General features: G+C 49.6%; 2 protein-coding genes across 6 annotated transcripts; both read left to right on the forward strand.

Moving 5' to 3' along the window:
- The first annotated feature begins 1066 nt into the window (after window positions 1–1066).
- npm1b (nucleophosmin 1b) lies at window positions 1067–27548 on the forward strand. Of its 5 annotated transcripts, XM_030368478.1 has the most exons (12): window positions 1067–1184; window positions 1587–1669; window positions 3494–3613; window positions 4257–4350; window positions 9274–9371; window positions 11259–11323; window positions 11407–11482; window positions 21234–21329; window positions 21751–21865; window positions 25832–25921; window positions 26052–26126; window positions 26848–27548. In XM_030368478.1, exons 1-11 carry the CDS (start codon window positions 1136–1138, stop codon window positions 26084–26086), a joined length of 921 nt encoding a protein of 306 aa, XP_030224338.1. In that variant the 5' UTR covers window positions 1067–1135; the 3' UTR covers window positions 26087–26126; window positions 26848–27548. The 5 variants fall into 5 exon arrangements, 4 of the variants coding, with proteins under 4 accessions (XP_030224338.1, XP_030224341.1, XP_030224339.1 ...); XR_003978316.1 differs by lacking the exon at window positions 26848–27548 and having other exon boundaries at window positions 11407–11481; window positions 21232–21329; XM_030368479.1 differs by lacking the exon at window positions 21751–21865 and having other exon boundaries at window positions 1068–1184.
- Window positions 27549–42576: 15028 nt separating this feature from the next.
- fgf24 (fibroblast growth factor 24) lies at window positions 42577–50810 on the forward strand. Its single transcript, XM_030369298.1, has 5 exons — window positions 42577–42766; window positions 42895–42931; window positions 46973–47150; window positions 48060–48166; window positions 49812–50810. The coding sequence occupies exons 1-5, from the start codon at window positions 42735–42737 to the stop codon at window positions 50088–50090; spliced, it is 633 nt and encodes a 210-aa protein (XP_030225158.1). The 5' UTR covers window positions 42577–42734; the 3' UTR covers window positions 50091–50810.
- The last annotated feature ends 21279 nt before the right edge of the window (window positions 50811–72089 follow it).

A 72089-nucleotide genomic window follows, 5' to 3' on the forward strand; every position in this document is an offset into this window, starting at 1 on the left:
ATCTCCTGAGCAGATGAACACAAACTACAATGGATCTATTTCATGCGTGAAACGTTGACATAATGGGCCGTTGGAGAAATGAAAATAAGCAACGCAAATAAAATGCTAAGGGTGATATCACACACGTCTTCTATTGCTCTGAAGACAGACGGATGTTAAAGGTGGACCAACAGGAAAATTACTGACAGGCACCGTCTCGAAATGCCGCCATCTTTGCCTTATTTGGATCCAGCTTTAAGCGTCTACAACCGAACAGTAAATCGTCCAAACGAAACTATAACTATCAGTGTGTTCGATCCGAAGTAATACACCCCCATACTCATTATCTAAGGATCGATATTAGGCTAATAGTTCTGCACTGTAGGCCTATTTGGGTCATCTTTAACAACAGAGGTAATTGCCAATCAGTGTGAGTGCGACGCGACTGCGCAACTCTCCCGCTTGACGTCACGTTTAACGTCGGCGGCAGCGTGTGAAACATTTTAAAATAGCTAGATTAATTGATTAGTTGATTGTAAGCTCGGCTACCTGGGAGGAAGTCGTTGGCTACTTTTCATAAACAAAAGGATTAAAATACAGGGTTAGGTTACATGACTTTGAAGGCAACCCTTTAAGATGCCTAATTCTGGGGGGATCCTTTTAATTCATCGAGAAAAATACGAAAAACGTGTCTGCTGAATAACTTCAATATATATATATATATATATATATATTTTTATTATTATATAATTGATTTGCTTAATTTAAAACGTAATTAAATCAGAGAACGTCCAAGCACTTGGGGTTTAAAAACCGACACAGCTGCAACATGTAAGTCATGTTCTGGGACGTGTAACTTGAACCTTTAAATTGTATTGCAGCGTTCCGGCTCAGAGTACCTTTATAACCAACACAGCGGTGCCCCCTAGCGGTCATCCAACAGAACTGCACCACGAATATTGTTTATATTTATAACCTGAACCACGGCGCCCCCAGCGGCCATCTGACTGAACCACACCAGTAATGTGGTTCATATTAGCCACTCCCACAGGCTTTCCTGAATCACGTCCCGTGACCTCCGTGCTCTCGTCTCATTGGTCGGCTTAGCTGTCCGTCCCCCGGGTTGACGGAACCGTAAAACCCCCACAATACAAAGATGGAGGACAACATGTCTCATCTGAGCCGACCGCAGATGTTCTTGTTCGGTGAGCGTTCACGTTATATCGTACCGGTGTGAATGAGGCAGCATGGCCCGTGATGTTAACATGTTATTCATTCAGGCTGATGATAACAGGTGATACTATAATACATTTATAAGAAGACAGCAGGCCGTGCGGGCCAAAGCCGTTCGCGCCACTTCAGCCCTTTTGTTGTGTTGCTCTTTGCGTTGTCCCGCCTCCTCTTTTGACATGTCCTGTCCTTACATGTCCTCTCTTAACATGTCCTCTATTTAAAATGTCCTGTATTAACATGTCCCGTCATATCATGTCCCTTCTTAACATGTCCCGTCCTAACATCTTATTCAAAAGTGCTGTACTCGCATGTCCTATCTTAACATGTCCTCCTCCGGGGGCTGTGGCGGACCATAACTGTGTGGTCGCCGGCAGGTTGCACCCTCCGGTCGGACAAGAAGGAGTTCCGCGTGGAGGCGGAGGACGAGGACACGGAGCACCAGCTGTCACTCAAAGCGGTGAGACGTCACTCAGGGATCATCCTCAGCTCTAGTCAGGGCTCTACGCTAACTTTTTTTTTCAGGAGCACTCGTGCCCCTAAGTTAAAAAATTTAGGAGCACAGGAAAAAAAATGGGGGCACAATAGGTTTTTGTTTAGAACATTTATTAGCGTGCAGAAATTGCACACACCAACAGAACCCACTTACTAAAGCAAAATTAAGACAAATAAATAGACAAGATTACATTCAGGCTACACAAAACAGCACCAATTTCGGCTTCCACCGTACCAGGGTTATTGGGCTGGGTGTGATTTATATAGAAATCGGGCAGCGAGAATGCCTAGTGGACTCGATGTGTTTCACCGCAGCATCGCGTTTCAGATTAGGGTTCCCCGTTATAAACAGAGAGGAGCCTGCCATTGCCGATGGGGCTTCCTTACAAAATGTACAGAACATTTTCATGTTCTTAGCATCATAAACTAGCCACCCGAAATCCTTCAACCAGTCGGGGGTTGAATTTGTAGACTTTATCGTCTACCATAACAGCATTAACTTTCTCCACGCAGTCTATTCATAATATTGTAATGACCACGGAAGAGGCAGTGAATGAAGTATTGATTAGACAGCGATTTAGATACCTAATAAACCGTTGGAACACACAAGACTGGTAACCATAGCAACGTAGGTAAACAAACCCTGCTAAACCCTCCCGTAGCGCTCCCCGCGCTACGGCTATCCGGAAGAGCACAGAGCTTTTGGCCGTGATATTGTATATACAATACAATAATATTATATTATATACTATTCTATATAGAGCTCGGGGAGTCGCAAACGGCAGCAATAACTTTCTCCTCCATGCTGCGGTTCACCCCGGACTGCACTGCAGGGAACGGTTGGCCGGTTGAAAACTGATTGGCTGTTACGTAACGCACGTCACTCAGTGGCCACTCATTGGCTGTCATCACGCAAATGTCGCGGCAAAGTTTAAATATTTCAATCCACCTGAAATCCACGTGAACGCGCTCGCCCGTGCCGGGCAAAAGTCTCGCGCTGCAAATGGAATCGCTGCTTTGTATGGAATCGTTTCGCCCCTTCGCGTTTGGTGTGAACGCACAGTATAGTGCGTTCGCACGCCGAAATATTCACTCGCAAATGCGAGTGAAATGGGCGCACTGTAGAGCCCTGGCTCTAGTCATATTTGAACGGACTGCCTGTTTAACACAAAAAATACCAGTACATGCTAGGGCTGATTATCACGATTATTTTGATAAATATTGATATCACAATTATTTACCACGATTATTCATTGAAAAAAAAATCTTTCGAATTTCTACCACCCCCTGTGGGAGCCACACACTGTGCTCAGCGGCAAATTGCCGCTGAGCACCCCCCCCCCTCTTTTCACGCTTTGCGCCGGACTCACGCAGTCGCAGACAGGGGTACAGGGAGCGCTTGGTTTGCTTTGCAGCGGAGGTAGAGCGTTTACTGCATGGGCGGGGCTCGTTTCTTTTTTCGTTTTCTTTTTTTGCGGGTGCATTATTTAAAATTTAAATTAAAAAATAAAAAAAATAAAAAAATATCGCTAAAATATTGCGGGAACACTACGTGTCATCGTGGGATGCCAATATCGTCATCGCGATAAAAATGTGATATATTGTGCAGCCCTAGTACATGCCAGTACAAAGTAAAGTATGTACTGGTATCAATGGAAAAATAGAAAACCAACATCCCACTGGGCACACCAGTACAGCGTTTGAAAGGGTTTCCATGGGGATGGTTTCATCTGGGATGGTTTCCATTCGGTTGGTTTCTGTGGTGACGGTCTCGGCGGTGACGTTGCAGGTGTGTCTGGGGGCGGAGGCTGACGACGTGCCCCACACAGTGGAGTTGGAGGGGCTGACCTTCGACGGCAAGAAGACCAAAGTCCCTCTGGTGGTCCTGAAGCCCTCTGTCCTGCCCTCGGTAAGACCCCCCCCCCCCCCCCCCCCCACTGCCCACACATAGGGCTGCTTGATTATGGAAAAAATCGTAATCACGATTACTTTGGTCAATATTGAAATCACGATTATTCAAACGATTATTTTGGAGTTTGAAAACATTATTGTTTCAGCATTTATCTCCAAAAAAACTCTTTGTAACTGAGAACTGTGAAATTGTTCAGTTAGAAAATGTAAATGTATCCATAAGACAGTACTTAACTGTGTAGCAACTGCATTAGCCGCTATCATTGCTGTAACACGGGAAATTGGTTAGCCTAGCGACTGTTGTACTTGCACTTGGTTCTATGAACATCCTTTCTGTACCGACAGCGATATATTGATGCACTTCTTATGACAAATGTACTTATTGTAAGTCGCTTCGGATAAAAGTGTCTGCTAAATGCCCTAGATGTAAATGTATCCAGCTGTTGCATACGTTTCTATAAGACATAATATAAATATCTATAAGACATAACATAAATAAATAAAACACACTTTACTACTAGTTAAGGAGCAGCATTGAGCTCTGCCCCTCCCCAGGTGAGTCATAAATAAGACAGTACTAAGCTCCGCCCCTCCCCAGGTGAGTCATAAATAACACGGTGCTAAGCTCCGTCCCTCCCCAGGTGAGCCTTGGTGGGTTCGAGGTCACGCCCCCAGTCGTGTTCCGGCTGCAGTCGGGCTCAGGCCCCGTCCACATCAGTGGACAGCACTTTGTGAGTAAGTACTCACTACCACTTAAGTACTACATCAGTACTAGCCTGGTTCTACCAGACTCTCGTACTTCACTTCATTTCATTTCATTTGTACAGAGAGTCTGGACCTAATCAATTGACAAACGTTAACTCACTTGAAGGCGGGTTTCTGTTGAAGTTTAAAATGATTGGATCTGCCCAGTGCCACTCTGGATCTGCCATAACCAATCGCTAACGCTTGGTTGTGACTTATGTCATGCGCCGGGAATCACGCGCAGGTTGTACACAAACCAAACACCTTGCGCGTCTGCACGAAAATGTCCGTCAACGACAGCTGCAGGTTTTGTTCGTCGAATTTAATTTATCAGGGAAAAATTGCACATTGTAAATCAACTACCGACCTACAACAACAACTCAAACTGGCGTATGACTTTATCGTCATTGTTCTCAGACACGCCCTCTGTTCGCTGATTGGTGGCCGCTGTGGCGGCACCAGAAAACCAAATTACATACAGCATGTCCAGACCTAGTACTGAAGGGAAATTCAAATTGAGCGGAAGTACTTAGGCGGGCGGAGCCAGGCTACATCAGTACTGCACACTGCCACTAAAATACTACTACGCTGCTCTTACTAAAGTATTACAACACTACCTCCAATAAAGTACTACAACAGTACCACACTGCAACCACCAAAGTACTACAGTACTACACTTTCAGTGTTTCCCACAGACCAAGGACCAATGTGTGGTGCGGGGTAGGAATGCGCGATATAAACGATATACGATATAAACGATAAAAAATGGTCTACGATAGAGATTTTAGTTATATTGCTCTATCGTGATAATGCATGTTTGACGCGATTTATCCATGACCCGCGAAATATAAAGAGCGGGTCATGGATTTTTTTTTGGCTCTAGGGGGCCCCTAGTAGTGGCCCGGGGCCCCAAGCAATTGTGGGACCCCAGGCAATTGCCTGGTATGCCTAATGGGATGCAGCGCCTCTGCATGGATAGAGCTACGAGCTGCAACCGTCTGCAACGCATCGTCCGCGACCCGCGAAATTTAAAAAGAGCCACGAGCTGCAACCAGCTGCATTGCATCATCCGCGACCCGCAAAATTTAAAGAGCCACGAACTGCAACCGGTTGCAACGCATCGTCCGCGACCCGCAAAATTTAAAGAGCCATGAGCTGCAACCGGCTTCAACGCATCATCGCCATCTAAGCAAATATGGCTGAAAGCGAAACGGAGGAGCTGGTGATTGCGCTCATTTCATGTTCATTTTAAAATTGTATGCGTTCACTTTGCACTTTTCATATCAAGCATCTGTGCACACACTTGGAAGATTTTTCTTTATTTAAAATAGCCATGCCTAATACTGGACGTATTTCCCTAATTCACAGTATCCGTTTCTTTATTAACAAGACACCACCAGTTTTAATTTAATTAAGAGAAGTATACGTCATTACACAGAAGATTTTTTTCTTTGTTAAAGTCTATGCAGCTACAACATTATGTTGTATGATTACAGTTTTGCACAATAAATGTTCTCAAAACGACATACTAAGTTTCTTTCTTTTGTTTTATACATTTAGCAGTTTGGCTTTCCTTAGAGTCTATGTAACCTGTTCTGAAATGGTTCTATTATGATTTATATATCGTGATATATCGTTATCGCAATAGGTTGCAATGTATATCGCAATATGGATTTTAGGCCATATCGCCCATCCCTAGTGCGGGGGTGGGTGGGGGGGGTTGGGGCGGGCGGCGCGGCACGGCGGCGCGGCATGGCGGCGCGGCACGGCGGCGTCAGCGCACAAGTTTAGTTTTTACCAGAACTTTTGATTCTGTGACATTCAAGGAATGAATTGCAACAGACAACTAAAGCTGGAGGTTTTTATTTCAAGTACAAATTATCTCAAGACATACCTGAACCAATCTTAAACTTTTTTAGGAAAAATAAAATAAATAGTAACAATATACTACTAGGTACAACAAGGCAACTAACTAAAATAATGAATGCAATGCACATATTGTCAGGGAGGGCAGCCGACTGAGGTCTAAGGACTTGGAAGGCTCCTAGGATGTCCAGCTCCTGGAACCTCCTTTCAGTTCTGTCTCCAGGCCAGTGATGTAGGGTTGGATGACCTACAATGAACAGATCAGCACATTTTCTCTACCAGGAACAGAAGGATCGAAATTACTTTCCCTACTCTTATTTTTTTAAAGTTAAAATCTACACTAATCTGTTTCCACCTCACCTGTTGTTTCAGCAACATTTTGTCTGCTGTCCTCCTGGCCTATATTAATCAGTATCTCTCCTGAACAGCCCGGCCCCTGAGAAGCACTGGGTTGTTCAGCACTGTTTGATGCCTAGGAACATTCAAAATAAATGTATTATATATTTAATAAACATTTACTAGCCACAGCCATTTGACTGTTCAACTTGATTTCAGACTAAGCTAACTACCTCCTCAAGCTGCTCCGCGTCGTCTGGACGAGGCCTTTTTTGGTGCAGAAAAAACTTTTCAATACTCATCTGGATTAAAGCAACAAACATTCAGAGTCAGAATAAAATAATATTAAGAATAGAATGTAATAAATGTTTTCTATTCTTTTTGATATGGGCACCGTATAGGCCTATCTAAACTATAACCGTCGCAGTGATGTTGCTAGGTACGCGTCCTGCGTCCCTGACGCATTAAAATCTGAAAGGACGCACTATACTCACTATCCATGCGTCCCGGGGACGCATCTCATTTTCCCCATGAGAAACGATACATTGTGAAAATTAAACAACTCGTTTAATCACAGTAACTGGCCAAAGAAACCTTCTTGTGAGCAGATCGGACAAGCGCTGTTTCAACCCTCTGCGCATCTACTCGGCGCAGACGTGATCCCCTGTAGAAAATATCGCGACATGCTAAATTAGCCGCTACCAAAACAACTAGCTCGTCACCGCTGATTTCATTTCAACAATTAAAAATACGAACTTCATAGTAAATAAACCCACGTTTCCACTGCTCGATGCTGTGCTCATTCGTGTCGAATGAGCAAATCAAACAGGATTTTTTTGCAATCCTTCTGATTGAATATATGTACATTTATGACAAAATCGTGAGGACTAGGCTTGTGACACACACACACACACGCACCACCACCACCACCACACACACACACACACACACACACACACACACACACACACACACACACACACACACACACACACACACACACACACACACACACACACACACACACACACACACACACACACACACAGAAATGTGGCGCTCTCGCGGTAATAGCTCATTGGCGCCACCTAGTGATCATTATGTGCAAATGCACAGCCTCTCATTAAAATGACTTAGGGGTCATTTGACCCCTCTTGCGGCGCTAGGAGTAAGTAAAAATGGCCCGGCGTTTCTAGTGTTAAACATGAACGGTCGAGTACTCCAGCTCTAACCATATCATACCACCATCAAGGAGTTTAACACTATTCATTTAATTTAAGAAATAGAATAATAATAAAAAAGAAACACATTTTTTAAACTGGGGAGTCGGGACCCATTGAATTTCTCAGGGACCTACCCAACTCGCCACCTGTGGGTCCCGGGGACTCACTACATTGAAAATCTATCAACATCACTGGACCGTATTTCATTTTAATCGCAGTGTTCGCTGCGTTACCAACGACGTTGTCTATGATGACGGTTGCGGGATGTTCAATATCAATAACGTTGAGTAAAAAGCTAATATAAAGCTAATATTACCTTTTCTGAGTTAACAAAAAATGTGGGCAGGTGTGTTAGACCACAGTATATCATACTAACCTTTGGTAAACTGCAAATGTCGCAGACCGTCTTCTCTGTGCCAAATATATTTTTCCATTGACCTCAAGCATTGCGCGTGGACAGGAGGAGCGGGCGAATCAACCGTCAGTGAGTGTGCATGTAACTCCGCGTTTACATGCGGACACATCTGATCCGCATAGATGTGGAAGAACAGCTCAATCAGAATAGAAAAGTATCATATATATATGCCTAAATCGGTTCGGAATAGAATTCTATGCGGAATAGAAGAGGTGGTGTAGTCCGCTATAAACACTTATTCCGATTAGTTTGGGGTTTAACTTAGAGCAGCTGCAATAGTTCGCAATTGGTCCACTCCGTCTGTACTTTAATGCACACCGAACTTTACCGCTGTCAAGGAAATTGGATTTATTGCCTGATTCACGTCTTTGTTATTATCACTCCGTAGTAGTTACAGTAGTCCGGTAACTTATCAACCCCAGCGTGTCCGGTTGCTAAGCCGCGCTTAGCAACCGTGTGTGGCGCCGCGCCACACAATGGTCTATGTATGGGAAACACTGACTTTACTACAACCCAACAACTATACTTTTACAAATATACTTTATGTGTTAATTATTCTATACTGTTTTTATTAAGACAGTTTGTCCGATGTGGACGATAAACTACTCTATTCATCAAACTGTGGTCATTAATAATAATAATAATACATTTCATTTATAGTGCCCTTTTCATCCGAAGATCTCAAAGGGCTACAGGTTAAAATAAAAAATAAAAATAAAAAGGGGGTTTAAAAACATCTAATAGTGGGAGCCAAAGGTTTTTTTAAGAAGAAATGTTTTAAGACCTTTTTTAAAGCAATCATTGGTAGCACATATGTTATATATGTTTAAGATGATTGTTACTTATGCTTTGTGGACATAGTAATATTATGTGGCGTTGTGGTGCATGCTGGGTAATGTCCGCCAGTTGTGTAGTTGTAAAGGACTCAGATGGTGACCTATTGCTATGATGTGGCGTTGTGGTGCATACTGGGTAATGTCCGCCGGTTGTGTAGTTGCAAAGGACTCAGATGGTGACCTATTGCTATGATGTGGCATTGTGGTGCATACTGGGTAATGTCCGCCGGTTGTGTAGTTGTAAAGGAGTCTGATGACGAGGACGAGGAGGAGAACAACTCGTCGCCTGTGAAGAGGCCTTCCTCGCTGTCATCTAGGAAACAGCCAACCTCCTCGGTGAGTTTAAACCCAGCCACAGAGATGACCGCTGAATGACCTCAGAATAACCTCTGAGTGACCTTTGAGTCACCCTACAGTTAGCAGAAGAAATTCCAACGTTTCAATAGACCTCTCAGTGTTTCCCCTAGGATGGAGTTGCAGCAGCGGAGCAGTAATGTTTTTTTTTTCCACTCGCAAATTGTTTTGTGTGCTCGCAAAGCACACCCTGCTGGGAGCTTTCTATGTGTCTGCCGGCACCAGAAGGGCTCTTAAGGCCTAAGTACATACAGTACATTTGTGCGCAGTAACAAGCAGGGGAAATATGGAGAGTATAGTATAATCTTTAAAACAAAGTATAATCTTTAAAACAATTATTTACATTTATTTAACAAAAAATTATATGTTATATCAACAACCACCCATACCGTAAAATCACATAACACAAATACTACAACAATCGAAATGGTCTGTTCCTCAGACCCATGCATCTTCTCACTCCCTCCCCTCTCCCCATCACAAAGGCTGTAGTAGGTCCATAAAGAGGCCATGCGGGTTTACTATTGAACAAGTTTTGGGGCTCTAGAGGCAATAATGGCGACGCTATTGAAATTGAACCGCCAACTCCGAATCTGCCAATTTATTTCCAACTTTACTTAAGTACTTTTACGTTTAGATGCTTTACTCACAGGTGTGTGAATTGACCTTGATATGAAGCGTCCGTAGCGCAAAATAATATAACATTTGTGTTTTAAAGAGATAAGACGGAGCTCTCTTCTCCTGTCCCCTATAGGCACCTGCCTATAGGGGAAACACTGCCTCTGAAGAATAAGTCCCGCCCCCGAGGCTCCCGGTTCCCTCTGTCAAATGTCTATGGGAAATAACATGGGGTTTTTGAATGATCGTACATAACAAACTCTGTAGGTGGCAAAGAAGAGAAAGCTGTCTCACGTTTTGAACGCCACAATTTTTCCATCTAGTTTCGACTGGGTTTTTGGATTGTCGGTGCTCTTGAAGTAGTAAACGATTATAAATGCTACTTTAATGGCAACCGGAGCCTCAGAGGCGGGACTTATTCTTCATGTATATATATGAATATCCTCATCATCCTCATCGTCATCCGCTTATCCGGGGTCAGGTCGCGGGGGAGCAGCTCAAGCAGGGGGCCCCAGACTTCCCTTTCCCGGGCCACATTGACCAGCTCTGACGGGGGGATCCCGAGGCGTTCCAAGGCCAGTGTTGAGATATAATCTCTCCACCTAGTCCTGGGTCTTCCCCGAGGTCTCCTCCCCACTGGACGTGCCTGAAACACCTCCCATGGAAGGCGCCCAGTGGGCATCCTTACCAGATGCCCGAACCACCTCAGCTGACTCCTTTCTAAGTAAAGGAGCAGCGGCTCTAATCCGAGTTCCTCAAGGATGGCTGAGCTTCTCACCCTATCCCTAAGGGAGACGCCAGCCACCCTTCTGAGAAAACTCATCTCGGCCGCTTGTACCCGTGATCTCGTCCTTTCGGTCATCACCGAGCCCTCATGACCATAGGTGACGATAGGAACGAAGATCGACCGGTAGATCGAGAGCTTTGCCTTGCGGCTCAGCTCTCTTTTCGTTACAACGGTGCGGTAAAGCGAACGCAATACCGCCCCCGCTGCTCCGATTCTCCGGTCAATCTCACGCTCCATAGTACCCTCACTCGCGAACAAGACCCCGAGGTACTTGAACTCCTTCACTTGGGCTAAGGACTCATTTCCTACCCGGAGTAAGCAATCCACCGGTTTCCTGCTAAGAGTCATGGCCTCAGATTTAGCGGTGCTGATCCTCCTATATGAATATATATATGTGAATATCTATTGATGGTGACATTTATCTTTACCTACCCTACAATGTTGTTTTAATTATTTGTTTACAGAAAAAACTGAAGATGGAGTCTGATGAGGATGATGATGAAGAAGACAGTGATGAAGATGAAGACGAGTACGTTTGGAGATTCAGTGATTGTTATCTCGTGGTCAGCTTACCGTTGAGTCCTTATGTTTATCATTGCTATTTTATTGTAGTGATGATGAGGACGATGATGACAGTGATGAAGAAGAGGTGAAGGTGCAGAAGACCCCAGTGAAGCCTCCAAAAAAGGTACGTTCCTACAAACTGTAATATTACAAACTGTCTGTAATATTACAAACTGTCTGTAATAATACAAACTATCTGTAAATGTACAAACGATAATTTTATGTTATGAATCAAACTACTTTCATTGTTTTACGTAACTCTGCACTGACCGCTATGCTCTTGTCCGACATTCTCACCAAATACGTAGCGTGTTTACAGTGTTGGGTAAGGTTACGACTAGTCGAGGCAAGAGCGATGTTTAGGTGTAGGGATTGATCGATATGGATTTTCTAGGGCCAATACGATACTGTTCTTTTCATCAGTCTTAGCTGATGATCGATACGGCGATACAGATCTTCTTGACCCGATATTTGGAGCTGATGCTGCTTTTGCTACCTCAATTTACATGATAAAAATCACACTGGTGATAAAAAGTATTACAAGTCTCAATTTAAAGGAACATTTATTGAACTGTCTGTAAATCATGGCAACAACAAAAAAAGCAGCCAATGCCGAAAATAGCCGACCCACTTGGTTGCTGCGGGTCTGCTTTCCCGTACTCACCGTTGTGTTTCAGGAGCATATGTTGCCGCATAGTACTTGTAGTACTCTGGTAGCCCGATTTCGCTTGGCATATTTTACATTTCACCTTATGATCTCCTATTTCTTTAAAGTATTACAATTGTTCGCTGCGCTTTGCTTTAACCGCCATCTCTTAACTTTTTGAATTCTGGCGTGCCTGCACGCGGCACGGCACGCGCCAAACAGAAATTTGATACATTACAGTTCAACGCGCCTAACGCGCCTGTGGCTGTGCTGGATTTAGGAGTCCGAGGTAGGAAACCCAAACGCCGCCGTGTTTGGGTGCATGATAGAGCTTAGATCGGGTTAGATTAAATAATCTCAGATATAAATAACAATAATCGGGTTAAATAACTTCACATGGTGTGTCTCTGGTGTGTTTCCAGCATTCGTAGTGTTGTTCAGCAGGTGCCATTCCGTAATTCCGACGCCTCATTGTTTTCCGACGTCTCAATGGTCCGAAATATTTCCCATTAGATCGACATGCCACTATGCCGACGGTTCAATGTTCCGAAAACGGAACCCATTTGTCCGACTTTTCAAAAAGGAGGCGCATTAGGCCGACGGTTCAGTATGCCGAATAGGCCAAGGCGCAATTCCACATGTGTGATTATGAAACCAAAAATAAAAGACGATGTAGGCTAAGTTCCAGCAGTGCACTTCACCAAGCCAGACTGTTGCTGTGGGCTTGAGCGGTCACAAGAGGTGAATTTATGAAGCGCACGTTATACAAGGACTAATACTTTTCCCGCAAAGAAGTCAAACGGTGAGGGAAAAACAAATACAATTTTTATCTTTAGTAGCTGTGTGTGGACCTATATGTGTTGTTTACTGTGCTTATAGTGGGCTTCCGGGGCGGGGCCCCGGGGCCCGGCCGCGTGGGACCCGCCTAGCCCCCGTCGGACCCCCGCGCGGCCGCGGCTGCCCGACGGTCACCATGCTGTGTGAAAGCAGCATAAGATGTCTGGAGTGAATGTAGAAAGGAACTGACCGCATTATATAGATTCTCTTCTCATAACATCACAGTCAGGGTGGCTTATATATTTTTATTAGAGCTGTCAAGCGATTAAAATATTTAATCGTGATTAATCGCATTAATGTCATAGTTAACTCACGATTAATCGCATTTAATCGCAAATTATTTTTCTATGCTAAATATCCCTTGATTTTTTTGTCCCATAATTCCTCTCATTTTAATTATCTTATCAACATGGTGAAGTGCATCGGCTTGCCTTGTGCAAATGATTTTTTATTGATAACAACATATATACTGATATATACTGATCAAAACAGGACGATACAAAAAAAGAGCCTATAGTGCAATTAAACGACTGCTTTGAACAAATGTCATTTGAACATAGCAGTCAGGCTACTGCTTCTATGTTTTGAGCCAAAGAAAAAGAAAAAAAAAAAATCAATTTTTTTTTATTAAATAAAACAATGGCATAAATCGCACGATAAATTTTTTATGCCCTGTTTACACCTACCCGATAGTGGGCCCCGATGGTGCCCGATGGCTAAATCAGCAGCTATCGTTATAACATCGGCAAATAGCGTGGTTGCATCGGGAAACACCGTTACTCTTCCCGGGAACATCGTTAGACATTCGAAATGACGTCAAATGACGCCAAACGCACTTCGGGTGTCTTCCCTGGCATAAATAGTTATGTTATTGTTATAACATCGGGTATGTGTAAATGCTACCCCGATAAATTGACCCGATCATACATTTTTAGCCCGATGTCACCCGAATCACCCCGACTTCCACATCGGTGGTCCATCGGCCATTAGCGGCCATTAGCGGGATGGTGTAAACGGGACATTAACGCCGTTAAAATTGGTTTGCGTTAACGCCGTTAATAACGCGTTTAACTGACGGCTCTAATTTTTATCTTCCTCTGCCTTAATGTATGTAATTTGGTTACAGTAGTGATATTTTGGCCAGGAATAAAAAAGTATATACAATCGCACTTAGGCAATTTCATTTATTTTCTTTTATTTTCAACATTTACAAAAGAATAGGGCCTGCTGGGAAATCTGTTCGACCAATCACTGTGATGTTTTGAGTGTACATACGACGTACCCTACATTATACTACCGTATACCACAATGCAATGCGGTTGTGTTTTTCCGTAGGAGAAGAAGAAGCTGATTAACCGCGAAAACGAATACATTTAATGATGGAGTCTCTGTCTTCGTTTAGGAATGTCAACAATTTATTTGGAATCTAACATAGAAAATGTAACATTCAAAATTAATTAAAAAAAACTTGAACAAGGAAATGTAACATTCAACATCAATCCAACCTCCAGCTTTCCTCGTGAGTGCCCGGATTGTTTACATGATGTGGGCGCATCTGTCTGCGTCACACAAATACCCGGCGCATTTACTGACGCACATGACGTTTAAAAATGTTCAGCGTAGTGTCCGAATCCTCGTTTGTTCGTTCCCTATATAGTGCACTATATCATGAACACTATATAGGGAATAGTGAGTGAGTGTACAGCGAACGACTTCGAACACAGCTAGTATTTCCAACTATAACATATTGTTAAAAGCTAAGCCATACCATTGCAATGTTTTGCAAGCTAAAAAGTGGTACTAAAAAACGTAAAGAGAAGAAAGACCTGGCGCGCAATTCGAAATGTTTGCACAGCGTTTTTCCTGTACCTCACCATACCAGTGACAGTAGCCACGGCAGAGCGGTCATTTTCCAAGCTCAAATTGATAAAGACTTCCCTAAGGAGCGCCATGGCACAGTAGCGATTGAGTGTATTGGCCATACTCTCAATCGAGAATGAAAGAGCAAGGAAATTGGATTTCACCTCTATTATCAACAAGTTCGCTGAACAGAAGGCACGCAGAGTTAACTTCTGAACGGGTAAGAGCAGTTGTTATTTTATTATTGGTTATGGCCGCTGTGCCATGTAGGAGTATGTTACCATTGGCCATTTTGATTAGGCCATAGTTGTGCTGTTTGGGAAATGTAGTTGTGTGGTCAGCTGAATGGAGTATTTATGTTTTGTTTTTGATAGTAGGCAGTGTGTTGCAAATACAGTGTACGTGGTCCTAATAATGTTTCCGTGATTTTGACGTGTGATCTAGGGATGCTAAGTCTCTGTCCATGGTTCTGATGATGATTTTGTGTTCTCTCGTTGTGGCGGCTGTTGGCCCTATGGGGGAGTGGATGCATTCGCGTGTGTGTGTGTGTGTGTGTTTGTGTTTGTGTGTGTGTGTGTGTGGGGGGGGGGGGGGGGGGGGGGGGGGTCGGGGGGAGGGGGGTGGGGCCCAGCGCAATCTTGCCCCGAGGCCTAGCACAACTAAGCTACGCCACTGGGCTGAAACACCGTGTCGAAATGAAGTGAAGCGTTGTCACTTTGCTCTCCAATATTCATCGTTAACGTGATATGTAGGCCTATGTTGTATTTTGGAGAGAGAGCGAGCGAGAACGCGAAAGAGGTATAAAACTCTTTATATGTAGGACTATTCGGCATATTGAACCGTCGGCCTAATGCGCCTCCTTTTTGAAAAGTAGGACAAATGGACCTTCGGACCAATGGGTTCCGTTTTCGTAACATTGAACTAGGGCCCGACCGATTTATCGGCCTGCCGATTTAATCGGCCGATTATAGCCTTTTTGAAAATAATCGGCATCGGCCAAAAAGACGCCGATTACAACCGATTTATTATTATTTATTCTTTTTTTTTTTTTTTTTTTAATGTTTTTGCGCTTAGTATCCTGCAGATTGCGCTCCTACTCGCCTTGCTAACTAACAACTTTAGCTGGAGTAAAAAAGAGGAGATTGAATTTTACCGTACAACATGAAAGCACGCTCGCTCAGGCAGCTGCTTGCTCACCTCACCAATGTACACAAGACGCGTTGTTTGAGCATGTTGTGCCTGTTTTTCTTTAGGTCCCCGCCAATGTTAATTTGTTATACTGTAGACTCTAACGGTGAGACCATACTGCTCAGCACGCACGTGTTAGTCACTGCTCACGAGCGCAGCACATTGGGAGTTAGTTATTTATTTTACATTTTACATTACACTCATTTTTGACTGTAAATGTATTCTAAAACGCTCAAAGGTTCTGCATTCAATTCACATATTCGTCAAAAGTGTTTAAAGTATATTTAAGGTATCAAAAACTACGTTTTATATGCTTTTTTATTTTATTTTTTTATCGGCCGATTAAATCGTAATCGTAATTTTTCTCTGAAAATAATCGGCATCGGCACTCAAAAATCAATATCGGTCGGGCCCTACATTGAACCATCGGCATAGTGGCATGTCGATCTAATGGGAAATATTTCGGTGATTGATGATTGGCTAAGTGCTAAGCATCACGCTTTGGAGCGTTGAAAGTAAAAAAATTTGAACTCCGGGCGTTGGTGCGTTTGGCACGTTACTGCGTTTACGTGCGTAATTACGTGCGTCTGCCGCGTCTAACGCCCCTAACGCGACGCTTCAACGCGTGTAACGCGTCTACGCGCCTATACCAATGGTTCCCTATTAGGGATGGGCATGAGGAATCGATTACTCGAGTACTCCTCGTTACAAATGAACTCGGTTGGTGGACAGGCAAACTCGAGTTTGCATATACACACACAAACAAAGTTTTCTGAAGCAAATGTATCAATTTTCTGTGCGGCGCCACTAACTCATGCCGTGGGCACAAAGCAAATGAAATGTATCAATGGCAGGCGCGCCAGAATTCAAAAAGTTAAGAGATGGCGGTTAAAGCAAAGCGCAGCGAAGAATTTAAATACTTTAAAGAAATAGGAGATCATAAGGTGAAATGTAAAATATGCCAAGCGAAATCGAGTTACCAGAGTACTACAAGTACTATGCGGCAACATATGCTCCTGAAACACAACGGTTAGTCCGGGAAAGCAGACCTGCAGCAAGTGTGTCGGCTATTTTCACCGCCGCAAGACGCAGCTGTCATCCCGGCCGTGTAGAGAAGATCACAACGCTGAGTATTTCCATAGTCCATTTGCTGCCGTTTTATTTGCAGCTTTAAATTATTTGCAATGGTTAGGCTACTTGTTTTTTTTTTTTTTAAGGAAAATGTGTTTTGAACGTTTTCAAAAATAAATAATGAATACTCTGATAACTCTGACTCTTTTGATGGAGAATAAGCATTACATGTTTGGTTGTTAATATTGTCGTTCATCATTAGGCCTATTCCTGCTGCAGATGCGTTGCATTCTAAAAATAGATTTGATTAAACGAGTACTCGATTGATCCTCGAGGAATTCCTTCGATCACTTGAGTTTGGAATTTGAGTTTGGAATTTACTACTCGTGCCCATCCCTATTCCCTATGCAAAAATGCAGATTTTCGACGCCCCCAAACGCGAGTAACGCGTTTGGTGTGGCCGTAGCTTAAGGCGACGCTTCAACGCGTTACACGCGTTGAAGCGCCTACACCAATGGTTCCCTATGCAAAAAATGCAGATTTTCGACGCCCCAAACGCGAGTAACGCGTTTGGTGTGGCCGTACCTTAAGACCAATACTTCCTTGTTTATAAGCCAATGAGGCGATCACTATCAAAACGGGGCATGTATACTTGTAAATAGATTTTTGTTTATTTTCACATTGTTATTGTAATTGTACTTATTTTTGTTTATTTGTGCATAGTTATTTATAGTATTTTTACTATTTCAGTTTTGGTGTTTATACCATTGCAGTTTTCACTTTTCAAGTAAAAATAATAGCCGAAACACTTTGTTTGAGCTTTTTTTTGTCCGTCGTGGCTCTCCGTGTAACCAGAGCGTGTAACCAATCAGATGGTGCTGTGGGTTGGACAATGCTGGAGACAGCGTAGTGACAGCAGACAGAGAGGCGCGGCTGCATCAGATCCAAAATAACCCAGTTTTAAATTGATATGTTATCGGCCGTCGGATCAAAAAAAAAGGCCGATGCTGATATGCGTCAAAATGCCGAATATCGGCGCCGATATCGGTCGATCCCTATTCTGGAGTTAACATCCCATTTACTTGATGTTGTGCACTGCAGAAATCACAGTACTTCTTCTGGGTAGAGACTACTGGAGTCACAGTACTTATTCTGGGTATTGTAGCACTGGAGTCAGTACTTATTCTGGGTACTGGAGTCTAAGTACTTATTCTGGGTATTATGGTGCGTGGAGTACTAGAATATGCAGTCAAGGCCTGGCTGTGTACTGGACTAGTAAGTTTACTGTTATTGTGCATTATATTATAATTTGTATAGAGGTAATGTGTGTGTCTGTCCACCAGGGGGCAGCCAAGCCCAGAGCTGACGGCTGTAATACTCCCTGATAGTTCTAATGATAATTACACAACCTTTTCTTCCTATCTGCTCAAGTCTCACTGAGTATCCGGTGAGCGGGCGTTCCCATAATAACCAACCTGCCCCTCCCCTCCCTGAACCCGCTGACCGGTGGCCATTTTGTTTGGGCGGGAACGCGCCGTCCGGCGTGGCCCTCGCTCCAGCTGTTCCCCGCCGTAAAACACATAATATCACACCTGTCCTCTGTAATCACACACACACACACACACACACACACACACACACACACACACACACACACACACACACACACACACACACACACACACACACACTATTGCACTTCTTGTGCACACACACACACACACACACACACACACACACACACACACACACACTATTGCACTTCTTACACACACACACTGTTGCACTTCTTACACAGTATTACACACATACTAATAGTAACACACATCCGAACTCTAGCACACATAACACACACATCCCTTGTCACGAACACATTAGGGCTGGTGGAAGGTACGAACCCTCCGTCAGAACGACACGTACGCACGTGTGCACGCACGCCAGATAACAGTGGTCCCTGTATTTAGCGTTATCCCGGCCTACCGCAACAGGACTTCCTGTGTGCTTCCTACGAGCTGTGTTCGCCAGTCCACACTGAAAACACGACCATGACAAAAAAGACTGAGAACAAAGTAGTCAAAGTTTTACGCTAATCATTTCACGTAGCAATATCCAAAACATGTAGCGAAACGGATATCCCCTTACCGGCAGTCCCTCCTACTTTGTAACTGAAAGTCCCGCCTGCTCTCCTATAAAGCCCATTCCGAGCACCTTGTTCTGTCATAAGGTGTGTGTGTGTGTGTGTGTGTGTGTGTGTGTGTGTGTGTGTGTGTGTGTGTGTGTGTGTGTGTGTGTGTGTGTGTGTGTGTGTGTGTGTGTGTGTGTGTGTGTGTGTGTGTCATTTCCCCGCAGTGCACTTCTGTTCTTCTTCTTCTTAGATATTACAGCGCTTCTTCACGTGCACTCCAGCTGTGGGCGTGCACGTGGCTCCCGCATTTCTGTGTCCCTCTGTCATAGTCTGTTTATACCATGACTGCTTTTGATCTACCGCTCCGTACTGCACCTGGAGTTTGTCTCAGAGTGTGTGTGTGTGTGTGTGTGTTGGATTCCCGTGATTGTGTGTGTGCTTGATTTCCAGGCACACATTTTCTATTGGTGATTTTGTTTGTGTGTGTGTGTGTGTGTTGGATTCCCGTGATTGTGTGTGTGCTTGATTTCCAGGCACACATTTTCTATTGGTGATTTTGTGTGTGTGTGTGTGTGTGTGTGTGTGTGTGTGTGTGTGTGTGTGTGTGTGTGTGTGTGTGTGTGTGTGTGTGTGTGTGTGTGTGTGTGTGTGTGTGTGTGTGTGTGTGTGTCAGGCAGCAGATCAAAGAGGATGTTGTGAGGCCTCAGGGAGCTGATTGACTCATCAGCTGATTTATATACTGTAGTCTGCTGCTACACCTCCTCCTCCTCCTCCCTCTCTCCCTCCTCCTCTCCCACCTCCTCCCATCCCCTCTCCCCCTTATGATCACCCTCCCACCTCCTCCTTCTCTCCCACCTTCTTCTCCTCCTCTCCCAACTCCTCTTCATTGTTCACCTTTTCCCCCACCTCCTCACCTTCTCCCCCCTCCCCCTCCTCCTCCTCACCCTCCCCTCTCCTCCTTACATCTCTCTCTCAGCCCTCCTCCTCCTCCTCCTCCTCCTCCTCCTCCTCGCCAGTGTCTCCCATGTGTTGAAAGGAGCTCTGGTCTGAGGTCAGCCAGCGATTTTATAGGTCAGCTGTTGACCAATCAGGGCCCATCTAAGGACCAAGCATAAACTCTTTCCGGCCCTTAACAGAAGGTGAACCTCCAGGTCCACACAGGAACAGACTCCACTCCGGGATTTACATCCACCGTCTTCTGTCTGGACCAAGCGCAGATAGAAGTGTTGGAGCAGCGATTGGGTGGAAAACCCGGCATGGATTCTGCTCCTCCGCCAGCGAGAGATGTAGCGCGCTAGGGCTGGTAAACTGTTAGCCAGCCACGCTCCTGCAGGAAGTGTGTAATCACCTCGTACCGGTTCTGTCAACACGCCCAATTACAGCCCTCGTCATTCCAGCGCAAATACCGCAGATCGGGGGGGCTGGGGTGGGGGGGAGAGGTTGCTGTCGTGTGAAAACACAGGTACTCTCCGGGCTGTTACAAGGTGATTACACCGGCACTTAGCTAACACGCTACACAGGTAATTACACAGGCCGGGAGGAATGTCTGCCTAGCCTCGACCGCGCCCCCCCCCGACTCACGGAGCGCAACGTCAACGAGGTGCAGCAGTGGGGGGGGGGGTCTGTCGCAGCTTGTTGGGGCGAGAGTCACTCACCCCACGGTGTAGGAAGTGATGTTGAGGGTGATGGTTTCCGGGCAGGTTTCAGGACCTGTCGGGGCAGGTGGAGAAGGGCTGCATTCTGATTGGTTCGTCCTCGTTTTCGGTTTGGATTTCGTCCAATGTGATTAACTGAAGGGATAGAAAAGTATATGCGTCCAATTTTTGTCACCATATCCAAATAACAGACTGCGTTTATACCACACTTTTCTAACAGGGGGCCACTCAAAGCGCTTTACAATATGGCCCATCATGCACACATGCACACACCAATGCGGTGTCAGTCACGCAGGGCGTCAGCCAACTCGTCTGGAGCAGTCAGGGTGAGGCGTCTCGCTCGGAGACACCTCGGGGATCGAACCAGCAACCTTTTGGTTACGTCAACCCGCTGTCCATCCTGAGCCACATGCCGCCCCTATGTGTCGATGTCATCATGGTAATGAGACAGTCCCCTCCCGCGGTCCTGACCGGGTCTTCTGTTGCTCCACAGAACCAGGGGACACCCGTCAACAAGACCAAGAGCCCGGCCAATCAGAACGTCTCCCAGGGGAAACCAGGAAGTGTGCTGGTCAAAGCCCAGAGCAAGGTAGACACCGCCCCCTTACACACACTCAAATGGATGCCTGTCAAAAGTGGTTGTCAGAGGATTTGGTAATTAAGGTTGTCTGGCACGACTTTGAACCAATCAGAGAGCAGAACAGTCTCAACCTGTGTTCAGTGCACCCCAAGTTTAGAGTTCAGTGTCTGTACAGCATATACATGTATATTATGATAAGAGCTCTATCTATACAGATAAAATATTAAGATAAAAGAGCTTAATCTATACGTCTTACATCTTAAAATAGAGCTCTATATGCAGATTATATGTTAAGACATATATTCCATATCTATTCTTTTATAGTATGATACAAGAGCTTTATACTGCATTTATCTTAAGCTATGTAATGTATACGATCTCTATCCATGCAGGTTATATATTAAGAGGTTTAAGAGCTCTATCCATACAGATCATACATGGAGGAGTGAGAGCTCAATGCATACAGATGACGTGGTGGTATGAACCCCCGAGGTGGACGAACATGAGCTGCGTGTTGCTTCACGGCCCATGTGCCGAGGAACGAGGTGTGTGGAGCCGTGTGCTTCAGCCTGACATTGGGCTGCTAGTGATTACGTGTGACCGCATCGCCGTGTGCAGCTGGATCCACCCCCCCCCCTCCATCTGATCTCAGGCCTGCAGAAGAAGAGCCAACCCCCCCCAGCTGATCTCAGGCTTGCAGACGAGGAGCCAACCCCCCCCCCCCCCCCCCCAGCTGATTTCAGGACTGCAGACGAGGAGCCAAACCCTCTCCACCGTGGCCAACACAGTGCTGAGTGTCCGAACCGCGCTCGTAAATCCAAGGGTGTCCTTTGTTAACACCGCCCCACTCAGCTCACTGAGAGTCTCCAGGGGGTGTTGGGGTTACCTCTGATCAGGACGCCTGCACGCATGTGTGATCATGGATGTGGCGCCATGCCTGCCCTGTTCAAGCCCCCCCCCCTCCAAAGGGTCTCCATGCTGGAACGCCAGCTGGGGTCAGGATCGTACGTTTCTGAGTCCAATGACGGGCTGACGTTGGATCAATCCCGCTGGTTTGGTTAACTCTCTGGTCGAAGCCCAGCCTTCACCTCCTCTCCTCCCCCTCAACCCAGCACCTCCTCCTCCTCCTCCTTCCCCCTATAACTCATCACCTCCTCCTCCCCCCTCCCTCTACCTCCTCCCAGCTCCCCTTATAGATCTATCCCCTCCTCCCTGTCACATGCCCCATGCCCCCCCCAGATCGCTCTCATTAGCCGGTGTGTGTTTGATGTCCGGGCGGCGATCCCAGCCCCCCGTGTGTTTGTGGGGAGCAGGTGACTGAGGGTCATTAGACGTCTCCTCTGATGTGCTGCCAGGGCTAGCGTACGGCGGCGTTGGCGGAGGCTACGCATTCCTCCGCAACCAGCACGGCAGGGGGGGGAGGGGGAAGAGTCCACCTGCTGAAGGCGGGGCTGCCCTTTTCCCAGAGCCGGGGTGATAGATCCCGCTCCTCCCGGATGGCTGGGAGGAGACGTCATCGTCGTAAAGACCGCTAACCACTCCCCCCCCCCCCCCCCCCCCCACCGGGGGGGGGGGGGGGGGGAGAGAGGAGGGCAGGTGAAGTGGTTAGAGGTCGTTAGCCAGCAGTTTGACGCGTGTTTTTCAGCAGGTGTCTCGTCCCTCGCTGTTACCCGTCTGTGTTTTCCTTGAGATGCACCCTGTGGTTGACCTCCGACCTCTGACACGCAGGGAGGAAAAGGTCAAGTGGTGGGACCTGTTGGCTCTAAGCAGTAGACTAACCACTAGTAGCCGTGAGCTTAGCATAAACGTCACCAACTGCTAGGGACCACAATGCTAACTGTTGGGTGCCGTTAGCTCTGCAGGGCTGAACCACACAGGATTCTGGGAAGTGAATCAACCACTGGTACCAGTTTGCTCACCTAGCCTTAATGTCACCGCCTTCTAGGGACGACAAGGCTAACTGAATCGGCTAACTGATAGCCGAGATAGGCTATCTAGCAAAGCATGCTAGGGAATATATATAATGCTAGCATCTATTAGCTGTGCTAGGCCGAATGAAACACGCAAAACGCTTCCGATTTTACAAAACCCTTTGAAAATGTCATCCACTCGAACCCGTAAGCTACCTCAGGCTAGGCTAGGCTAACCCTCGCACAACGCTAGGTAAACAAACCCGGTGGATCTGAGCTTGAGTCCCTGCCCAGCAGGCTAAGTGGCAGGTAGCTCCCAGCCGCGCCGCAGGCCTGTGTTCAGCGCTGCTGCAGACTAGCGCTAGCATCAAATGATAGCAGCGCGGCGGCGGCGGCTATTAAGCAGCATCTGTAATCAGCGTCTGGGCAAGATGAGAGGCTGCGTCTGCCTGTCAGCTGTTGTGGGGCGACAGCTGTCCAGCCCCCCCCCCCCTCATAAACACGGGCGTGTGGCCCCGGGGCCCCGGCTCAGGGCCCCTGGCGCGGGGCCAGAGACACATGCTGCTCACTCGTTTCTCTGGTCCCTGTTTCTGTTTTTGTGTTTTTGTGTTCTTTTGATCTGCGCTGGGAGGGAACGGGAAACACTGATGAGTTCATCCATAAACCGCTGGGAAGAAAGGAGTCTGTTTCAACTTAGGGCTCCCCCTCCTCTGTACATACACATGCACGCACGCACGCACGCACATAAACACACACACACACACACACACACACAGACACAGACACAGACACACACACACACACACACACACAACCTTATAGCTCGTATGGGATTCAAACACCTCTCCTCTACCTGACGTTCTCACGTCAGGGTGAGGGTCTTCTGTCAGGGGGGGGGGTCTCCTGTCAGGGTGAGGATCCCTTGTCAGGGGGGGGGGTCTTTTGTCAGGGTGAGGATCTTTTGTCAGGGGGAGGGTTTTCTGTCAGGGGGGGGGTCTTCTGCAATGACCACAACCAGAGGAGAGATGGAGGATGAAACGGGCTGCTCTGAGGCTCTGGGGCTGCTGATGAGCTGGAGATGACGTTGGGTCATGGGTTCATGGGTTCTGCTGCTGCTGTGTCTGGGTCTCAACGCGACACTGCTATTACCGCCAGGCCAGCCAGTCTGAACACGCCGTCACACCCACAGACTGAGCCGGTGTGTGGTGCATGTGTCTGTGTGTGAGAGTCTGCCAGTGTGTGTGTGTGACTGTGTGTCTGTGTGTCAGCGTGCGTGACAGCGAGAATGAGCGTGTGAGTCAATGTGTGTGCGACTTTATGACTGTCAACGTGTGTATGTTAAAGTGGGATTGTTAAAGTGTGTGTCTGTGTGTGTGTGTGTCAGTGTCTGTTGTCATTTCATCTTCTCTTCTGGTCCAGACCTCCAGATCTATAGTTGAGGTTCTGGTCTCTGGTCTCTGACCCGGACCTGGGTCTCGGGGGGGTAAGGTGTCTCTTGTCAGACCCGGTCTGCGGGGGTTGGGGTAACCCGTGTTAACCAGTGGCTCCTACACGGCCGAGGCGTCTCATAAACACTGAGACGCTGAACACTTTTGTGTTTTATGGACTCTCCTCCGCAAACAACCAACAAGGGAGACCTGTACTCTGACGGTTCCTCTTCTGACAAACAATACTCCCACAATGCACTGCGTCGTTCTGGGCTGGCCTCCTCGGCTTGGTGCTTATTAAGGGATCATTTGAACCCGGTGGATTCTCTGTAAATGCGCCGTAATTAGGCAAGAATCTGTTGTCCTTTTATGCGCTTTAATCCCGCGCCAGCTGCTGGGATGAATGGTTCGGTCACATGTCCTCCTCGCAGCCAATCACGTCGCAGGAGTGACTTCTGACGAAATGAACCCACTAATGAAGTGAAGGGGTGAAATTCCGAGGGTTTATTACCTGAATGTTTTGTGGGTCGAGTTAAACACAACATGGGATTAGTTTAGTAACTGAAGTCCTGAGTCTGGCTGGCTGATTTACTGACTCTTATTCAGAACTTAAGCTCTTTAATAGCCTTTTGGATAACCTATCGAAGATTAAACGATTCAATAAAGTTAACCATGACAAGAAGTCATTTCAATCATTAAAACATTTTATTTCACATCAGAATGTTATTTAAAAACAGAAACTTTTAAATTCCCAAAGTAATCACGTCAACCTTCCATACAGTGGCAGTACAAACACTGTGGTGACCCTTCCTCCTGTGAAATGAGCCACAGGTTCCCTCAGCACCACTGACTCCTATCCTGTTGAATACATCTCAGTATTGTCCTTATTCATGTAGCGAAAATTTTGGAACTCTATTGTATCTTGTAGCCATCTTGGTTCTAAACGCTAAACGCCTGATGGAAATAAATGGGGAATTCCACATTCATCTATCCAATGCCACCAACCCTTGGCCACTCAAAGCGCTTTACAATATTTCCCAACATTCACCCATTCATTCACACACCGACGGCGGTGTCAGCGATGCAAGGCGACATACAGCGGAGCCACATGCCGCCCTATGTCTTCTCCCTCTCTGTCTCTCTCCATCACCTTCCAATGATCTCTCTCCCTCAGCCTCCCACCCCAGTGAAGGCCGGCGCCGCGGGGCCGTCCAAACCGGGGCTCGCCGAGATCAAGAACAAGCTGGCCGCCGCCATCAGAGAGGTTCTTCTTCTTCTCCTCTTCCTCTTCCTCTTCCTCTTCCTTTTCCTCTTCCTCCTCCGCCGCCGCCGCCGTCTGGGCATGCCGTCATGTGACCTGCAAGACTGATGACATCATAACCCTCTCTCCTCAGGGGAAGGCCATGCCCAAGACGGAGCAGAAGTTTGAGAACTTTGCCAAGAGTTCCTTCAGACTGTCGGACGCTACGGTGAGTGTGTTCTCGTGTGACGTGTGACCGATCGCTCACCACTGATGCTCCCCTGAAGGTCAAAGACCTCTCCCTCCCCTCCTCCCTGAAGGTCACAGCTTTGAGGAGACGTTTCTGGGATTTAGATTTGGTTCATCAAGGAGATAAGTTATTTATCTCTTATTGTAAAGTATGTGTGATCGTGTTCATTTTTTATTTTCGCAGTAAATCTTGTGAGGGTTTTTTGACATCGTAGCTCCTTTCCCAGAATCCACCGCTGGTGCTCAGAACGTTTACATGTTTCCGTGTTCACAGGGTGTTGTGGGAATCAGAAGAATCTGGTCCACTTTATGAACACACTAACGTTTATAGGAGGTCAGTTTGAAAGCGTAGAAATGTTCTCTCCAGAGGAGCCTGTTGCTCTGATGACGCCATGATGTCATCATGTTTTAGTCCTCAGTGGCATGTTAAAGTGTACTGAAGTAGGACAATGCTTGGGGATCATTGTGTGGCCATTGTGTTGTGTTCTCGTGTTGCTCCTCAACACAACCTCACCACCTGAGCCACTGCCTGAACCATTTTGTTGTTTAGAAGAAAATCATGCAGATCCGTGTCGTGTTTTGCTGCTCACCGCTCCGGTCCGGCTCTTCTCTCGGACCACACGGCAGCCCCTCGTCTTGTTGACGGCAGTGCAATTCTGATGAGCTAATCAGTTTATCTCTCCCTCCCCCTCCTCCCTCAGGTGGTCAAGGACCTGTGGAGTTTCGTCCAGACACTGAAGGGGAAGAAGTAACCGGAGTCCATCTTTGTGTTTTTCTTTTTAAATAATGTTTGTTTTGGGTGCCCTTTAAAGGCGCAGTCTGTATGCTCTCCTCTGCGTTAAAGGGCCCCTGTCTAATTAACCTGGTGGGGGGACCCGCCCACCTGGTGGGGGGACACGCCCACCTGTGAAGTCACCAGGGCCCCTTTAAGTCTGCTCAGAGTTAAGAGGTGAACTCCTTTACTCTGGTCAGCCGTGCAATAGGAGATATTGCAGAATGTGCCTTTAAACGACTACTGCAGACTACTTCAGTATCAGGGAACCCCATGTTTTTAATGTTATGTTAATGTTTGAATACGCAGATATTCTAACTTTCCCAAGTTTGTTATATATATATTAGTTAAAGTTATGTTTTTCAGTACTAGTGTACTAAGGAATTAATGTATCATTTTACATTGACTTCATTTTCATAAAAAAAACAAACATGCTTTTGCATTCTGTCCGAACATTTCAACTTAGTGTTGCTCGCGGTCTCTTCTCCCTGATTGGTCCGGACCGCTCGGCCCGTTGCTGCGGAAACCTGTGTGTGTGTGTGTGTGTGTGTGTGTGTGTGTGTGTGTGTGTGTGTGTGTGTGTGTGTGTGTGTGTGTGTGTGTGTGTGTGTGTGTGTGTGTGTGTGTGTGTGTGTTCCCTCTAATTTACATCAGCGCATTTCCACTTGTACGTGTGAAGGACTTGGTCCATGTAGGGGTCCTGCTACCTGGAGACGCTACAGAGGGGGGCGGGGGGACGAAAGAGAGGAGAGAGAGAGAGAGAAGGAAGGGAGGAGGGATGGGGGGGATGTAGTTGGGGAGGGAGGGAGGGAGGGAGTGTGGGTGGGGAGGGAGGGATAGAGTGTGGGAGGGAGGAGGGGTGTAGGCGGGCAGAGAGGGAGTAGGGATGGGGGGATGTAGATGGGGAGGGGGGGGATGTAGATGGGGAGGGGGGGTATAGGAGGGGACGGAGGTATAGAAGGCGGGGGAGAGTGAGTGGGAAGGGGGAGGGAGGGGTTGTGGGAGGGCAGGGGGGGTGTTGGAGGGGGAGGGCGGGCGTGTTTGCGATGTGCTTAGCGGGTAGGGTGTAATTTGTCGGTGCTTATCTCCCGGCCTGGCTGTGGGTTGTGGTTTAGCGGTGAGCAGCACCGAGCTCCAACACTGCAGAGCGACAGCCCTCCGCCGCTCTGACACCAAGCCAGCCCAGAGGAGCGCTAGGTTTAGGGGATCGGAGCCAAACAGCTCAGAACCCACCACACCTGAACCCCACGTGGACCAAGGGCAGGAACCTAGAGCCCTCTGTCCCCCTGTGGGTGTCCCCTCCGTCCTGCCCCTTAACGACATGCATGTGAGGGTCCGCTGTGGATTAAAGAGTCCGCTGAAACTCCAGTATTATAGGAGGATAATGAGCCCGGGTAAACACAGCTGTACGACCATCTGCGCTCTGACGGATGGCCGTGTCGCGGTATCACGGAGTCATTTAGCGATCGCTTTCATCCCCAGCGACGGGGATTCCTGGGGGATCAGGTCATTAATGAGCAGGTGCCCCGGTCCTCACGGACTCGCTCACGGCGTGGGCATGCTCTCCTCGTGCGGGCGCGGCCGAGGTTGAGGTTACCTGGTTAGTGTCGGGTTCCTCGTGTCCGTGAACCATCCTCGGTGGGGATCGGTCCGCTCTGGGCGCTCTCCTCTGATCACTGGCGCTCTGATTGGTTTGGTGCTCCATTTCTGCCCTCATCGTTGTAGCTTTTAACAACATAACATGGCTCTGTTGGCTCCTGGTTGATTTGGAGCTGTTTGTTTGTGTAGCTGTTCGTCGTCAGTGTGCGCTGCGTGTTCTGTTAACGATCTTCCTTTTTTAACCGCTCGCGCTCCGCTTCTACTGACAGATGTTTCTAGAATGTAACTTAGGATCCCCTGGACTTCAAATGAGTTATTTTTACATCTTCACCTAAAACGTTGGGTGACCTCTTCAACATTAGGTATTGTTAATATTAACCTGTGTTATTACAGTTTGACTGAGCTACTGAGGGTGGCTGGAGCAGGGGAAGCTGAGCCATTCGCCAGTGAGCTTCAGCTCCTCACAGCGTGGGGATCTGACCCCTTCTGCAGTGAGCTTCAGACTTTCTTCAGTGTTGGGATCTGAACCCAATCATAGAAAGCTTCAAACACTCTCTGGGCTCTGAGGACAGCCACGCCCGCACACTGATTGGATATCGTGGGGTTTTGACCTCCGTGGGTTTGAAGTCCTGCTCTCGTTTGATTCAGTCCTCTCGTTTGATTCAGAAACAAATCAAAACGAATTAAACAAAATATACTTTCTCATTGTCGTCCTCTGAAGAATGATCTGTGATAGTCTGTCTGTCAGTTTGTTTTTATACTGCCCTAAATAAAGTGAATCCCCCCCATCACTGCGTCAGTCTCCTGCTCTATGACTCACTTTCATTCTCAGGTCCCTGATAAAAACATGTTATTTAGGAGAGTTACACAACTCAGCTGACGGTAATGCCACTGGTATTTAAGGGATAGGTCTAACACAATGCCTCTTAACCAGAGTTTAGGAGGGGTTGACATTTGACTACAAAGAATCACTCATATTCACCCTCTACACTGAAGTGCTTTGCGTTTATTTGTGTAATTCTCCATATTTATTCACACCATAATAAACATTTGCTTTTCACGGTCGCCACTTGGGGGCGCTAATGCCCAGACGGTCAAGTGACTGATGCGCTTGTAGATGTTTGCTCTGTATCGATACGATCTGAATCGGGATTTGAGGAGAGCGTTGGCGACGGGTCACTGCCGCTGCCAGCTGTTGTCAGCACCAGGATGACGCATCTGGAGGGGGACTGAGCGGCACGTGGACGCCCCCCCCCCCAACGCGCACACACACACACACACACACACACACACACACACACACACACACACACACACAGCCTTGTTGTGGTTCATATAAATTCCAGGCTGCGTATTTAACTAACTGCACAGCCCCAAGACACGCACATGTGCAGCCACAGGTGCACAGATACTTACACACACACAGGCACACGCACACACGTCAAATGGATAAACGAGGGGTAAACAAGTCACACGGTCTTTGTAAAGGTACGTCTAGTGGGGATGTAGGTTTGCTTCCTATTAGGTCGAATTAATTGCAGTTCGCCTAATCCGTCGGTTACATTCGGACAAGTGTATTCGGGATAATCAGTGGTTATATAGTTAGGGTGTTGAAGACATGTCTCTTAATTGTCTAACGCCTCGACTCATTTGTCTCACTAGCTAATTGAACCTGAACGCAACGACCCTGCAGATATACTCTTCCGCCACAAGGGGCGGTAGAAACACGCAATGAGGGCCTTAAAAAGTTCACATGAAGTCTATAACTATGATCTATTAACTATATCAATCTGAAATATAGCAACAGATAACATCATTGTGAATAAGGTACAGGTTATATCAAAACATTTTGTTGCCTCACATTTGGTCAAACCTGACAATGTTAGTGCTTGGAACTTGGTTATATGAACATCCTTAATGTTCCGACAGCGATATATTGTTGTTTCTCTTTCTTCTGACAAATGAATTATTTTAAGTCGCTTTGGTTTAGCGTCTGCTAAACGCCCTTAATGTAAATGTAAATAATAGGTTTGTCCTGATGGTTTCTATCAATGAACAATTTTGAATTGCTTGAAATTATCATTCCACAGCTAAGAGATCACAAAAACAAAGAAACACAAATTCATTCAGAAGCAGGTTGTACTGAACGCCAGACTCTACGGTCCTAACCTTCTCCCCCAGTCTGTCGTCCTCCTGCCCTTCAGGTTAGGAAGCCTCCCCTGTGGAGCTGTGATGCCAGGCCCCTGGCCCCGGAGCCGCTGCTGGCTCTCTGTTCCAACAGCCCAGGGGCCGTCTGGAGCACGCTGTAGTTTGCATAGCAGAGCGCGATGTGGAGAGTAACAGATCACTGTCTTCACGCTCAACTGGAACAGATCTCAGAGTCTCAGAGTGCGTCGGTGTAGAAGGAAAAGGGTTCGCTTACATTTACATTCAGCGCATTGAGCAGACTCTTTTATCCAAAGCAACTTACAATAAGTACAATTGTCACAAGAAAGAGTAACAACACACTAGCGTGGCAAAACTCCAGTGCTCTTTGTCTTAGCATGTCTTAGCTCAAATGCTCGCTGTTAGAGTTGCATACAGTTAGGGCATGTTAGCATGACTTAGCAATGTTGTGTTAGCATGTCATAACTCATACTCTTACATGTAGACATGCCAGATCTCAGCTACTAAGTTCAGCATGTCTAAGCTCCATTATTAGCATGTCATAACGCTACCCTTCAGTGTTAGCCTAATTTGCTCCACCGCTAAGTGTTAGCATGCCTTAGTTGCAATGTAAAGTTTGTGCATGTCTTAGTTCCACTGCTAAGTGTTTGCAAACCATAACTCCCCTCCCAAGTTCCAGAATATCTAAGCTCCAATGCTAAGGGCTATGCTATGTCTTCACTCCATCCGCTGTTAAGAGTTAGCACGCGAGTTAGCATGCAACCCTCCACCCCTCAGGTGGACGGCTTTGACCTTTGCCCTGAGGAAGCAGCGATTACCTCCCTAACCCAATGCTAACTAGCATGTAGCATGTAGCACGTAGCCTGCGCTGCGAGGCCCTGCCCCGGGGGGGGGGGGGCGCATCCCGCTGGTATGTTTACACTAGACAGAGGAAGCCTTCGTTGTCCTCCCGCGGCGGCGCGCTGTTCCGTCCGCGGCGGCTCTGACAGTTGACTGCATCTTAATAACAATTCCTGCAGCGTGTTCGTCAATTGTCACACGGCGCGCTTGTGTAAACATTTTTGTGTGCGCGAGGCGAAAGGCTTTTGTGGAGCTGTCAGGTGCAATCAGGTCGTGTCGGGATCTGTATAATCTGGGCTGCGATCAGCGAGTCGCTCCTCCACTGAAGATCTGTCGGACTCTTAATCACAACTCCTCGATGCAGGCTGGGGATGTTTGTTAAGTCAAGGAGGCGACCAGCAGTTATGTTGTTGGTTCTCTCTCCTCAGTGTGGGACACACAGGGTTAGAGACACGTCCGTATTTACTGAGGGGATTTAGAGGGAAAGCTTGCACCGTTACGCTACTATTGCTGCACTCTGACCTTTCTGACTTCACGGCGTTCACTTTTAAGTTTCAAAAACATACTTACACACCCTTGCACTCAGCCAAGGGCAGTGGTGCCCAAAGATAACATACACACCTACACACACATACTCACACACACACACACACACGCACATGCTTGCGGCCACAGACACAAACACACACACACAGAAACACAGACACCGACAGACACACACGCACATGCACACATACTTGCGCCCAGATAAACACATCCTCACACACAGACTAAAACACACACACTCCGCGCACAGACTGACTCACACCTACACTCACCCTCACACGCACATTCATACACCATGGCATAAGATCACACAGACCTACACTCTTCCCCCCCCCCTCACACACACAGGGGGGGGGGGGGGGGGGGTAATTGTCCAAATGGGAGGAAGAGGTGTGGAGGCTCCTCGTCGCGGTTCCCGTAAGGCTCAGCCGGGGCCGGTGGGCTGTGGGTCGCGGGTTCGACTCCCAGTAAGACGGCTGCACCGCATGCTTATTACCGCTGTGGTGGAGGAAGGGTTGGGGGGGAGGGAGGGGGGGTGGGGAGGCGTTCCGCCCGGCGTGCCGCTACACGCCCGCGCATTACCTCTGCGGCGGGCTATGGCGGGGATGTGAGCGCATTCCTCTGCCCACCCGGCGCAGATCCCAGGACTGGGAGGAGCGGGGAGGAGCTGGCGCCTCGGGCCCTCTCCAGCAAAACATCCTCGTCCCCCCCCCCGGGGGCCGGAGCGGCCGCGGCGTCGGGGGGGCTGGGACGAAACAAGACGGGATCGGTGCGTTACATTTTGTCCAAAAGCTTTTATCCAAAGCGACACAATAAGTCCATTTGTCAGGAGAGAGAGAAACAACAATATATCGCTGTCGGTGCAGTGGGGATGCTGAGAGCGCTAAGCTGGTTCAGAAGATGAATGAAGCCACTTGCCACCGGTGACCTCCGCTCTGATTGGCTGGGGGTCAGAGAGGGGGGTTCTGGGTAGTGTGGGAGGAGAGGATTGATTCCCCACTACCACCCGACCCCGGTGTTGCTGTGCTCCTTCACCTCCTCCTGGGTGATGTTCTCCTCCATCGTTACTCCGTCCTCGTCAGAAGGTTCTTAGAGTCTGCGGGGTAATGTCTCTGAAAGGCTTTCAGAAGAGCGATGGTCAGCCTTAATCAGATTAATCCAGAAAGAGGATTATCTGCTGGGCTTGATCCGACCGATCTTTTAAAGGGAAAGAAACTGTTGCTGAGTCTGGAGCCACCGCTGCCTTTGTGTCCGGGCCTCAGCTGTGATTGGTCTACATTGACCTGCTTTGATCTGCTCATCTAGCAGATGCTTCATCCTGTTTCTAAGTGAGGTGGAGAACAAGATGCAACCAACGTCTGCATCACATCTAACCAGGCCAGAACACAGTTGATGTCCCAGTAGAACGTCAACAACATCCACCACAACAGAGCTGGAGAGAGAGAGAAGTCTGGGAGAAACTGTAGACCCCTGGGAGGAGATGCAGCCTTTGGCCATGTGGGGGAGTCCATCTCATGGGAGAGTCCATCGTGTGGGGGAGTCCATCATGTGGGGGAGTCGATCTTGTGGGGGAGTCCATCATGTGGGGGAGTCCATAATGTGGGGGGAGTCCATAATGTGGGGGAGTCCATCGTGTGGGGGAGTCCATCGTGTAGGGGAGTCCATCCTATGGGGGAGTCCTTCGTGTGGGGGAGTCCATCGTGTGGACGTGGCGTTGTGAGCTCAGAGTGGACCACTCCTCACCGTGTCCTCCTACGAGCAGCGGCAGAAGATCCCTCTCCTGGCGGGAGATGGATCTCCGGTCCTGGACTGTGGAGCCGGGCTCGCTCTCCTAAGAACCCTCATCCAACTGAACCCCTGGGGAGGTGCTCCCGGCATTCCTCACATCGCTCTTTAAGGAACCGCTCACTGCTCTCAGAATCCCCTCTCAGTGAGCTTGGGCAATTAGGAGACATTCGGGGGAATACTGAACATTAACCTGAACTCATCATGGTGGTTTCCATCTGAAACAAACCTGTTATGTTCAATGTTTTTCTAAACAAACTGATCAAATGTTATGGTAGGCTGCACCAGCAGACAGCCCGATGTACTGGAGCAGACCCAGTGGAGATGAACCCAGTAGAGATGAACCCAGTAGAGAAGAACCCAGTAGAGATGAACCCAGTAGAGCTGACCCCAGTAGAGATGAACCCAGTAGAGATGAACCCAGTAGAGCTGAACCAAGCCAAGTAGAGCTGAACCCAGTAGAGATGAACCCAGTAGAGCTGAACCGATGGACCAGTACCTTCAGACCAACCTGCAGAGCTATTGAAGAAAATCAAAGCACTAAAGTAATTATCTACAGCAAGTTGTTTACAGTCATCGGGTGAAAAAAACGCTATGGCCACGTGAGTGGTGTTTGGTGTCTCTCTCTCTACATCTGGAACGGCCCTTTCTTTGTCCTCTGCCTTAATAACGTGAAGCTAAGAGCTCAACAGGTAGTTAGTAGTGATTGGTCATGGGTGGATTTTCTCCCTCTCTCTCTCTCTCTCTCTCTCTCTCTCTCTCTCTCTCTCTCTCTCTCTCTCTCTCTCTCTCTCTCTCTCTCTCTCTCTCTCCATCTCTCTTTCTCTCTCTCCATCTCTCTCTCTCTCCTCTACAAAGGCTAGAGGCTAGTATTTCACTGATTACAGACTTGTTCCATTGAATGGTGGTTTTGTGTATTGTCAGAACAAAGCTCCTATATGGGTGACCGCGAGACAGGAGAGCGGGTTGGAGCTGGGAAAGAGGTTTAGAGTTAAGGTTTAGAGCTAGGGTTAAGGTTTAGAGCTAGGGTAAATAAGTGTAGCATGTCGTCAGGTAATGGCAATATGAACATTACACTGTAGTTATTGGTCCATTGGGATGAGCTAGAGACACCTTACAAACTATCTAGCATCTAACATCTGAAGAGTATTAATATTAATTCTACCAGCGGTCTCCTGGAGCCACCAGGTCTTAATAAGGTCCTGGTCCTGAAGAGGGTCTCTGGTCCTGAAGAGGGTCTCTGGTCCTGGACGGGGTCTCTGGTCCTGAAGAGGGTCTCTGGTCGTGAAGAGGGTCTCTGGTCCTGAAGAGGGTCTCTGGTCCTGGACGGGGTCTCTGGTCGTGAAGAGGGTCTCTGGTCGTGAAGAGGGTCTCTGGTCCTGAAGAGGGTCTCTGGTCGTGAAGAGGGTCTCTGGTCCTGAAGAGGGTCTCTGGGCCTTGACGGGGTCTCTGGTCCTGGACAGGGTCTCCGGTCCTGGAGCCAGCCGGTCTTAACGAGGTCCTGGTGGGTCCTGGTGGGTCCTGGTGGGTCCTGGGGAGGGGTAAGACCACACAGGGGCCGGGCCTCATTAGCTGCCCAAGCCCGTCTGTCTTTGGTTGACCTTCAACCAAAGATCTGCTGCGTTCTGCTCCAGAGGCGGCGGGATGGCCTGTGTGGCGGCCGGCGGCCCCCCAGCCAGAACATGCTCTGGGCTGGGGGGAGGTGGGGGGGGTGCGCTCCCTCCTGTAATTGAAAGCATGGACGTGAGGCAGCAGGCGTGGGGGGGGGGGGGGGGGGGGGGGGCGCCCACCGGTTGAGGTTCTGGTGTCCTTGGTTACCGGCTGATTCTGGTTCCTCTTGATGTTGCTTGGTGGACGAGGTTCTTCACGCTGTCGGACAACAGGCGTTACATCCTGAACAAGGGTGGCAACAGTGGGAATCAAACCCCGATCCCTCTGAGTTAATGCCCTGCTCGACCAGTTGAGGCTCAGACAGGGAATCAAACCCTCGCCCTCTGAGTTAATGCCCTGCTCGACCAGTTGAGGCTCAGACAGGGAATCAAACCCTCGCCCTGTGAGTTAATGCCTTGCTCTATCAGTTGAGGCTCCAACAGGGAATCAAACCCTCGCCCTGTGAGTTAATGCCTTGCTCTATCAGTTGAGACTCAGACAGGGAATCGAACCCTCGCCCTCTGAGTTAATGCCTTGCTCTACCAGTTGAGGCTCAGACAGGGAATCAAACCCTCGCCCTGTGAGTTAATGCCTTGATCAGTTGAGGCTCCGACAGGGAATCAAACCCTCGCCCTGTGAGTTACTGCCTCGCTCTACCAGTGGAGCAGCTCAGTACCAGCCTGTGTTCTCCAGTCTGGGAGGTTGTGGGTTCGATCCCATGGCGAGGAGCCCTGACTCCTGGCTGCTCTTATGTCAGAAGATCACACCATCTGGTTAGAAATGGTTAGAAATCCAGGATGTAGCTAGAAATGCAGGTGGTATAGACCCAGGGTGGTGGTGGGGGTGGAGGTGGTATCGACCCAGGGTGGAGGTTGTGGTGGAGTAGGTGTAGACCCAGGGTGGTGGTGAGGGTGGAGGTGGTGTAGACCCAGGGTGGAGGTGGTGGTGGAGTAGGTGTAGACCCAGGGTGGAGGTGATGTAGACCCAGGGTGGAGGTGGTGTAGACCCAGGGTGGAGGTGGTGGAGGTGGTGTAGACCCAGGGTGGAGGTGGTGGAGGTGGTGTAGACCCAGGGTGGTGGTGGTGGAGTAGGTGTAGACCCAGGGTGGAGGTGTTGTAGACCCAGGGTGGAGGTGGTGGTGGTGGTGTAGACCGAGGGGGGAGGTGGTGGTGGAGGTGGTGGAGACACAGGGTGTATAAGGTGGAGACCCAGGGTGGTAGGGCCCAGTCCTGGGTGCTCTGCTCCACCTGAGACGGGGGGCTGTGCATCTGTCTGGGTGTTAATCAGAACAGCGTTCCTCTGGTTCTCTGACAGCGGCTCCCTTTGAACACTCACTTAGTACTTCTCACCCTGCACCCTAAAGTAATTACTTCAGAATCAAAGTCCTCATCGGGGGGGAGGGTGGGGGAGGAGCGGATGGAGGTGGGGGAGGGCTGGGGAGGGGGGTGGAGAGGGGTTCACCAGTGGCCGGTGCCCTTTGATTCCCAGCTCTTCAAAGCCTCTCTCTCTGATTGTGTGTGGTGCCGGGGTGGGATATGATTCTCGCCGCGCGTCGTTACATCCTGCTAAAGAGCCAACGCCTCCAGGAGAGGGGTCCCCCACGCCTCAGAGAGCGGGCCCCACACCTCAGGCCGGGGGCCCCCACACAGGGCCGGCTCAGGGGGCAGGGTCGTCCAACACACTGGGCTTGTAAACCTTTAATGACTAATATCACAGGCTCCTGGGCACGGCGCTCGGCCTCAGATCAGCCGTCATGTGTTCACGGGTTCATGTCGTTAGAGCCGGAGGGTGAATGGGGTAATGATGAGGAGCCAGACTGGACCCCCTGTGGAGACCTTCTCTGCCCTACACCTCTCCCTCTCTCACCCTCTCACACTCACCCACTCATCACATACTCACCAACTCACCCCCACTCACCCACTCATCACACACTCACCCTCTCACCACTTCTAGCTCTCCTCACCCTCTCACCCTGCCAGCCGTGTGGTGACTCCATGAACACAGCATCCTCTCCCTCTCCCTCCCCCTCCTCTCCCTCACCCTGTGTGTCTCACCCTTATGACCCAACCGCGACCCCCCTGCCAGCACTCCTGTGTGTGAGGTGTGTTTGTGTTTGTTTGTGTGTGTGTGTGTGTGTGTGTGTGTGTGTGTGTGTGTGTGTGTGTGTGTGTGTGTGTGTGTGTGTGTGTGTGTGTGTGTGTGTGTGTGTGTGTGTATGTGTGTGTGTGTGTGTGTGTGTGTGTGTGTGTGGGAGGAGCTTGTCACTGTGTAGTAACGAGGTGCGCTTGATTCCTCAAAGATGAGAGGGAGGTGATGGGGGGGGGGGGGGGGCATGTTGGCTTCTGTTGTGATATAACCCCAAGAAATCTTCTGGGTGGTTTTAATAAACCCTCTTACACACACAAACACACACACACACACACACACACACACACACACACACACACACACACACACACACACACACACACACACACACACACACACACAACCACACACACACACACACACACACACTCACACAATCCTCTAAGTGAGTCCGTCCGTGTTGAAGATGAAAGAGGGGGGGGGGGGGGGGGGGTTCAGGGGTGTTGGGGGTGGGGGGGGGTTGGGGGGGTCCTCAGGTTAACCAGCCGCCGCGCCGTAGGGGCCCCGCCGGCCTTTGAAGGGCCCGGCCCCCGGCTCCCTCACACACCCCGGCTTCCTCTCTCCGTACGGAAGACAGGCAGCCTCCCCCACCTAGCTAACCCACCCCGCTAGCCCACCTAGCTAACCCACCCAGCTAACCCACCTAGCTAACCCACCTAGCTAACCCACCCAGCTAACCCACCTAGCTAACACATCCAGCTAACCCACCTAGCTAACCCACCCAGCTAACCCACCTAGCCAACCCACCAAGCTAACCCATCCAGCTAACCCAGCCAGCTAACCCATCTAGCTAACCTACCCAGCTAATCCACCCAGTTAACCCACCCAGCTAAGCCACCCAGCTAACCCACCTAGCCAGCCCTTCCAACCAACCCCTTCTAGCTAACCCACCAAGCTAACCCACCGAGCTAACCCACCTAGCTAACCGACCCAGCTAACCCACCAGGCTAACCCACCCAGATACCAGTCAGTCAGTAGTATCCAATCAGTCCTATCCAGTCAGTCAATCAGTCAGTCAGTGCTATCCAGCCAGTCAGTCCTAACCAGTTAGTCAGTCAGTCAGTCGGTCCTATCCAGTTAGTCTATCAGTCAGTCAGTCAGTCAGTGGTATCCAGTCAGTCAGCGTATCCAGTCAGTCAGTCAGTGGTATCCAGTCGGTCAGTCAGTGGTATCCAGTCAGTCAGTCCTATCCAGTCAGTCAGTCAGTGGTCTCCGGAGGTTCTTGGTCAGGTGTGGGGGCACCCTGTAGACCCCGCCCCCCTCACCTGCCAAGGTGAACCAGGACCTGTTTGGCTTCATCTAATCTCTCAGGTAACCTGACCCCAACCTGCAGACTGCACCGCTCACACACACACACACACACACACACACACACACACACACACACACACACACACACACACACACACACACACACACACACACACACACACACACACAAACACACACTCATTGACACACACACACACACACACACACACACACACACACACATATTGACGCACACATACTCACACACACACACACACACACTAACACACACATTGACACACACACACACACACACACACACATATTGACGCACGCACACTCACACACACACACACACACACACACACACACACACACACACACACCCAAACACACACTGACACTCACACACACCCACACACACACACACACTGACACACACAAACACACACACAAACTGACAGACACAAACACACTGACACACTCACACACACTGACACACACGCACGCGCTGATACACACGCACATGCACACAAGCAAACACACACACACACACACACACGCACCCTACTAATACAAACACACACACACACACACACACACACACACACACACACTGATGCACACACACAGACAAGCACAAACACACAGACACACAAACAATGACGCAAACACACACTCCCGCCACCCCTCCCCCCTGCCCCTCCACACTCTACTATTCATTCCCAAACCAACAGTTGGCCAATCAACAGAGGATTACGACATACAATAGTATTGTTGTTTTAAATCAGCTACATTAATTAAAAATAATAATCAAATTAAATACCGGTTGGACGTATTTTATAAGGCTTGTATTCTATTTTGCATCTTTGTGTTGGCCTTTCATTCATGGTGTTTATCTAGGTGATATGAAGCAATGAGCAGCCTGTAAAACAGATTTACATACAGCCAATATCTGATCCGTTCAGACTCGTCCTCAACAAGGTACCCGAACCATCGCTCATAAATCTTACAATAAGTCTATTAATATATACAACACTATATACAACGATTTACCAATCTATCCTGAAGATATCGAACCCGAACCGGTCTGCAGAAGATAAACTATTCATCTTTTTCAGGTCTGTTTATGTTTCTTTGTGCCTTAGGCTAATGGAGGAGTGATGTCACGCAGCTGACAGCTGTCACCAATATCGAGTGACCCTCTGCAGTCGTCTCGTTCAGCGTCATCCTCATCATCATCCTCATCATCCTCGTAACCATCATCATCATCCTCATCATCATCATCTCTCTAATCACCCTCACCCAGCCAAACCTGGCCTCACCTGGACGGTGTTGTCTGCATGGACTCCTCACTCAGGACATGGAAGTTATGGGACGCCCATTTACAATATGGATGGGGCGGAGCCCCGAGGGCTGGCCTGAGGGGCCCTCAAGAGCCCGTAAAGGCCCCTCACAGAGACGTGGAGCGCGGGGGAGCCAGACCTCCAGACCTTCAGAGCCGCGTATCAAACCGTCCGGATGCTAATCCACAAACCCGCAACACCGAGAAAGACGATGAGGTCCATCAAGCGAACCACCGTACTGAGTTTTGCTTTGGCATGGTTAGAGCATTTGATTATATACATATCTAAGAGATATACATATATAGTCCCCTAGTTTTCCTTACTCCCCCTGCTTGCACCAATTGTGACCCCCTTTGTTGGTTCCCCCATGTTTTTTTGTCTTTGTGGTTACCTTGCAGCCTTGGGACAGGTAAGAAAGAGGCCTCAATACATTTACACGTAGTGCTCTACTTTGTTTAGTAACACTAGGCTAGGAGTGTTGATACCCGCTGTACTTTTGGCTTAGTTTAGTTAGGTTAGCGGACATGTGGTCTGCTGTGTTAGCTGTTAGCTTAGCTTGTTTTATTTGGTTCCTTTCTTTGGCAACACTCAAGTCCCAAGGCCCGCTGGTTTGGTCGTATGTTACTTTTGTGTTTTGTGATCAGTCACCCCATTAAACCTATGTTCAACCTTATCCGTTGCTGTTGTCATTCCTTTATTGTTTCACTCACCAATTGTTTCTTCATCTACACCCATAACCCGGACAATTTTAACATCCGTCACCTCCCCCGCTACCCCTAGACAGTGGGAGTTGTACGGTGATCAGTACGGTGATCAGTCCTTTATAGTACATGATCATTATAAATATATATCGTAATCAAACTTTGTCATTAGTGTGACGAGAGACGATCCCATCCGGTCCAACCTGCAGACCACCGCCGCCTTCGCGCAGCACAGAGAGAGTTAAAGGCGTTAACTGGATTCGAAAACGCTTCTTCAAAGGGATGACACAGAAGACCCATTTCTCTTTCCACATAGAACCTCGTCAGTCCTTTTCCTTGAAGGTCCGACAATGGTGCCTCAAAATACCTAAAAAATGGTTGAGGATGATTTTGTAAAGGAGGTCTGAGCATCCTATGATGCTCAGACCTTTACAAAATCATCCTCAACCATTGTTGATGTATTTTAGGCACCTCCTTTATAGGATAGAATCCCTATAGTAGGCTGTAGATATCATAATCAATCTATCATAGTGTGTTAGTATATTGATGGCTGACGTGCCTATTGAAGGTAAATGCTGGGGCGTATTTTACATTCAGAATGCTGTGACAGTCCATCACAATAATACAGTTAATAACACAACACGAATACGGGTCATTATAATAATTTCATAATTTAATGTACATCACATGTCCCATCATAATGCTACATTCATTTCTATGTGTATTTTATCATCAACAGGTTCATATTTCATATTAAGTCAGACAGGCCGTAAAATTAATTTCGAAAAACAACACGATGAATAGATCGCCTCGCTCGCCTCCTCCTCCTCCTCCTCCTCCTCCTCCTCGCTTCTGGTGCGCGTGCACGCGCGGAGCCGCCGCGGGTCCGACCGGCTCACGGGCGGGTCGCCCTATCAGGTGCGGACCGCCCGACTCGTTTCCACCCACCGGAGCCTCGCGGGACCCACCTCCCGCCGCACGCTCACACTCCGCTCTGCGTCACCGGGACACGAGCTGCCGCCTCTGCTGCGCCTCCACGCGACCCGCGGCTCCCTGGATACTGAGACCACGAGACCTTTCGTTCCCGCCACCACGTCCCGGACCCTTCCTCTGCTTTTGAACCCTTTGGTTGAGGCTTATTGACGGCTGCAGGTTCTAAGTTCGTTCGGACCCTCCGTTCGCCGTTGCTGCCGGTTCAGAGTCTGCTCGGACCCTCCGGTCCCCGTTGCTGCCGGTTCAGAGTCTGCTCGGACCCTCCGGTACCCAGTGCAGCCGGTTCAGAGTCTCCTCTGACCCTCCTCCGGTCACTGCTGCTCTCCGGTGCCGCTCGTGCTCTGACAGATCGCGCCGTCCGTCGCCAGGTGTCGTCATGCGCCGCAGGCACGCGCGGCTCTGAGGAGAGGTCCGCGGTGGTCCCTCTCGCGGACAGGCGCGTGCATCCACCTTTCCACGTGATTGACGTGTCCATTGTACTTGTTTTTAGGTTTTTTTGGGTGCAAATTTATAATTTTTGCTGAGAATCTTTGAGTTCTGACTGATCGCCCCCGTCGGGCAGCCTCGTCCCGGGACATCGGGCTCCAGCCCCCCGCCCCCCCCCCCCCCCCCTGCCCCGGGGGTGTTTGGGATAATTTCTGATGTTGCGCCCCGTACCGCCGCCGCCCCGCGCTGATCTGTCATTACACTGGAATTCAACCGTGTGTGTGAGCCCGCCCTGGAGGAGCGGGTCTGTCCGCGTCCCGGGCTGTGATCTGTGAGACAGGTGTCTCTCAGGTGTCTCTCTCACCATGTCGGTCATCCCGTCCAGGCTCCTGTACCTGTAAGTGTTCCCCGCGCGCCCATAGAAGCTGAAACGTGGTATGTCGTCATCCAGGTAGAGTTCTCTTAATGACCCGCTCTCCCCCATCTCTCCCCCTCTCTCCCATCGTTCTCCCTCTTTTCTCTCAGGTGTTTACATTTGCTGGTCCTCTATTTTCAACTCCAGGTACGTCCCCCCCCCCACCCCAACACACAGACACACACCTCATACCTGCCGCGTGTGTGTGTGTGTGTGTGTGTGTGTGTGTGTGTGTGTGTGTGTGTGTGTGTGTGTGTGTGTGTGTGTGTGTGTGTGTGTGTGTGTGTGTGTGTGTGTGTGTGTGTGTGTGTGTGAGAGAGAGTGTGCACGCCTGGTTCAGAACGGTTCGGAGCGCAGAACGGCGTTGTTGTTTTTTTATTGAGTCCATAATTGATCCCGGATCGGTTTAACGACACGCTGTAAATCCAGCGGTTTATAACAGCAGATGAATTAGTCCCAGAGACACACTGGCATACTCTCTAAAATGCGAACATTTGTGCAAATTATGAGTTTGTGTTGCAGTAAAGAGAGAAATATTCTCTGTGTATAATATACGAGTCAGGCTCTGATCTGAGGAGAGCGAGGCTCCAAGCCTTAATTGGTTTATTAGAGTGTTAATTGTTCTTTATCCGGAGAAATTAAACGCAGATGATTTGGGGGCCTTAAAAAAAGAGTTAAGTCGAATCAACGCAGGGGCTCAGAAATACTCCGTGATCATATATAATTCATGGTTTATGATTGTATAAATAATCAAATTTAATTGGATCTGATTCAATAATACACTATAACATAATATATACCTATAGTGATTGGCTATTATATCGACCTGGGCCTCTAATGCAATTCAATCAGAATGTGTAGAATATATTATTGTCTTATTCAATTACGTCGATCTAGTATCTAATCAAATTAGAACTGTATAAAATGCAATGTTATGGAATTCAAACAATCTAGCATTATAACCTCATAGCGATCTGCACACTTTGTGTAATAACATTTGTAATGTATGCACAGTGCATGCATCTGTTTTTCTGTGTGTCTATATCTAGATCTATGAAGAACTAGAACTCGATTTATCTGAGGGTAATCTAGAATCAACTAGAACTAGATCTATCTGCGTATAATCAAGATCATCTAGAACTAGATCTATCTGAATATGATTCTAGATCATCAAGTAATAGATATATCTGGGTGTAATCTAGATAATCTAGAACAAGATGTATCTGAGTGTAATCTAGATAATTTAGAACTAGATCTATCTTCATCTTCGGACCGTGGGACGAAAGGGAAGAGGGAAACATTTGAGCTTCTCAGATCATCCTGATCCACCAGAAAGCTGGTTGTGTTGTGTGTGGTTGTGTTGTAGTGTGGTAGGTTGTGTTGTAGTGCTTTGGGTTTTGTTATGTTGTGTTGTATTGTGTTGTGGTGCTCTGGGTTGTGTTGTGTTTTGTTATGTTGTTTGTGTTGTGTTTTGTTATGTTGTGTTGTTGTGTGTTGTGGGGTGGTAGGTTGTGTTGTGTGTTGGTGCGTTGGGTTGTGTTTTGTTATGTTGTGTTGTGTTGTGGTACGTTGTGTTGTGTGGTGGTGCTTTGGGTTGTGTTGTGTTTTGTTATGTTGTGGTGTGGATGTTGTGTTGTGAGGTGGTGCTTTGGGTTGTGTGGTGTTTTGTAATGTTGTGTTATGTTGTTTTGTGGTGTGGTAGGTTGTGTTGTGTTGTGGTGTGGTGTGGTGTGGTGTGGTGTGGTGTGGTGTGGTGTGGTGTGGTGTGGTGTGGTTTGGTGTGGTGTGGTGTGGTAGGTTTGGTGTTGCGGTGCTTTGTGTTGTGCTGTGTTGTGTTTTGTTGCAGAGCTTTGTTTTGTGTTGTGTTGTGTTGCAGTGCTTTCTGCTGTGTTGGGGAATGTTTTGTTGTTATGTATTGTGGTTTGTTGGGTTGTGGTGTATTGTGTTCTTGTGTCTTGGGGTTTGTCGTGTTGTGGCTTGTTGTAGTGTGTTGTGGTTTGTTGTGTTGTGGAATTTTGCGTTGCGTTGCAATGTGTAGCGCTATAGTGTGTTGTAGTGTGTTGGGTTTTGTTGTGTCTGAGCTCTGCAGTGTTGTTGTGTATTGTGTTGTGTGTGTGTCGACCATGCTCTGCTGGGTTTGAATGTTTTCTGATCGTCCTTTGGCTCTGAGGTGTAGAGTTTGCTTATCTGTTTGTTGTGTGTTTGTTCATCGGTTTACATATTGTTTGTTTACCTGGTGTTTGTTTATTTGTTTTTTGAGTGTTTGTTTATCAGGGGATATTAGGACTACTGACCGCTTGACGACTCATATAAACTACATCTCCCATCTCCTCTGAGAGTGCGCATCCATTTAGTGAGGTATCACTGGGGGTTGTAGTTCTTTAGGACCAGGCCTCCATTATATCTGTAGTCCTCTGGAGCACTCAGTGGGAGGTTCCTTTTCTAATCTTGACATGGGATATGCAATATATCATACCTCCTGCATTAAGGAATATGGGCAGCTCCCTATCTGATGGGCCGAGTATTATGGGTGTCTACTAACCCAGAAGGTTCTGTATGACTGGAGTTGGTCTGGACGGTGGTGTCCACGTTTAGGTATACGCAGTTAGAAGTACTGTCTACAACTGTGTATTCTGTAGTACTGTAGTACCCCAGTGTGTACTGTGTTTCTCTGTAGTACCCCAGTGTGTACTGTGTGTTCTGTAGTACTGTGTGCTGACGTCATGCTACAGACATTTGGATGAGTCTACCTGCTCATCCAAACCTACTCCTCTGAGGTGTATTTAGTTTGCTTATGGTAGCAAGGTTAGTGAGAGGTAAGCTTGTTTAGCTAGAGGTGAGCATGTTTAGCAAGAGGTCAGCATGGCTGGCTAGAGGTTAGCATTATTAGCAAGAGGTGAGCATAGCTAGCTAGAAGTTAGCAATATTAGCTAGAGGTGAGCATGGTAAGATAAAGGTGAACATGGCTAGCTAGAGGTGAGCATTGCTAGCTAGAAGTTAGCATGGTTATGTAGGGTTAGCATGCAGGGCAGTGTCAGATGTGTTTAGCTCAGAGCATCATCATGCAAACCCTTCAATGGGAAATCAACGCTGAGGGCAATGGATCCACCACTCATCGGAGACGCACGCTCTGAGCATGCTCAGTCTGCGCACGTATGCTCTGAGCATGCTCAGAGCGTGCGTCTCCGATGAGTGGTGGATCCGTTGCCCTCAGCGTTGATTTCCCATTGAAGGGTTTGCATGATGATGCTCTGAGCTAAACACATCTGACACTGCCCTGCATGCTAACCCTACATAACCATGCTTACTTCTAGCTAGCAATGCTAACCTATAGCTAGCAATGCTAACCGTCTGCACATGCACACTCTGAGCATGCACGCTCTGAGCATGCTTAGTCTGCACACGCTCAGTCTGCACATTCAAGAAGGTACACCTACACAGACACACACACATGCACACACAAACACCCCCCTTTTGTAGGTGAACTTCAGAATTCTGGCCAGCGGATCTTAACACAACACTTTCCTGTGTGTGTGGCTGCGTGCATGTGTGTGTGTGTGTGTGTGTGTGTGTGTGTGTGTGTGTGTGTGTGTGTGTGTGTGTGTGTGTGTGTGTCTCTGTATGAGTGTGCGTGCCTGTCTATGCGTCTGTGTGTTTGTGTGTTTTTTTACTACAGCCGTTATGTAATTTATGGTGCGCTTCAGCGCCTGTGGGCAGATATTTGTTGAGCAACAGGTCTAGGTACTACAGGTCTAGGTCTATAGATCCAGATGCTACACGTCTAAGTGTGACATATCTAGAGTCTACAGTTCTAGGTGCAGCAGGTCTAGGTACAGCAGATGTTGATGGTTCAAGTCTAAGTATTTGATATCTAGATTCTACCGGCCTAGGTATATAGATCTAGATGCTATAGATCTGGATACTCTCTCTCTCTCTCTCTCTCTCTCTCTCTCTCTCTCTCTCTCTCTCTCTCTCTCTCTCTCTCTCTCTCTCTCTCTCTCTCTCGGATGAGATTGACGTTGCACATTCTAACTTAAAGAAGATGCTAAAATAAGTTGGAGTTAAAGGCCTAATTTAAACCTCCCCCTCTCTCTCTCTCTCTCTCTCTCTCTCTCTCTCTCTCTCTCTCTCTCTCTCTCTCTCTCTCTCTCTCTCTCTCTCTCTCTCTCTCTCTCTCTCTCGCCAAAGGAGTCCCAGCAGACCTCGGCTGACTTCCGGTTCTACATCGAGAACCACACACGGAACCCAGAGGACCTGAGCCGCAAGCAGGTGCGGATCTACCAGCTGTACTCCCGCACCACTGGGAAGCACGTCCAGGTGATGGGCAAGAGGGTCAACGCCAACGGAGACGACGGCGGCAAGTTCGGTACGGAGCCCACACGGGACCCCCAACAGGGACCCCCAACAGGGACCCCGCAACACAGACCCCTCAATACAGACCCCCCAACACAGACCCCCCAACACAGACCCCCAACACAGACCCCCCAACACAGACCCCCCAACACAGACCCCCCAACACAGACCCCCCAACACAGACCCCCCAACACAGACTCCCCAACACAAACCCCCAGCACAGACCCCCAACACAGACCCCCAACACAAACCCCCAGCACAGACCCCAACACAGACTCCCCAACACAGACCCCCAACACAGACCCCCAACACAGATCCCCAACACAGACCCCAACACAGACCCCTAACACAGACCCCCAACACAGACTCCCCAACACAAACCCCCAGCACAGACCCCAACACAGACCCCCAACACAGACCCCCAACACAGACCCCCAACACACCTCACTGGCTGGGAGGGTGTGTGTGTGTGTGTGTGTGTGTGTGTGTGTGTGTGTGTGTGTGTGTGTGTGTGTGTGTGTGTGTATCTCCCCTACCCCTCCAGGGGGCCGGTGAATGGACCAGTGTCTTCACCTAATGGTTCATCTTAACTCTGAGACCATTAATGACACCCTGGAACCCGCCCTCAGACCCCCTCTTCCCCCATCTCCTCCCCCAGACTGCACCCTCCTCCCCCTCCCCCTTCTCCCCCTCCAACCCCCTCTCTTCCCCCACTTCATCCCCCCCCCCCCCAGACTCATCCCGGTCGTGGTGTGTACGATGCTGATCAAAGCACAGAAGGGGTCCGGTCTCTCTGTCTTCTAAACGGTTTCTGAGTTTGTGTCGGTCGGAGGGTGAAGAGTTCCTACAAACCGTAGAGCCACAACTTGTTGGTTTTGTTGTAAACCCGTGACTGTCCTCTAACGCGATGTTCTCCCTCCAGCGCTCCTAGTGGTCGAGACGGAAACCTTCGGCAGCCACATCCGAATCAAGGGCAAGGAGAGCGAGCACTACATCTGTATGACGGACAAGAAGAAGATAGTGGGCCGGGTGAGTGACTGTCTATAACCCCTACCTGCCCTCTACTGTCTAACCTCCACCTGTTCCTTAATGACCTGTCTCTGTACTGTCTAACCCCTTACCTGCCCCTTAATGACCTGTCTCTGTACTGTCTAACCCCTACCTGCTCCTTAATGACCTGTCTCTGTACTGTCTAACCCCTACCTGCTCCTTAATGACCTGTCTCTGTACTGTCTAACCCCTACCTGCTCCTTAATGACCTGTCTCAGTACTGACTAACCCCTACCGGCTCCTTAAGGACCTCGTCTGTTTGTTTACTCCTATCAAAAAATCTAGATCAGCAAAAGTCACCATGTAAATATAAAAAACCATCAGCTTTAAAACATTTGTCATCAGCGGGGGTATAACATCATACACGTGGTTACCGCGACAACCGCTTCCCTTTGTATATCCATCTTAGTATGGGGGACGTGCTGGACAGGTGTGTGTGTGTATGTGTATATATGTGTGTCTGTGTGTTTTTCACACTGTCACACTGACACTGCGTGCTTGGGCGTGTGTGCGTGTATGTATGCGTGTGTGTGTTTCGAGTGTGTATGTGTTCGTAAGCATGTTTATATTTGTGTGTTTGTGTGTGTTTGTCTAACAGTGTGTGTGGTTGTGCGTTTGTTTGTGTGTGGTTGTGTGTGTGTGTAAGCATGTTTATGTGTGTGTTTGTGTGTGTGTGTGTGTGTGTGTGTGTGAGTGTGTGTGTGTATGTGTAAAAGTGTGTGTTTGTGTGCGTGTAACTGTGTGTGTGTTTGTGTGAGTTAGAAAGTGTGAGGCCACCTCTCCCGACAGCTAGGCCGCGTCTCTCCAGGTGAAACACACTCAGCTACATAACCTGTTCCCCAATGGCCCTCACACTTGACAAGTCATTGTGTCGCTACTGGTTGCCATGACACCATCACACCGCTTTCTGTGTGACATGCGCATGATGCAGACCGCCATAACACCAACAGCATCGCTCCCCTGCACGTCGCTATGGAAACCGTCCCGTATGGCGTGGGTTAGCAGACCTAGCAGACGTGGTAGAACTAACAGACTGCGTAGGCCTGGTGGAACTCATAGACCTGGAGACTTTATAGACCTGAAGGTCAACAGTCTACCCGTAGGCTTCCTACATCAAGTTGTCTTGTAGGCGCTGTCAGCGACGTCATCGTTGGGCTAACTTCCTGTCTGTCTGTCGCTCCCTCCCCCCATGTACATTGTTATAGAACCGTAGTTCAGTACCTAGGTGTACTCTGAGCGGTTCTAACAGAACCAGGTCCATGTTCCTCAGTAGGAGGTCCCTGGAGGAACCAAGCGGTCAGTAACCAGGCGGTCAGTAACCAGGCGGTCAGTAACCAGACGGTCAATAACCAGACGGTCAATAACTAGGCGGTCAGTAACCAAGCGGTCAGTAACCAGGCGGTCAGTAACCAGGGGGTCAGTAACCAGGTGGTCAGTAACTAGGCGGTCAGTGACCAGGCGTTCAGTAACCAGGCGGTCAATGACCAGGCGGTCAGTGACCAGGCGGGCAGTAACCAAGCGGTCAGTAACCAGGCGGTCAGTCACCAGGCGGTCAGTAACCAGGCGGTCACTAACAGTGTCTCTCTCTCTCTTTCTCTCTCTCTGTCTCTCTCTCTGCCTGCAGCAAGACGGACGTAAGCAGGAGTGTGTGTTCGTGGAGGAGTTCCTGGAGAACAACTACACGGCGCTGGTGTCGGCCAAGTACAAGGGCTGCTACCTGGGCTTCAACCGCAAGGGCCGGCCCAAGAACGGCTCGCGCACCGCGCAGACGCAGCAGGAGGTGCACTTCATGAAGCGTCACCCCAAGGGCAAGGAGGACCCCCTGGAGGAGTTCCGCTTCACCACAGTCACCAAGGCAACACGCCGCGTGCGTCGCTTAAAGCTCCACCCGCGGCGGAACTGACGGAGCCTCCGCCTGCCGCTGCCGCCGCGGGGATGCTAACGCGGCTCTGGTTTTAATATTTTTGTAAAAAGAATCTCGAAACTTTTTTTGTCCCGTGGTGAAAAATCACAAAAACACAAAACAAACGTTTGAGGAACTTTACTTGTTCTGCGATAGAACGAGGAACTGGGAGAGGAGCGGAGACGAGGCGGAGGAGAAATCAAAGATGTTTTATTTTTTTATTGTGGACTGCGGGACGGGTGGTGTTGAGGTGGTGTTGAGGTGTCGGGGTGGTGCTGATGCTGGAGCTGACGTGAGCGGGGAGGGGGGCTCGCTTCGGGACAGAGAGCGACTGACATCAGTGCGGACCCCACACCCTGAGCAGCCCCCCCTACGAGCCTTTATGGGAATACCGTGTTGCTTTCTGTTTGCGTTGCCCCTGACGACGCAGACTCCATACTTTCCAGTGGAATCAGGAGCCATGGAGACGAGGCCGTGACACCCGGCCCACCTGACAGTCGCTGCTCTCTCTCTCTCTCTCTCTCTCTCTCTCTCTCTCTCTCTCTCTCTCTCTCTCTCTCTCTCTCCGCCTCGCTCCATAGTCTCTCTCCCGCCCGCCGCTGGCTTGGCCGTGCTCGCGGGCTAGCCAGGTGGAATGCGCAGCGATGAGCCGTCCCTGAACGAGAGGGCGACATGCTTTGACTAGTCCGCCGAGTGCGCCGCTCTCAGCTCTTGTTTAAACACTGCGGGGGGGGGGGGGGGGGGGGGGGGGGGGTCTGTGTTTGATCTGATTCATATTCTCCGCTGTCTTCAAACCTCATCACATCACGATTTAATCCCTGCTCCTCCTCCTCCTCCTCCTCACCTGATCCTCACCTCCTCATCTCCTTCTCCTCAGCTGATCCTCCTCACAACCTTCACCTTCACCCCTTCCGCCTCTTCCTCTTCCTTCTCCTTCTCCTCCCCCTCTTTTCCTCTTTCCCCTCTCCTCCTCTTCTTCCTCCTCCTCCTCCTCCTTCTCCTCTTCCACCTCCTCCTCCTCCTCTTCAAACCCGGTCCGCATCTTCATCATCTTTCTCTGTGTGTAGACAGAACTCGACCAAAACCAGATTGACATTAAATCGAATTCACGTCCAATGAAGGAAATGTGAAACGACGGGACAGATGTTTCGGTGAACTTTGATCTCTGCTGTCCACAAGGTCATCTAAATGATGATCATCATCATCTTCGACATCATCATCATCATCATCATCATCTCCATGTCCTCCCTTCTCATTAGATGATTTGAACCTGAGACTTACAGGAAACAGAGAGCCCCCATGTTGCAGTTCAGACAGCCACAGGTCAAAGTTCACAGGCCTCTGTTGAACCCTAGGAAGCTGTGTCCTCTTCCTCATCCTCCTCCTCCTCCTCCTCCTCCTCCTCCTCCTCCTTTTCCTCTGGACTCCTATCCCCTCCGATTCATGTACCAACCCTTCTTTTTTTTAAACAAATGTAAACAAAGTAATTTTAAGACTATTATGAAGATATTTATTGCCTCTCTTTGTAAATACAATGTGATGAGTTCTATCTGGCCTCTGCTAATAAAACGAGGACTATATTTAAAAACTGAGCTATTTGTGTCTGGTGTGCTGGCGGCGGTAAGGGAGGACGGTTTGCTGGAATCTGGGATGTTCGCTCAGCGCAGGTAGACCCGGTACATTCCCTTCCCCTCCTCCTGCCAAGGTATGCATTTTATATACAAACCTGACGTGTGAGCTCTGCTTTTAAGGTCAGACGCTCTCAAAAGGACCACCGCACTAGGTCTGTGGCGGCTAGCCGCCGCAGACCTAGCGTTAGCGCTAGCTCCGTGATGCATGACACTAGCCTCAGCAGACTTAGCGTTATTTATGACACTAGCCGCCGCAGACTTAGCGTTAGCTCCATGATGTACGACACTAGCCGACACAGACCTAGCGTTAGAAGTAGCTCTTTGATGCATGACACTAGACGCCACATTAGCATTAGCTCGGTCAGTCATCTATGATGACACTAGCCGCTGCAGACTTAACGTTAGCTTTGGCTCCGTTATGTATGACACTAGCCGCCGCAGACTTAGCGTTAGCTCCGTGATGTACGACACTAGCCACCACAGACCTAGCGTTAGCATTAGATTTGTTTTGTATGACACTACATGCCACAGACTTAGCGTTAGCTTCAGCCCCGTGATTAATAACACTATCCGCCGATGACTTAGCGTTAGCATTGTGATGTATGACACTAGCCGCCGCAGACTTAGCGTTAGCATTGTGATGTATGACACTAGCCGCCGCAGACTTAGCGTTAACATTGTGATGTATGACACTAGCCGCCGCAGACTTAGCATTAGCTCCCCCAGTGATTTATGCCATTAGCTCTGAGAAGCTGGTTTAGATCCTGAATCATCTCAAAAGGTCAGGAACATACATAAACACACCATCTTCAACCTGACGGTTCAAACCAAGGAACTTCAGGGCTCTGGGCGCAGGATGGAACGCATCTACCTCAATGTGGACCTGATCAACCCACACACCTTCATTTACAGGTTCTGACGCTGTGCTCTGAGCACACACACGTATGTTTCCGATGTTTGTGTGTGCAGGAATGTGGCGGTGTGTTATAATGCGAACGCTGGAATGGTGTTTACAGAAGCCGTCACACTGAGAGATGGACGTTTTGAGGAGAGAAAAAGCTTTTGTTTAAATTCCTCGCACTGCTATCAGCCGCCTTACCACCTCTCAGACACACACACACACACACACATCAATACACACAAAAACGCACATGCACATCGACACAAACACACACACACACACACATCAATACATATACACACGCACACACATATCTATACACACACACACACACACACGCACACACACACACACACACACACACACACACACACACACACACACACACACACACACACACACACACACACACACATATATCAATACACACACACACACACACACACACACACACACACACACACACACACACACACACACACACAAACAAACACATCAACACACACACACACACACACACACACACACACACACACACACACACACACACACACACACACACATCAGCACAAAAACACATCAATACAGACATGAAGACACAAATACACAAACACACACACATGAAGATGCACACAACCTCACACAAACACACATGCATACACACAGAAATGCAGAGACACACACAGACAAACCTACGCTGACACACACAAACGCACATAGTGGTACCTCTGCACTCACACACATGCACACACACACACACACACACACAGACACACACCCCTTTCCCGTAAGCCCTTACAAAGTCGTTCTAGTCCCTATAAGTCCCGTCTCCCTCCTGGGCTTTAGGAGTTTGACTAGAGCTCTGTGGCTCTTAGCGCTAAAGCTAGTGGCTACATTAGCCCCATGGTTCATTCTTCATCCATCCTGATCTCTCATGTTCTCCCCTGGACCCGACCAGGACTGCTGGGATATGTGTTCATATAAATACATTACTCTGTATTCATGTTTATCGTAGGATATGGATTCAGGGCACAGTTACATCAACCTCTCAGAAACCAAAACATAAAGACGGAACACAACGTATGAAGTGGTGAATCCCATCGTCTGTAGGGTGAATGAACGTGAGTAGATCTGCAGCTATGAGCCCGGGCGCTTGAAATTAACAGAAATATCAACATTTCTTGTTTTTATCCGCTCAAAATGCTTTTCAGAGCGATAGAACCACTTTCTTTTGGTTTGAACCCGTTCAAACTCGAAGCGACTCAGAGGAACATGCTCTCTGGGTTTGTTGTCAAACAAACAAGAACGGGGTCTCAGAACTGCCGCCCGCCCCGTGGAACCCGGCCCCTGCGACGCTCCGACCCTCCCACTGCGACGCTCCGACACTCCCACTGAGACGTTCCGCCCCTGCCGGTCGTGGTTCTCCACTCAGCCTCCACTCAGCCTCCACTCAGCCTCCATTCAGCCTCTAGCGCAGCAGCCTCCACTCAGCCTCCACTCAGCCTCCATTCAGCCTCTAGCTCAGCAGCCTCCACTCAGCCTCCATTCAGCCTCCATTCAGCCTCTAGCTCAGCAGTCTCCACTCAGCCTCCAGGCCTGGTCCCCAGACCCCCCACTGAGGGTCTGGGGACCAGGCTGATGGTGCCGTGTGTCTGTAGAAGAACCGTATCCATGGTAACTTGCGGAGCGGGAGGGACAGAGGGAGCGCGAGACGGACAGGAAGTCAGCTTCAACGGGGACATCGCTGACAGCGCCTATAAGACATCTTGACTTAACAAACAAGAACGGGGTCTCAGAACTGCCGCCCGCCCCGTGGAACCCGGCCCCTGCGACGCTCCGACCCTCCCACTGCGACGCTCCGACACTCCCACTGAGACGCTCCGCCCCTGCCGGTCGTGGTTCTCCACTCAGCCTCCACTCAGCCTCCACTCAGCCTCCATTCAGCCTCCATTCAGCCTCTAGCTCAGCAGCCTCCACTCAGCCTCCACTCAGCCTCCATTCAGCCTCTAGCTCAGCAGCCTCCACTCAGCCTCCACTCAGCCTCCATTCAGCCTCTAGCTCAGCAGCCTCCACTCAGCCTCCATTCAGCCTCCATTCAGCCTCCAGCTCAGCAGTCTCCACTCAGCCTCCAGGCCTGGTCCCCAGACCCCCCACTGAGGGTCTGGGGACCAGGCTGATGGTGCCGTGTGTCTGTAGAAGAACCGTATCCATGGTAACTTGCGGAGCGGGAGGGACAGAGGGAGCGCGAGACGGACAGGAAGTCAGCTTCAACGGGGACATCGCTGACAGCGCCTATAAGACATCTTGACTTAGGAAGCCCGACAGGTATAACGGGCTAATGGTACCCTGCATGGGGAACCCCCACTGGGCTCAGGACCAGAACCCCCGACTGGTCGAACCAGGACCACCACCGGGGCAGGAACCCCCGCCGTCTGCAGCGGGGAAAACCCGACCCAGCAGCCAAACCCGCGACCGGGTCTGGGCGGAATCCAGCGTGGACCATGAGCTGGCTGTTCACTTCCTGTCGCTCAGCAGAAAACACTGGGCTACAACCCACACAGCCCCGGGACACGACCAACACACCCCGGGCCGGGACTCAAACCACAGGGCTCTGGTGGTGGCTCTGGGCCCGACCCGGGCAGAGCCCAGTGGGTCTAAGCTTCCAGGCTGAGCCCTGTTTTCACAGGATTAGGAATATGCTTACTGTACTGCCGTGTGTATGATTACCTCGAACCCCAGCTCTCTGGCTGAGGCCTTCTCGTGAACACATGAATCAGTGTTGAAGATGCCAGCGTTGAGTACAGTGTGAACCTGAACATCTAGTTCTATAGAGCTGATCTGAGACCAGAGAGCAGAGAGGTTCACTCCACATCTAGTTCTATAGAGCTGATCTGAGACCAGAGAGCAGAGAGGTTCACTCCACATCTAGTTCTACAGAGCTGATCTGAGACCAGAGCAGAGAGATTCACTCCACATGTAGTTCTATAGAGCTGATCTGAGACAAGAGAGCAGAGCGGTCCACTCCACATCTAGTTCTGATCTGAGACCAGAGGTCCACTCCAGATCTAGTTCTGATCTGAGACCAGAGGTCCACTCCACATCTAGTTCTGTCCAAAACGACGTTTCCTTCATTGAGTTCTGCTCTGAGTCAAAACCTTATTAACTCACTACTGTTTTCCAGAGCATGCACTTACATGCACACACACACACACACACACACACACACACACACACACATACACACACACACACACACACACACACACACACACACACACACACACACACACACACACACACACACCCACACACACACACACACACACACACACACACACACACACACACACACACACCAACAAGAGGGACCGCATAGGAAGGAAGAGGGAGAGGGGGAGGGAGGGAGGGAGGGAGAGAGTGGGGGAGGGAAATGGGGAGAGTGACGCAAAGAGAGGGAGAGTTGTACATTTGTAGGATGGCTTGGAGAAAGGGATGATGCAAAGGGAGAGAAAATAAAGAGAGAGAGAGAGAGAGAGAGAGAGAGAGAGAGAGAGAGAGAGAGAGAGAGAGAGAGAGAGAGAGAGAGAGAGAGAGAGAGAGAAAGAGAGCGAGGCAGAGCAGCTGCCAGGTAACACCCTTCATTAACTTGTGTTCTTCTATTCTCCGGTCCTCATTGTGCGCAGCATGAGACCGCTCTTTGTGAAGGAACCTCTTTCCTGTCCACCAGGCAGCCTGTAATTACTGCTCGTTCTCACAGGCCTGCAGCGCAATTCATCAGCACTTTCCCATCCCTCCCCCTCTCCCCCACTCCCCCTCTCCCTCTCCCCCACTCCCCTCCCCCCCTCTCCCCCTCCCATCGCCCCTCCACCCCAAGACCCCAACCTACCACCACCCAAACAACCAACCACCACCAACCACCATCCAAACACCAACCAACCACCAACCAAACACCAACCAACCACCACCCAAACACCAACCACCACCCAAACACCAACCACCACCCAAACACCAACCAACCACCAACCAAACACCACCCAAACACCAACCGACCACCACCAACTACCACCCAAACACCAACCAACCACCAACCAATCACCAACCAACCACCACCCAAACACCAACCAACCACCACCTACCACCACACAAACACCAACCAACCTCCACCTACCATCACACAAACACCAACCACAACCAGCCACCACCCAACCACCACTAACCACCACCCAAACACCAACCACCACCTACCACCACCCAACCACCACCAACCACCACCCAAACACCAAACACCACCTACCACCACCCAAATACCAACCAACCACCAAACACCACCCAAACACCAACCAACAACCACCCAAACACCAACCAACCACCACCCAAACACCAAACCAACCACCACCAAGTATACTTTAGTAAATTTACATGGATTTGGAGAATTGTAGTTTGGGAACCTCTGCTATCTATGGTCCAATAGTTTGGGGCCCTTGCCATCTAGGGTCCAATAGTTTGGGGCCCTTGCTATCTAGCGTCCAATACTTTGGGCCCCCTGCTATCTTGGGTCCAATAGTTTGGGGTCAGTTGGTGCCCCTGCGCTCTAGGGTCCACTAGTTGGGGGGCCGTGGTGTGGGGCCCTGCCATGCGTATGCGAGGACAAAGGGCCCATGTAAGCCCTGTAACCCCACCAGTGAGTCATTAGGTCTCCATCCTGACAGGGGATGTGTGTTGGAGGTCTGATTAGTGCACAGGGCCCCTGGCCCCCGAGCTCCCCCAGGCCCCCCCAGGCCCCCCGCGGGCCCCCCCCGGGCCCCCCCCCCGCCGTGAGGTTCACATGACGGACTCACCCCTTCATCCCGCGGGAGCTGGTCTGTGATCTGTGATCGGTGATCTGTGATCTGTGATCTGTGATCTGTGATCAGTGATCTGGGTTCTGTGATCTGTGCTCTGTGATCTGTGTCCAGCCTGGCACTGTGTTCTGTGGTTTCCATGAAAGACGTGTAAATGGCGCTCATCTGTGTTCTGTGATCTGTGATCTGTGTCCTGTGATCTGTAATCTGTGATCTGTGATCTGTGTTCAGCCTGGCACTGTGTTCTGTGGTCTCCATGAAGGACGTGTTGATGGCACGATTGGCGGGGGTTAAAGGGGGTGGAAGTAGAGTGGTTTGCTTGGCAACCGCAGGGTCGCTGGTTCGACCCTTCGGTTTGTTTTTAATTTCCTAAGGGGTCTCATCAACGGGCGTGGATCAAGTGTCTCTGGATATGATTGGAGGAGTTTTCAGCTAATCAGAGCCGTGCCCTGTCGGACACAACAGCGGCAGCCATCTTGGTGGTTCATGAAGACTCTCCCATTGGCTCATCGTATTGACCCGCCCATATTGGGTAAACGGTCTTGATTTGGCGGACCCGGACCAGGTCTGCTCAGAACCGGTCTGAACCGGAGGGGGTCCAGAACCCAGGTCTGCTCAGAACCGGTCTGAACCGGAGAGGGTCGAGACCCCAGGTCTGCTCAGACCCGGTCTGAACCGGAGGGGGTCCAGACCTTCTGAGCTGACAGACCGGTCCGGTTCCCAGGCCGGCCTCCCAACGTGCCGGAGCGTCGCTTCAAAGGCGCTGGTCCCAGGAGTGTGAGGGCCCCCACCGGGCCCTGGTCCAAACACCTGCTGGGGGCCCCGGGATGGAGCCGGTCAGGGGGGTCCCCAGGGGCCCGACTTTGCAAGGTGCTCTCTTTGAAGAAGGAACCGTCAAATGACTCCTGGCACTAATTTGGGGGCGATGGGCAGAATGTAAGGAGGGATTGTGGTTTGACAGTCCCTGCTAGGACGTGGACCCCAATCCTTGTTAGACCCCAACCCAGCAGGGGGGAATTGGACCTTTCACCTGCGGAGTGTGGCCCACTGGGGGCCCCGCTGAGAGGCCACTGGGAGCCCACTTGGACAACATTTGGCCCCTGAGCCAAGACAAGCAAGGCCCCTTGGCGGTCCTCCAGAACTAATGATGTCAAGTGATTCCCCTCAAAACAAATCTGCTGTAAAACAGAATGTGGGGAGGAGGAGGGGGGGGTCAGAGAGAGGGGGGGGGGACAGAGAGAGAGGGGGGGCAGAGAGAGAGAGGGGGGGGACAGTTAGAGAGAGAGGGAACATGTTCACACAGGACCCCTACCTCGATATGAGCAGGGGCTCCTCTTAGCTAGTCGGGTCCCAGGTCGGGTCTGGCCCCTGGTCCCCGGGCCCCCTGTCCGGGTCTGGACCCCGGGTCGGGCCCCTGGTCCGGGTCTGGCCCCGGGTCGGGCCCCTGCCGCTATCATATCACTGGACACAGAGCGAGAGCCCTCCCTCTTTATTTGCGCCGCCATTGTCTCCAGATGGCTCCTAATTGGTGTCCTGGATTCCCGCGGCGGGGGGGGGGGGCCCTGGGAGTAATAGAGCATAATGATGGCTGGGGGCCGGGTCAGGGCCCCACAATACCAACATTCAGCTACTTAGCTTCCGATGCAACTTTGTGACAAAATCTGTTTGCCCAACACCAATTAGGAGGGCCGGGGCCCCGCTGTCAGCGGGTTGTGGGGGGGCCCTCACAGAGCCCCAGTGTCCCCGCGGTGATAATTGGTGTCCCTTGCAGGGAGCCTCTTCCCACGGCCACACTACAAGGGGAGGACGGCCTTTAATGAGCCCCCTGGTGGGCCTAAACCAACACAGGGCCCCCCCACTGCCCTGCACGGGGCAGGGGCCCGCGGCCCCCCACACCCTGCTCTAAACAAACATGGCTCCCAGGGGCCCCCCCGGGGGGGACGCCGGTGCCCTCGCACCCAGCGGCCAGCGGGAGCTCTGGGGGTCTGTGCCCGGTTTGACTGACGGACGTGTCAGCCAAGGGGAGCTGCAGCAAAGGGCGGGGCTTGTTGGGGTTCTGAGCCTTGAATGGCTGGTTCTGTGATGGTTCCCTGTAGGTGATTGGTCCCCTGCTGTGTGCTGGGTGATAAACAAAAAACAAAAAAAACTGAAAAAAAAACTGGTAAATGATAACCTCTCTACCATCCAACTTACTAACCAGCCAACTGACCAGCTAGCTAACTATCCGACTGACTAAAAAACGAGTATGAGGCTAACTAACTAACCGGTTGACTGAACTACTCACTAACAAGCTAATTACATAACCTAGATATTAACGAACCAAACACTGATGCTACAATGTGGTTCCTGATTAGGGAGTTTGAAAGGTTGTTACAATGAGTTTAGGTCTCTTCTTGTTGTTCCCACTGAGTCATGTTTATATTCTCTCTCACACACACACACACACACACACACACACACACACACACACACACACACACACACACACACACACACACACACACACACACACACACACACACACAACACACACACACACACACACACACACACACACACACACACACACACACACACACACACACACACACACACACACACACACACACACACACACACACACACACATACCTCACTGTTAGTGAGGTATATATATTTATACATATACATATATTTATACACATATATATATTTTTATTCACGCCTATATATCTGTATGAGCTCTGAGGTGTGTGAGTGACGTGCAGGGGGTGAGCAGGAACTCTAGATGAGCCGATAAAGGATGGAATGTCTTGTTTGTTATTCCGACATCTGAAGAATTAGGAGAACGTATTCCGGCGCGATCCTGCGGCTTCCAGCGCTCGCTGTCACAAAGGAGCCGGTGGTGGCGGGGGAATTTCCCCAGCAACCTCCCTCCGTGCCTGTCTCCTGCCGGTATATTATTACAGCGTCGATGGGATGAAGAATGGAGCTCTGTCTGTCTCTCTGACGGACCGCTCTCTGAGTACACCACAAATCAGAGTGAAATCAAAGATGGACACCTTGATTTCATGGCATTCAGAGAATCTCTTTGGTGTTGTAACATTAGCTGCGCTCCAGCGGGACATTAGGGCAGGACAGGGCACCTGATTGGCTGACGTAGGGGCTACCCGGTGTGTACTGGTGTTCTGATTGGTTGGGATGTGAATCATGGCCTTGGTGCCAGCGTCAAAAATACCTTTTTGTCTTAGATGTGAATTTAAGGTTGAGGTAAGGTAAAGTTAGCTTCAGATGACCGATCTGAAGGGGCTGTCTGTCACAATATACGCTCATACTTAATATTTTGTATATTTATTTGCTCATTAATTGGACTCAAGTTTGACTCCTGGTAAAAATGCATTTTAATCATGTGGTCAAAATACCAACACCTCCTCCATCTACTCATGGCGCTCATTACATAACACGTTCCTTCAGACCAGATCAGGTATTCAACCTCGAGAGAAAACCACAGACATGTAGAAGGATTACTGTGAGTGTTAGCATAGTGTTAGCATAGCGTTAGCATAGCAACCGCCCCTAATACCTGATAACACACAGCCTGCTTCCCTCGAGCCAACCCACTAAACATTCTGATCCTCCAGAGCTGGAGATGTGTTGGATCATGATGTGTGCGTGGGTGTGTCTAAGTGTGCGTGTGTAAACGTGTGTGTGTGTGTTTGTGTGTGTGTGTATACCCGCCTGTGTGCATGCGTGTGGGTGTGTGTGTGACAGTTGACCAGAAGAGAGGGCAGGTCTGACAGACTTGATGAACCGTATACAAAGAGCTCCATTTTAGAACATAGGTTTTCATCAGACCAGGAACAGAATATAACAGAACACCACATAAAGAATAGAACCTCACCTAAATAACATAACTTAATAAAGACAGAACCCCACCTAAAGAACTGAACTTAAAGACGGAACACCATCTAAACAACAGAACGCCACCTAAAGAACAGAACACCACCTAAAGAGCAGAACACAACCGAAAGAATAGAACTTCCAGACAGAACCCCACCCGATCCCGGATCACCCACCAGGAGACCTTGTGGTGCACCTTCAGGTCCTCGTCTGAAGGCCAAGGTGTTAGATGCCAGACTCTCCTTCCTACCTGATAGCGCTGATGAACGATCTCTCAGAGAAGATTCCCCGACTGTTAAGTAACGCCAGGAATGTGTTGGGAAGGAGATGTACTGGACCTCTGTTTGTAGCTTTTAGCTTGTTTTGACCAATTTGTCTTCTTCATGAAGTAGAGTTTTAAAGTATAAAGTATCAAGTAGTATTTATAAGAATAAACTATTTAAAAACATCCAGTAAAGATGATGGAGATTAATCAGAATCAACTATTTATTACCATTATTTAAGATTAGGGGTTTTAAGTTTTAAGGTTAATGTAAGGTTCAGGGTTTGGGATAGGATTTATTTCAGGTTACAGTGTAGCTTAATGTGTAATAAGTAATACGTTCATGTTAAAATAGTGTGTTTCATACTATAGTTCATGTTAATAGAATGTGTATTATACTATAGATCATGTTAATAGAATGTGTCTCATACTATAGTTCATGATAAGATAATTTGTATCATGATATAGTTCATGTTAATTGAATGTGTATCATAATATATTTCATGTATATTATACTATAGTTCATGTTAATAGAATGTGCATCATAGTTCATGTTAATAGAATGTGTATCATACTATAGTTCAGGTTAATAGAATGTATATTATACTATACTTCATGTTCTTCTGACGCTCTAACTCTATGCCTGTGTGGGACTTTCCAGCGTCGCCGTGACAACCGTAATTAATCAGCACCCAAAAACACTGTCAACCCCTATCTGTCACATTTTAATGATTCACTGCGTTGAGGGGGAGAGAGAGAAAATAAAGAGAGAGAGGGAGAGAGACAGAGACAGAGAGAGAGAGAGAGAGAGAGAGAGAGAGAGAGAGAGAGAGAGAGAGAGAGAGAGAGAGAGAGAGAGAGAGAGAGAGAGAGAGAGAGAGAGAGAGAGAGAGACAGATAGAAATAGAGAGAGAGGGAGAGGGAGAGAGAGAGAGAGAGAGAGAAAATAAAGAGAGAGAGGGAGAGAGACAGAGACAGAGAGAGAGAGAGAGAGAGAGAGAGAGAGAGAGAGAGAGAGAGAGAGAGAGAGAGAGAGAGAGAGAGAGAGAGAGAGAGATAGGGAGGGAGAGAGAGAGAGAGAGTGAGAGAGCGCGAGCGAGAGGGAGAGAAAGTCAGGACCCACTAAAAGATCCCCTCCTGATGGATCCGTCTCCACAGAGCGCCCGTTAGCTCTCGTTCAGCACCTGATGAAAGGCGATGCTGTTGTGTTTGTGTCCGTCCCTCCGGAGGAGTTCAGGAGCGTTCTCCCAGCGCGGCGGGGCCGAGGTGTTTACACAGAGACGGAGAGCGGCCAAACACTGTCCGACCCCGTCTCCGGGACCGGCGGGACCACCTGCACGGCACGGAGCACCGCCACGGCAACCGCCACAAACACCGCCGCACGCCACCCCCCCCTCCCCCCCCCCAACGTCCCCTCATCTCCCCCTCCTCCCCTATGTCCCTCCACCCAGAGAAAGAGGGAGAGGGAGAGAGAGAGAGAGGGAGAGAGAGAGAGAGAGAGAGGGAGAGGGAGAGAGAGGGAGAGAGAGAGAGAGAGAGAGAGAGAGAGAGAGAGAGAGAGAGAGAGAGAGAGAGAGAGAGAGAGAGAGAGAGAGAGAGGGTTAGGGGGAGGGAGGTTTGTCCTGTTCCTCACTCCTCGCTCCACTCCCAGAAGATTCATGCAACGTAAACACTGGCCATCAATGTTCCTGCTGGCGGACAGACACAACAAGAGATCATCTCCCCTCTCTCCTCTCCTCCTTTCCTCTCTCTCTCCTCTCCTCTCCCCTCTCCTCCTCTCCCCTCTCCTCCTCTCCTCTCTCCCCTCTCGTCTCTCTCTTCTCTCCTCCCTCCTTTCTCCCCTCTCCCCTCTCCTCTCTCGTCTCCTCTATCCTCTCTCCTCTCTCCACTTCTCTCCCCTTGCCTCTCTCCTCTCCCCTCTCTCTCCTCTCCTCTCCCCTCTCCTCTCTCCTACCTCCTCTCTCCCCTCTCTCCTCTCCTCTCTCCCCTCTCCCCTCTCCTTTCTCCTCTCTCTCCTCTCCTCTTTCCTCCCTCCTTTCTCCTCTTCTCTCCCCTCTCCCCTCTTGTCTCTCCGCTCTCTCCTCTCCTCTCGCATTCCTCCTCTCTCCCCTCTCCCCTCTCCTCTTTCCCCTCTCCCCTCTCCTTTCCCCTCTCTCTCCTCTCCTCTTTCCTCCCTCCTCCCTCCTCTCTCCTCCCTCCTTCCCCCCTCTCCTTTCTCTCCTGTCCTCTCCTCTCTCCTCCCTCCTCTCCTCTCTCCTCTTCCCACGTTAATAAAGGCTGGTTAACGCTGAGGGGAGAGCAATGGAGTCATGATCGCATCCATCCTCCTCCTCACCGCTCTTCATCTCACTTTATGGTCCGACAGAGCGCCTCACTCAAGTGGAATGTCTTCACAGTGCCAGGGGTCAGGGGTCACGGAGAATATGCTCTCTCCTTCTCAACCCGGTGGAGATGAGGAGATAGTCCACCCCCAGGTTTAGCTAAGAGCATCCTTAACCCCTTACCTGATCCTTAACCACCTGTCCCTTAACCTTAAACCTCACTGACTCCATACCTGGAACTTAACCCCTAACCCTCACCTCCTCCTAACCCCCTCCTCCCTCTGAGTCCACTGTGTGTGAATTCATCAGAAGTTCAGATCCAAGAAGTAATACGTCCTCTCCAGCATTTCCAATATACCATCTAGTACCCCCTTAGCATAATTAGTAAACCCAAACAAGCTAATAAGCTAAAGGCTATTAGCTGGTTGGCATGCTGGTCAGAGCTAAAACGTGGAAGTCTTCTCCCACTGGAGCAGCTCGGCTCATGGAGTGGGCTCCACGGACAACCTGGGAGCTTTAAGGAGTGCTGAACCCGGGTCAGGATTCAGAAGGTCTCTCCTCCCAACAGACCAGCTGATTCCAAACTGAGCACCGCCGAGAGGAGCTCCTTGCTGGCGTTCCCTCGCAGTCAGACAAAGATACAGTCAGACAGGGGTACAGTCAGACAGAGATACAGTCAGACAGAGATACAGTCAGACAGGGGTACAGTCAGACAGAGATGCAGTCAGTCAGAGGTAGAGTAAGTCAGGGGTAAAGTCAGATAGAGATAAGTCAGACAGAGATACAGTCAGACAGATGTAGAGTAATTCAGGGGTTCAGTCATTCAGAGGTTCAGTCAGACAGAGGTTCAGTCAGACAGAGGTTCAGTCAGACAGAGGTTCAGTCAGGCAGAGGTTCAGTCAGACAGAGGTACAGACAGACAGAGGTACCGTCAGACAGACAGAGATACAGTCAGACAGAGACACCGTTAGTCAAAGTTTCAGTCCTTTAGAGACACAGTCAGACAGAGGTACAGTCAGACAGAGGTACAGTAAGACAGACAGAGATACAGTCAGACAGAGGTTCGGTCAGACAGAGGTAGGGTTGTAGGCTCAGAGGAGCTGGTATCTGGTGGCCGGCTGCCAGTGGGAGCTTATGGGGAAGGTGATGTAATGTTGACACACGGCAGGAATATCTCACCTCCAACGTCTCTGTCAGCCACTCACCTGGGTTTATATAAGCCCCAAAGCATTCTGGGTAAGATCCAGCGAACACAGGTACAGAGACAATGATCCGCCTGTCACTCAGGCAGAGGAGAGAGTGTGTGTGTGTGCGTGTGTGTGTGTCCGTGTGTGTGTTTAGAGTGTGTTTAGAGTATGTGCATGTGCGTGTGTGCGTGCAAGTGAAGAGCGCTGAGTGCATGCGTCCTCCCTTCCTGATTTCCTTGCTAAACAAGACCACTTGTCTGAGTGTTGCGTGTTGTGTTATTAAAGTTTGCTTCAAACGGCATGTCTGCTAGCGTACGCTACGTCGTAGCGCTCAGTCGCCGTATCAGATGAACCCACTGCTCCTGGGGTTTGGACCGTTCGCAAGGTTACCACGGAGACCACACCCACCACATCAGTACCAGCGGGTTTTTCACATGAGGGGCCCCAGGGGGGCAGGGAGGGAGGCCCCTGGGTCGTATCATATAGGGTGGATATATACAGGAACGATGGAATGATGTTGTATTGATAGTAAATTAAAGTAAGAATACTTTAGATTACAAGCACTGACAAAAACACCATGAAGTTATTCACATGTGGGCAGACATACAGACAGACAGAGATGCAGACAGACAGGCAGAGGGAAGGGCAGACAGACAGACAGACAGACAGACAGACAGACAGACAGACAGACAGACAGACAGACAGACAGACAGACAGACAGGCAGACAGACAGGCAGACACACAGAGAGATAGCCCCTGGTGTTCCAGGGGTCTGTGTCGTGTCGCCGGGTTCGTCTGCAGCCCTGACAGACGCTGTACACCAGAGAGGATCCACCCGTCTGCGACCCGTGAGCGTCCCCCCCCCCGCATTGTCATGGAAACGGAACCCCAACACCACAGGGATCCAATGGGAGGGCGTGGGGGCGGCGGTCTGGGCGGGTTGGGGTGGGGGGCCCTGTCGTGGAGGTATGAACGCTATGATGGAGCTTCTTCTAAATGAGTCCTCCAGGAATGTGTAAATAAAACACGAGCGTCGCTGCAGGTGAGGCCGGCGAGCGTGAGCTCATCTCCAGCGTGTTTCCACCGGCGGTTACGCAACGCGCCGAACCAGCTCCTTCTGAAGAAGGAACCGCTCAGGGAGCGCTCGTGTTTGTTTGTGGCCGCGACTTACCGCACAACAACACCACCAGAAGTTTGTGGTTTTGATGTGCGAGCTAGGCTAGCGTTGTTAGCTCCGTGAAGCTAGCGTTGTTAGCCCCGTGTCTCTAGTGTCGTTAGCCCCGCGTCGCTAGCGTTGTTAGACCCGTGAAGTGAGCGCCGTTAGCCCCCGTGATCCATGGTGTCGGGGCCTCCGTTAGCGTAGCACTGAGGAGGGTAAGCGCACGGCCGCGGTTCAAAGCTCGGAGGGCGAGGGATTCCTGAGCCCCCTAACACCCTCCGGCGTCTCCCGCCCCGCCGAGGTCGTCTGAGAGGGATGGCTCCGATAAATAACTTTAATGTGCGTCCAGCATAAACATTGCGGGATAAAAACAGCAGCCGACAAGAGTTATGGCCGTCTAAAAGCAGTTTGAGGCGGCCTGGGTTTAGCCTGTGCTGAACACCTGAGAACAGATCCTGGCTGATTACTAGTCCAAACCAAGCCAGCTCAGCCCGGAAAGCTTCTGGAATGTTCCAAGACCCAAATTTGTTCATTGGGGTGGATAAAGTATGGCTCATCGTATCGTCATTTATCTTATCTTTGAGGGTCCAGAGTAGAAATGATACAGAACTAACTTCACACTGCTCTATCTGTTAAGCCCCCTACATGGTAAATGGACTGCATTAATACAGCTCTTTTATAACCAGTGGCCACTCAAAGCGCTTTACAATACAGCCTAACATTCATCCAATCATGCACACATTCACACACCAACGGCGGTGTCAGCCACGCAGGGTGACAGCCAGCTCGTCAGGAGCAGTCAGGGTGAGGCGCCTCGCTCAGGGACACATCGACACTCCGCCAGGAGGAGCCGGGGATCGAACTAGCAACCCTCCGGTGCCCAGCCAACCCGCTCTCCCTCCTGAGCCACATGCCGCCCCTGCAGTAGAGGATGGCCGTGGTTCTCCTCCACTGAGGACGCTGAATGGAGGTCTTGGGAACCTTTGTTGCTGTTCGTCTGAGCCCCCGGCCCCAGCTGGAGGTCTGGTCCTCTCTCCGCTCCGGGGGCTAGCGGGGTTAGCGGGTAGCCGCCGCGAGGCGTTAGCACAGAGGTCGGCTTTGTGGAACGGCGTGCCGGACCAGCGGCCCCACCCGCCTCCTCGCACCCTGGTCCCTTTCATTACCCAGAGTGCCTTTCTTCTCTGAACACAGGCCCAGCGGCCGGTCCGGGGGCGGGGCCTGAGACCAGGAGCACTCGGACCCCCTGCTGAGAGGAGGAGCAGCAGCAGGAGGAGCAGCAGGAGGCGCGGTCTGGCGCCATGGCAACGCCGGCCCTTTTATGTCCCCCTCTGAGCGGTCTGGGATGACGGCTGTCTGTCAGATTCCGGGTCTGGAGCGGAGAACCAGAAGGTTATGGTTCTGGAACCGGTTCTGATTCGGCTCTGGGTTGTGTGGGTCACAGTGACGAGGTGGTAACCACGGTAACTATGGCGACTATGCAGGGTTTTAGGGTGTTTATTGGTAATGTTTGGGGAGAATTGCAACGTATTTTCAAATCGTTAAAACAAACATCTGTACACGAAGGAGTGCGAAGGAAACGGAGGCTTTGGACGAAGACTAAATGTTTCATGTGATGTCATGAAGATGAACATCCTAACCGTACCGACAGCGATATATTGCTGTTTCTCCTTCTTCTGACAAATGTACTTATTGTAAGTCGCTTTGGATAAAAGCGTCCGCCAAACGCCCTTAATGTAAACGTAAGATCCATGTTCCTACAAAACCGAATAGTACAAAGAAGTACCGCAGTATGGATAACAACCTTTATACAGTCGGTGTGAAAGACCTCAGAAGATAGCCTGGTTATTGCCAGACCAAGCTCAATCATAGATCGTATATTGGTCTGGGGAAGCGGCTGTCATCAACGGGCCTATTTCAACTAACTCTGTACACGATTGGCTGCTTGCCGTCGCTTCCCTGTCGTCAGGGTGTTAAACCAGCCAATAGCGCGCCGAGGGGAAAAGCCAGCTTGGTGATTGGCTCCCGCAAAAACGTATCGGAGGCAGAAACAAATGTATTGCTCTTCTCCGGACCCTTGTGCAGGGCGAACTCAAATCTCTGGCAAAATGGGCGGGGCTACCCAGTCTACTAAGAGGGCGGTTTTGGCTTTGAAAGGTCAGCGCCTACTCTGTTTCCTGGAGGATGAGCAGACCTCATCAGCACAGCCTGGCCCTGGTCACGGGTAAGGAGGGTCCGACCAGCCCTGCCCAGACCCTCTGATCTCCCCAGCAGGTCCGGCCTCGCAGCGCGGCCCTCAGGAATCAGCCCAGCAGCCCAGGTTCCTGATTTACATCTTTACTTCATTTAGGGACTTTATCCCACGAAAACTCCCATGATTCCTGGCAGCGCGTCCGCCAGCCCCACAGGGCAGTGGCCTGATTAGCAGCGGAACGCGGGAGTGTGTGTGAGACTGTGTGTGTGTGTGTGTGTCTGAGAGTTTGCGTGTGCCTGTGTTTGGTGTGTGTGTGTGAGTGTATATGTGTGTGTATGTGTGTGTGCCTATATTTGGATTGTGTGTGTTAGGTGTTTGTCTCTGCGTGTGTTTGTGTGTATGTGTGTGTGTGTGTGTGTGTGTGTGTGTGTGTGTGTGTGTGTGTGTGTGTGTGTGTGTGTGTGTGTGTGTGTGTGTGTCCCGCTCCACTGCATTGTGGGGACCACTTCATACGGGATCTGTCCGTCAAACGCTCTGCATGGACAACATCACTGTCAGGATCTCCTCACCTCGCCCGGACACACACACAAGCACACACATAAGCACACACACACACACACACACACACACACACACACACACACACACACACACACACACACACACACACACACACACACACACTGACACGCACACACACACTGACACGGACACACACACATGATTAGGAACATACACACACACATAGGAACGCATCCACCCGGTCAGAGCCTCCACCCTGAACCCCTATCAACACACACACACACACGCACACACACACACACACACACACACACACACACACACACACACACACACACACACACACACACACACACACACACACACTCACTTGGAACGCGACACACACACCTCCACCCCGCAACCGTTGTCAACACACACAGACGAACACACACTTATGTGTGTCTGTCAGGAACACACACACGTAAACGCTTGCAGGCATACACTCAAACACACACACACACACACACACACACACACACACACACACACACACACACACACACACACACACACACACACACACACACACACACACACACACACTCCCACACACACTCACACACCCAAGCACACACTGTCCCCTGTCAGAGGACAGCTATCCCAGGGTGAACCTGGGAGTGTCACAATCGCCCTTTGTGTGTGTGTCTGTGTGTGTGTGTGTGTGTGTGTGTGTGTGTGTGTGTGTGTGTGTGTTTGTGTGTGTGTGTGTGTGTGTGTGTGTGTGTGTGTGTGTGTGTGTGTGTGTGTGTGTGTGTGTGTTTCTGTGCGTGTTTCCATGTGTGTGTTTCCATGTGTGTGTGTTTCCATGGTGATTAATATCATCATGTTATTTTATCAAAATGTTTGGTCCACATTCTTCACACATGTTCATGTTATGTTTGTCCTTTTAAATCGTTCTCATCTAACATCTGATGAATCCATTACTCCCCGAGTCAGAGAGAGATCTCCTCTCTGGAGGTTCAGACACCACCATGCTGCTTCTTCATCACACAGACACTGAGGAACACCCCCATCCCCTCCTCCTCCACCTGCTCCTCCTCAATCCCCTCCAAACCTCTCCACTCTCCACCTCCTCCTCTCCCCACCTCTCTCCTCCTCCACCAACTCTCACCTCCTCCTCCTCGTCCTCTCCTCCTCCACCTCTACTCTCCTCATCCTTCTCTCATCTCCTCCTCCACCTCCTCTCTCCTGGTCCACCACCTCTCTCCTCCACCACCTCTCTCCTCCTCCTCTCCTCCTCTCCTCTGCTCCTCCAGCTCCTCCTCCTCCTCTCTCCTCCTCCTCCTCCTCTCTCGTCCAGCTCCTCCTCCTCCTCTCTCCTCTTCCTCCTCCTCCTCTCTTCTCCAGCTCCTCCTCCTCCTCCCTCCTCCTCTCTCCTCCACCTCTCTCCTCCACCTCTCTCCTCCAGCTCCTCCACCTCCTCTCTCCTCCAGCTCCTCCTCCTCCTCTCTCCTGGCCCACCACCTCTCTCCTCCCCCCCCTCCCCTCTCCTCCCCCCACTGGTGGAGGTGGGCTCCAGGGAGGCGTGGGCGTGATTAGAACGCTTGCAGCTCGCCACCCGTCCGTGACGTGACATCAGCTCTGATGATGTTACAGCGAGGCGGGGCCGGCGGCACTCCAGAGGAGTCAGTGGTATGGGGGGGGGGGGTTGTCTCACCAAGCAGTCGGTGGTCAACGTGACCCCAGGAATCCGATCGCAGTAAAACCATCAGAACCATCTCATGAGGCTCCACCCCTCTCGGTCCCGAGACATCTGGTGCCTTGCTCCCTGGCACCTCAGTGATCCCAAAGGTCAAGTCAATATGATAGAGCAAAACCGAAACCATTAATAATGAGATATATCTTCCATTCTAAATTATTTGTTAGACCCTAAACTTATTTTCTTCAAGGTAAAATTATTTGATCGAATAAGTACTAATAAGTCGAGCAATGAAAGGTTATCAGTAATAAGCTAAAGCCTAAAGTAGCAGAGTAAAGTATTCAGTATTTTTTTTTCCTAGCTCTAGGATGAAGGGACGTTGCATCGCCCCCTGCTGGTCACGACTGGTTTCAGCGGTTGAAGATTCCCACTGAAACCAGCGTGGAATGTCAACCAAAAATAAAAAAAATAGGCCTGCACACAACAGTATGCTGTAAAAAATACACGCATCCATCGAGTCTGTTATTATTATAAGATTAATTAGTAGAAACAATCGCATTAGCGTGAAACATGGAGATGGATTGTGTGACTATTTAGATTCCATGAAACTCCGGGTTTTACGAGCCCATAATTACACACGCAGACTCTGAGAACCGCAGAAGTGAAATAAATAACACTTCATCCCCGGGTCAAGGTCTCTCTGCTCTCCTCCCACCTGTCCGGAATACCTCAATTGATTTAGAGGCTCCAACATCACGGCCCCAATTAGTCGAGTCGACGCTGAACACGGCCACAGGTCCAATCCCGCGGGCGGTACATCACCCGGACAGCCGTGTGTCAGGTGCGCCGTGAGTTACAGCGCGTTGTTTCTACCGCGGGGCTGTGAGCGTAAATCACCGAGACACGGAGAAAGTGGAGGCCAACACCTCCCCGTCCCACCTCACTGTTGCTTTATGAAATATTAGCCTATACATGCGTCAACTGTAGACGAAGTCCCATCTGCAAGTTTTAAAACGTTTATCTACCGCTAATCTGATTGAATCTACTAATTCAAGTATGAATACACAGTCACCAAAGCAGAATTACGGGAATCTGAAACCTTGTTTTAATCAGGAGATATTATTACATGAGAAATATATTCTAAAAATACAACATGGTGACGTCACACATAGTCAACCTGGGATGTGCGTGTGTGTGTGTGTGTGTGTGTGTGGGGGGGGGTCTGTGTCTGTGGTTCTGTTTGTTTGTGAGTGTATGTGTGTGTGTGTTTATACTAACCAGTTTATCACTATATATAAACTAACTACAATACAGCCTATTCAAATTACTAACTAGTAGCTAAACTAGCCTACACTACCAGTATTTAAACTAACTTGTATCAACTAGAATATATACGATAGTATCTATACTATCCAGGCTTTCCT

The sequence above is a fragment of the Gadus morhua genome, chromosome 10 (genome assembly GCF_902167405.1).
Source record: "Gadus morhua chromosome 10, gadMor3.0, whole genome shotgun sequence".
In the NCBI taxonomy this organism is placed as follows: domain Eukaryota; kingdom Metazoa; phylum Chordata; class Actinopteri; order Gadiformes; family Gadidae; genus Gadus; species Gadus morhua.

What these genes read in the sequence shown, in the direction of transcription:
- npm1b (XM_030368478.1), top strand. Translation starts at nt 1,136, where the DNA reads ATGGAGGACAACATGTCTCATCTGAGCCGACCGCAGATGTTCTTGTTC. An exon ending in ACCAGCTGTCACTCAAAGCG is followed by an intron (nt 1,670 to 3,493) that starts GTGAGACGTCAC and finishes GTGACGTTGCAG; the next exon opens with GTGTGTCTGGGGGCGGAGGC. An exon ending in AGTGATGAAGATGAAGACGA is followed by an intron (nt 11,324 to 11,406) that starts GTACGTTTGGAG and finishes ATTTTATTGTAG; the next exon opens with TGATGATGAGGACGATGATG.
- fgf24 (XM_030369298.1), top strand. Translation starts at nt 42,735, where the DNA reads ATGTCGGTCATCCCGTCCAGGCTCCTGTACCT. An exon ending in TCCTCTATTTTCAACTCCAG is followed by an intron (nt 42,932 to 46,972) that starts GTACGTCCCCCC and finishes CTCTCGCCAAAG; the next exon opens with GAGTCCCAGCAGACCTCGGC. An exon ending in AGAAGAAGATAGTGGGCCGG is followed by an intron (nt 48,167 to 49,811) that starts GTGAGTGACTGT and finishes CTCTGCCTGCAG; the next exon opens with CAAGACGGACGTAAGCAGGA.